This window comes from Crocuta crocuta, unplaced genomic scaffold (genome assembly GCF_008692635.1).
Source record: "Crocuta crocuta isolate KB4526 unplaced genomic scaffold, BGI_CrCroc_1.0 scaffold131, whole genome shotgun sequence".
NCBI lineage: Eukaryota > Metazoa > Chordata > Mammalia > Carnivora > Hyaenidae > Crocuta > Crocuta crocuta.
In genome coordinates this window covers 776,347-848,435 of record NW_027528977.1, presented here as the reverse complement: position 1 = coordinate 848,435, position 72,089 = coordinate 776,347, and the positions used below count along the sequence as shown (strand labels likewise).

The window sequence follows — 72,089 nt, the reverse complement described above, 5'->3', positions numbered from 1 at the left end:
TTCAGAAGGTTTCTTATCCCAAAAACTAAGGCTCTTAGTAAATAACTCTATTTACACAGAGATCAAGAGAAGTAGTGATCTGTTTAACAGTTTAATAGCTGATATTTAGTGTTAAACTGTTTACAAGTTTAACAGCTGATATTTAGTACAAGTTGTACTTGAGCGTTGATATTTAGATCTTCCACTTTTATAGACAATATTTCTTGATTCATATTATTGGATAATTAAATAAGTAAAATTGAGAGCCATATTACAAGTACCAGAGGAGAGTCTGTGCCATCAGCCATTCCTGTCTATGTAAAGCTTGGTTGCTTGATCCATAAAGTTAAAAGTAGATGTAGTTCCCAGGATAAGCACATATAGATAGGACGTATAAAGCTGAATCTGCAAAAATTAATGGAGACACTGTAACTTCTCTGGATGACATATTCATTTTAGTGATTTTACCCAAAGCTGTGAAATATCTTAGGGTTTCAGGCACTGTGGGTAACCAGGTGAAGAGGTTTGGGGACAGAGCGACTTCAAATCAAATCACATAGATATTTCAACTAAAGGCAAGGCCTAACCTTATTCTGTGATGAACGTTATTGCCCTTTTGAAATGCCAACACTGTGTTTCATAAAATATGGAAAATACTATAATTTGACTGTCTCTTCAACACAGAGTTAGAAAATCCTTATTTAAGCATCCAAGCTTAAAGTGAGCAAACATCACAGATCCTGCAAACATATCGTGTCTTAGGAAAGAAATGACAGCACGTGCACAACTCTGATACCACATTTGCAATTCTCAAGTACTTTTTCAAACACCTTGTTTCTGCAAAGAGAAAAATCATTCCAAGTCTAGGAATTAGTGGTAAGTGAAATTGGCAACATTGGAATTCTTCACATGTCTAATCTTAACACTTTATGTGAAACAAATTAAACTTAAAACAGAAGCCCTAAATATATCTTGGGCAGAATTTATCTACACTGGTGGCAAAAAGGAATTGCAGACCTACCAGTGCCGCTATCAATACATTCAAAGCTCCCAACAGGCATACCAGTAGTTAATGACATTGGCTTGCTATGCAAATACAGCCTTAAGGGAAGCCCCATATCTTCATCATAATCAAAGTCATCCCTGATAAGCAGGGGTTAAAAAACCATGGGCTTCCCACGCAAATGAAACTTCAAAAACCAACTCTAGCCCTTTCTTCCAATCAGATTATTATCCTAAGTCTGCTTTTATAGACAGTGGGCCCACTATCATTTCTCATTTTGTTTTCTAAATAACATAAGTGAACTGAAAAGTATGCTAATCCTACTTAGCCAATGATATATATAATGATATTGTATTCAGTACTTCATTTTCTATTATCACAAGAAATTCTTCAAGTTCTTTCAACCTTTTCAGAACGTTTTAATTAAAATACAGAAAGAATTCTATTGTCAAAACTAACAATTTAATAGCATCAGATTTGATGTAGGATTCAAAACAATTGTGTCAAGTGAACTTTCCCATCAGTTAAAAAAAAATATGCTCTGATCAATTCCAGGATGCATATTTTTAAAACTTCAGCACTGGTTTTCCTACTTCAGCAAGGACATATAAGAGAAAAAAAATAAGCTGAAGATTTTCAGCTGTGTTGGGTGCGCTACCAATGCAACACCCAGGGAGAATTTAAACTGTGTTTCTGTCTCCTCGTTTACAAATGAGGAGCCCAGGATTCAGAGCTGCTTCAAAGCTTGCTCAAGATCACGTTGACAAAGGCAAGAGAGGTTGCAAATCACTTGCTAATACTTGCCGCTGCTGGTACAGAAGAGAATTAATTGGATCTCTCTTTCTCCCCTCTCCCTCTCCCACACCTCCCTCTCTCTTGGGAATTCTAGGAGGAGGATGTCGGGAGGCTGTGACTAGTATGTACTACATCTTGTCAGAAGATGCTCCGGGAGTTTACTAGAAAATTTCCCTGGAAACCAGGAGCTAGAGACTATTCAAACCAATAAGGAGAAAGATCATTGCTCAAATGGGGAAGAGCAAGATCTAGGAGTGACACAAAGAATTTGTATAACCTTTGGCAGAAAATGAGCACTCAGCTGAGAACAGGAGCACAGGGTCTGTGTGTGGACAACAGTAGAGTGGGAGTTAGAAGCCATGTCTTGCCAGATGCTTGTTTAGTTCAAGCCTGTCAGTGAGCTTCAAACAATCAGGCAAGAAGAGAAGCGAAACCATCTTTTCTCTAAATTCTTCAGTAATCAACACTTAGCACAAAGCATAAGGCAGAGGTTAAAGTGAAGGCTGGGTTTGAAAAATAAAAATAAATTTAGTTACCCTGACGGTTGTTTCAAGGAACAGCTGCCCCAAGAATCTAATTTTCATTAACAATCAATGGCAGCAATTGCAGCCAGAGGTCACCTCTCTTGAAGGTCACGAAGAAAGTGATGGGTGCTGTGAGCAGGAGTCAGATGTCTCCTCCGGCTACATACTTTCATGGCCGCGTGGCAAAGTCAGCGCCAACAAAGGGCAAAGGAAAGGTACCAGGAAAGGGATGTTTCTGTCTTGTTTCTGCTTGCTTTGGGAGTCTCCCCACTTGAGAGAAATTAATTAAGTGATTTGAGGAGAAGATTAAATGAAACAAAGGTTTCTTCCTGGGGTCAGCGGGAATGCGGAGTGCATAGACTGCAAAATCCTCATTCCTCAAGGCTGAAATATTAACAAAAACGAACAAAACATGGCACACATCCACTGAAAAGAAGGGCACAGCGAGCGAGGTTTGCTGGAAACACGCTGCCTCTTAGAGGTCAATATTCCTCAGCCTCTTCAGCCTGCTAGCCTTTTCACCCAGGAGTTTAATTTTAGCTCTGTATTAATTATACATTACAATTACACATAGACATGGACACACACACACTCTGTAATGATTATGCCACTATCGTGGACTCACTCTGGAACTTAGGCAGGTCGCCTCAGCCCCGGTGGGATCCAAGGTTGTTTACCATCTAGTACCTCACACTCGGTTTTCTCCCGTGATGCCTGCCCGGAAACAAGCTTCTTCCTCCAAAATGGAAACTGCCAACGCTTTCCAGTGGGAAAAGATTACAGACCTCTATGTCAGATGCCATGCAGGGACCAAAAAAAAAAAAAAAAAAAAGTGTATATGGTGATGGTGATAAAATCAAAATGTTTTGACAGCCCTTCTTAGGCAAGTGTGGCTTGATGTGCTTGGGAGGCCATATATGTGGTCATGCCTCATAAAGGCAATCCAATTCAGAAATGTGGTTTTTAGGTTGCACAGGAAATGGATATTGAAGGCTTTTCCTGTTGTCGCTGCAGTTTTGGTGATTGCAGTTTGGGCTGGGGAACAAAGGCTCAGCAGAAATATCTCTGCACTTCCCCCAAGCCCAGCTGCTTGCCCTTGACATCTTGAAGCTGGCACTCCAGTGAGCTCGTCGCCTCTGAGAGCAATGCATGAAATGTAAGACCAGAAGCATCTATTTATTAAGCTTGGTCACTAAACTAATCTTTCCCTATGGCCAGCTATGGAGTGGAGTTAATGAGGATGAAGCAGAAGCTGAGCTGGGACATATTTAGCCACGGGCTGTACCTCAAGGCCTCCTTCCCTGGCGAAAGAATCAGGACAGCTCCCTCCTGACATCAAAAAGGCATGAAGCAGACCCACAGGCAGAGAACTCAGGCACCTTTTACTCCCTAAACCCTCCCTTTATCTATTATTGAAAGCCTGGCCATGTGGTGGCTCCCACACAATGCATGCCTCCCAGGACTACAACCTTCCCACAGGAGTTGGACTTCTTCATTCGTAAATCGGTCAGATATTCATTGCGCCCCTCCCATGTCTGAGCACTGTGCCATGTGCTGAAGACACAGCAGTGAACAAGGCAAAGTCCCTTCGCTTAGAGACCTCACAGTGCAGTGGGAGTAACTGTCAAGGACCCAAAGAAATTCGCACACACTTTCAGGTCATGCGAATACCTTCATGGCGGCTGTGGCATGGATGAATAGCAACCCCAGGAAGGGTGGTAAGGGAAAGCTTCTTTCACAAGTGTCACCTGCCCTGACCAGCCCCTCCCTCCAATGAACACGGAGGAGGAAAAGGGACCAGAGTTACATAATCTCTGCTTTGGTAAATGCTCTTGTATTTTATCTCCCTCATAACTTAAGGAGCAGTATCTATTATTGAGGGCCATGGCTGTGGACTAGATTCAACTCATTTGGCCACTCAAACCACAGGGAGGCCACAGGTTATACAAAGAGACAGACGCAGGTCCAAACTCCCATCACTCCAATGTCTGTGTAATGCTAAGCATGTTATTGAACTTCTATGAGCCCCCGTTTTCTCATGGGGAAGAGTGGGATGATATAGGGAGGAATTAAACTACAAAGCAGGCAAAACTTATCTGGCATAGTTCCTGGCTCACAGTAGGCACTCAAGGAGTGTTCACTGGAGTTGGAGTTCATTATCATAATTAGGTATGAAGTTAAGCCCTTTGTCAACTTTTTAAAAAAATATATTCTCACAATGAAACGAATATTATTGTTATCACCATTTTAAAGACGAGGAAACGGAAGCCAAGAGGGCTTAAGTAAATGGCTCTGTTTGTAAAGCTGGTCGGTGGCCAAGCGGGCGCTCACCCCTCATCTGGCTCCAGAACCAGCAACTGACTCACTTCCCTAGCACAGTGCAGGCATGAGGAAAGTTCTAACCCCAAGCCATGTCCTATTTCCTCCAGGTGGAATTAGAAGCCATCCACCTTAATATTCCCTGGTCATCTCAGCTTCTTTTGAGAGGATCCCAGAGGAAAAGGGGTTCTATCCCATTTTGACCTTTTCTTTCTGGTTTCTTCTCAAGTAACACGGCGCAAAGCTGAAAGATCTTTTGGTTAACTGTATTTATTAAGAAAATAGGCTGGAGTGAGCACAGCTGGGGTCAGTCTGTACAGTGAGCGGTTGATCACGCACAAACACACTGTGACAGATTGGGTCCGGTGAAAGAAACAGCCCGTGAGCAGCATACCACTTTGCCACTTATCTCCAAAATAAAGCTGTCTCTGCAAAGATGATGAAAACTTTGCCTGACAAATCAACAAAGTGCAAAGTAGCAAAAGTTCGATGAGACTATCCATGAAAAAAATCCTTCCATCATTCTATAGCCCATTGAGATGTGACAATGAATTAGACAGCTGGCTCCATGCAAACAAAAGAGGGAATATACTAAGAATTAGTTATTTTAATAATAGCAACAACTATGAATTGGTATTCCAGAAGAGTTGTAGGAATTCCAAGAAAGATATATGAAAAAGTATTTTAAAAATTATAAGATTTTTCATTTGATCCACAAAAATGTATTAAGTGCATTATCATACTCCCAGCACTATTATAAACACTGGTGAACAAAACAAAAATATACACTGTCAAAAGAGTAATAATAATAACCATAAATATCTGCCAGAGTGGAACCTACCTCATTTGTATAATAATTAAATATTATGGAAATAATAATTTTTGTTTCCTTACCTTTGAGGTTAACTCCTATTTAAACGCAAATGTCTGACAGTATGTACCTTTAATTGGCTACCTGTCAAGTAAACCTTCCCCATTCACCAATTTCCTGAGAGTTTGTTTTGTTAAGAGAAGGGGAAATAAAACGGACCCTGCAATGTGAAGGCATTGGGAGTCTGTGCCAGGTGAGTTTGTGGGGTGGCGGTAGGAAGGAGAATGGTGCCTGTCACAGTTTTGCCTACTGAAAACATTGGCAACACAAAAGTAATTTCACTATTATTCTAAGTAAACCACCTGCTACTGCTTTCAAAAATGAAAAAAAAAATCACACAACACATTTCAAAGTCAGAAACACTGTGTATCGTCTGGATTACTATTCCTTCCATTAGCATGGATAATCAAGAGTTTACTGTGTATGTTCAATCAAAGCTAGCCCCAAGCGAGTCCTAAAATATAGCAATTATATGGTTTCCTCCCACTCCTGCCCTGCATCATGGATCCTGAAGGAGAAAGGGTGTTCAAACAGGCTGAAGCATAATTCTTAGTGCGTGGGTAAATCTGAAAAAGTGCAGCATTTTAAAATAGGTAAGAGAAAGGAGCATGGGTGTGTCCTTCCCTGAAACACCAAAAGTATATTCCCTTTTTGAGGAAAGATGATGAGGCCAGAGTGACAAAATGGAATCTGATTGGTTGGTTACTCTTTACTTCCAAAAGAAGATTCCAGGGATTGAGATCATAGGCCAATCCAAAACAGCAATTAGCCAAAAGAAGAGAAGAGAAGGCGGCTGGGGGTTGGGGCAGCCAGTCTCTGGGGATTGTCAGATCTCTGTGATAAGGAATGGCACCATAATGCTTGCATTTTCAGAAGTGGCCCTCCTCTTATCCTAGTTTCAAAAGAAGCCCCTCTATTCACCTTCTCATTAAAACAGCCTCTCCAGAAAAAATGCTGAGACCACACAAAGCAGGACATTCATCACTAGGGCAACCCGTGTACTCAATGAAAGCTGGCAAGCACAAAGGGCTCACTTAAGGCTTTGCAGGAAATCTGGTTCTCTTTGCCTCAGACCATATTTCAGATTTAACACTGGACTCTGGAAGCAAATTCTATTTTTTTGTTGTTTTTTACTAAGGGTACTTATGAAGAATGAAATAATTCTCTAAATTTTATTTTATTATTTAAAACCGGCAACTTCTTAGGTAGTATTCAGCACCAAATTTTTATTTGCCAAGGCACTACCTACCACCAGCTACATTCCAACCATTTATACCATATAAGTACAATGTGGTCAATTGTCTCCCAGGATGCCCTGTATAGTAAATCTGTGAGGGCCATTCAGATACCCTTCTCAGCTTTGTCCCTACCTGCTCCCCCCTTCAGCCTCCCCCAACTGCCTTTCACCCAACTTCCCTGTCAAAGACCACACGCACACACACATACACACACACGTGAGCGCACATACACACACATAAATGCACATGTGCATGAGCACGCACACACACACACACACACACACACACACACACACCTCCTCAGGGCCAGCAAAAGACTACCCATCTATAGCTAAGTGTAATGTGTAAATTGATGCTAGAATCTGGCTATAGTACTATTCACATATATAATGGAATTTATTCAAGTCATTTTTGTCTTAGATATTCTTCTTAAGGACTTTGAGGTATTAAAGTTAAAAACAACAACAAAACCCCTCCATTCTGTGGAGGGAGGGGGTAGCCCGTCTTACAGCAAAACCATTACAAACTAACTTTCAGTTAGGGTACTTACCTGATCAATGTTGCTTTATTCCTGGGGATCTTTTTATCTCTTTCTTTACCTGGAGATGGAATAAAACCACTACATGTGGCCACAATAATAATATTGTATCTCAGCTTTATTTTAATTTGCTGTTGACAAAGCTTTTTCTCAGTCACTTTTCAGAAAAATAACGTCTCCTGAGAAATCATCTTTAGCATATTAGAATCTCAGGCAGAAGTTCCATTGTGGACACCTGGGGCACTTTTCTCAGATATAGGACAAAATTCAGCTGGAGTGTGAAATTGGATCTGTTTGGATTTTTTTTTTTTTTTGGTCTTTTTCATGTATTCCAAAGAGTGGGTGAATTGACTTACACTCCTGTTTCATAAACTATTCTTTCATTTTGTTTTAAATCTACACAAAGCACCTAAGAAAGAAACTTAGAAAGAAATTCAGCAAAAATACTAAGTCTTTCACATTTGCTAACAAAGAATTTGAGAGATCAGGAAAATAAGCAGATAGAGTTAATAATCACCAAAAAGTATCAAGTTCTGAGTCAGGTACCAGGGATTCCAAGATTAATAAGACACAAAATTCTACTCTATGTTCACTCCAGGTAAAAATAAAGAGGACAGAGTATTTATCCATCTGGAAAGAGAAGTTAACCATTTGAGAATAGGTAATATCTCGTGACTACCCACCTAAACAAGAGCTATTTGAGGTCCTCATGAATTTTTTCAAGAGTCTAAAAGAAGTCCTGAGATCAAACCGTTTGAAAGCTGCTATTCTAGCAGACTGGGTAGGAAGTGAGGAAACAGAGACAGAGTGCAAACAATGCTTTCAAGAAGCTTGGCTATGAAAAGAGATAGTATGTTATTTAATTTAGAAGGGAAATCTGGGATCTAAAGGGGTGTGTGTGTGTGCGCGCGCGCACGCTCGTGCGTGCTCATGCATGCACGCATAATTTAAGATAAATGGGATTTAAACTTGAGCATGTCTAAATACTAAGATTAAGGGTCCATTAAAGAGAGAGATTTATAGACGGGTGATGGGGTAGAATAAAATCCCTTAGAAGAAGCAGAGGAACTGGTCTTTGACTGGAGAAGGAACAGCTCAGTCCTTTGAACAAGAGGACATTAGGAAAGGATTGATTCTGATGTTGAGAAAATTTTAGATTTTGTGGCAGTAAGCTGAAAAGGAGCTCATCTTCTGGCTCTTATATGCTCTGTGAACCAGGAGGTAAGGTTATGTGCTGAGGAGGAGGAAAAGGTTTGGGAACCAGAAAAGCAGAACGTTGGAGAATATTTGAAAGTATTCCTATGGTAATGTTAGGGAAATGACTGTGAAAAACAGAAAGGATTGCCAGGAGGAACTGAAAATCTTGCTGACTAAAATTGATGACCATGAACTAAAAGAAGACCAAATCACTGAATTAATTTTTTTAATTCTACTGTGGAATAAAACATATATACAGAAAAGTACATAAAGTATGCATTTATAATTAAACAAATATTTCTAAAGTTTGTCAATACCTTTACCCTCTTAATGGATAAAAAAAGACATAGAATGGTTTCATTGAATTTATTCACTCAGCATATGTCATTATTAATGTGTATTTTAATTACTGTGCTTTAAGTTCAAAATACATTATTATTATTATATTAAGTGTTCATTTATATTTACCCAAATATTTACCACCTTCTTTACTCTCCTTTCCTTCTTTTATTTTAGACCTTTCATTTGAGCTCATCCTCTTTTAGAATTTCCTTTAGTGATGGTACACTGGTCTAAACACTCCCTGTTTTTCTGGTCTGAAAATGATCTTATTGTGCTTTTATTTTTTAAAGCTTTTTCTAACTTGGCAGGTGTTTTCTTTCAGCAATTAGGAGATATCATTCCACGGACTTTTGGCTTTCATAGATAGTTCTGAGAAGTCAGCAATCAGCCTATCTGCTACTCCTTTAAATGTATTCAGACATTTTTCTTTGACTGCTTTGAATATTTGTTTCCCTTGGTGTTCTGCAGTTTTAATGTAAAGTATATGTAGGCATGCAGTTCATATCTATTCTGCTTTAGATTTGATTTCCCTTTGACATTTTTTTAATTGGGGCAAGGTTGGTAAATAACATTACATAAGTTTCAGGTGCACAAAATTATAATTCAACATTTGTTGAACAGACACTACCACCAAATGTCTAGTTACCATCTATTACCATACAATTGATCCCCTCCCCATTTTGCCAACCACCCTTATTTGGTTTTTGAATCTTTGGATTGGTATATTTCATCAGTTCTATAAAATTCACAGTCATTATTTCTTTAAATATTGCCTCTTTCCTTATTCTCTCTCTCCTCGGATTAAATGTACATCATACCTTCTCCCATGACCTTGAATATCTCTTTTTCTATATTTTTCTCTTCATGATTCATTCTGTATATTTTATTCTCATATATATTTCCATTCAACTTTCCATTAATTCTGTGGATAATTTGCTGTTAAATCCAGACATTGCATTTAATTTAGGCTACCTTTTGTTTTTCATTTCTAGAAGTTTTACTTTGCTCTTTTTCACTCTATTATATCAAGTTTTAGAGTTTCTTGTGTTTACCATCATTTTGTTTAAGCGAAAAAGGATAAATATAATTCATGCCCACTGATTCCAATTTGTAGAGTTTTTGTAGACTGTTCTGTTGTGCTTAATGTTTCATTCTCATAATATTCTGTTGCCTTGCATATTTGATTTTATTTATGACTATATGCTTTTCACTTTGTCTGAAAAATATTTATAGGGATTCCCTGAAGCTTAATACCAAGCTACCTACCACCAAAGAGGATCTGAATTTACTTCTTCCTGGAAATCAAGGGCACTACAAGTGTAAAACCACCTTAAAACAAATCTTTGTCTTGAGGTTTTCCTAGACCCCTCAGAATACATGATGTTAGTCTGCAAATCTACACAAGGTTTGGCCTATGGCCATAACTTTTCAAAACTACTTTCCCTTTCCTTTTTTTTTTTTTATTATTTTTTAATGTTTATTTTTTTTTTGAGAGAGAGCATGAGTCGGGGGGGGGGCAAGAAGAGGGAGAGACAGAGGATACATAGTGGGCACTCACAGCAAAGAGCTGGATGTGGGGCTGGAACTTACAAACCATGAGATCATGACCTGAGCTGAAGTTGGATACTTAACTGACTGAGCCACCCAAGCGCTCATCCTTTTTCCCTCTTCTGTGTGTAGTTTCATGGCAACATTTCTGGCAATTTCTTTCTGATTCATCCTTTCTAGCCTTTTGTGATTATGGCTTAATATGAAGAGTCTCTTATTAGATTCCCCACTTGCATCAGCCTTGGGCCTTCAATAATAATCTCTTAGTTATGAGGCCACCAGAAACAAAGTGCAATTTTCCCAATAGCACGATGCTAAGATTTGAATTATAATATATGAGCTGGATGAGGAAAGAATTCAAAATAGAGGAAATGTTTGAAACACTAAAAGCAGATGACAAAGAGGATAAAAATCTCAGTGAGGTCAAAGAATTAAAACATTAGGAACAACTTAGTGAGTGACCCAAACAGGAGATTATAAAAAGTGGAATGTCTAGGTATATGATTTCCAGGATGGAGACGTTTGCTGTGACTATGGCAGGAGGATGTGACGTACAGCGATTGGGAAGGTTATTTTGAAGATGAAGAAGTAAAAACTCTGAGAAGTCAGCCAAGATGAGGTCAGAACTAGAAATGGAACAAAAGACCATGAGATCCAGAGTCTTCAGTGAGTGAACAGAAATGCTTATTACAAGGAAAGAAAGATTATTCAGGAAAAAGGGTTCAGAGACGATGGGATGCCAGATTCCATTTGTCTCATGACACCAGGAGAAATTTCATGAAGGGAAAGGAGTAATCACCTGAAATAGCTTTAAAAAGTAAGGTGATACAGACTTATATTCAATTTTGAGGAATGTCAGAAGTAAGAAGATTTGAGAAACAACCAAACAGAACTTTTAGCTAGGGAATGGTCCTCAGCTTTTAATCATATCAGTATGGCTCCCAGTGAGATTATAATATTCACTTTCCTCATGAGGCAAATACAATAGAAGGCACTGGGTGATGTGTGTCTGATCCTGGGTTTTTGTCTCCCTGAAATGCTGTCCCCCTGTAGTTATCCTATTTGTCTGGGTTTTGTAGAACTTTGCAAATAGCTGACCAGGTGATTGCTAGGTGGCTTGGTTTGTGTAAATATAATGTGTTAGTCTTCTCCATGTTTTGTGTGCAGGTTATTGTTCACAAGTTTCTTTTTGTATTGAGAAAAATAGCCAAGGCATCTTTGACAAAAGGTCCTCCAGCAGGAAAAGAATCTGGAACACAGCACAGTGACTCCTCTTGAAGTGTGAGGGTCTTGAACCATCCTTTCTTTTGTGTTTCCTTGTCCCTATTTCCTATCTTGGGCTAGACCTTCTGTCTTAAAAACTTGACTCCTATTCCCTCTTCTACCCTCCATTCCTAAAGAAGCCCGCCCGCACACACATACATATTTAAATCCTGAAGAAACTAAGAACTCTCCATCCCTTGTTCCCAATATCTTGTGTCAAGACCATTCCTTTAGGTGATTCACACTAATATGTTGTTTTTGGATGGATCAAAACTACCTTAATCTTTAATCTAATGGTAAGAAGAAGCAGAGCAATGGGGCGGGGGGTGGGGGGCCTTCCATGAAGAAAGTAGGGTCAGGAGACTTAAGAAAGGGAAGATGAAGTCTTCTGGGGAAGTCTTCTTAGAAGACTAAGAAAGGGAAGATCAAGACTCCCAAGGCACTCAGGAACTTTTATGCAGGTGCAAGAAACTTATGTCAAAGTGGCCACAAGATTGTTTAATAGGAGATAGGCAAATGTAACTCCATGTTTACTGCTAAAAACCAAAACTTTGTGTGCAATCTTGAATTTATGGGGAGGGGGCAGTGAGGAAAGCTTGTACCTATCTGTTCTTTCCCTGATCCCCTCCCCTCATTTCTGAAGTACAGGAGACTGAGCTCCTTTGGGCTTTGGTGACTTACTTCATCTCTGGAGAGTGTCCATTTGATAGTTGACTATGCTGCACCGGGTACTTCCTTTCCTATTTGCTATCGTTTTGTAACACACATGCTGACCCTTTTCCCTCCTCTCTTTACCCTAGGGAAATACAATGAATAAATAAAGACTTATTGGTAATGAAAAAAAAAAAAAAGGTTCACTTTCTTCTCTTCAAGAATTAAATCAAAAGCAAGAAGAGATTCTAGGAAATGGTAGGCAGCTTTACATAAAAAGAATTAGCTTTATTAATGGTTTAGGCAAGTTCTCAATAACCTCTAACACTTGGAGATCTCTAATATAGCTGGTGTGGATAACATGGTTTAGGACAACCCCCACCCCTGGCTGAATGGTATACTATGTACCCTGGACCACAAATAAAAATGCTCAAAGAATTTCCATAAAAAGAGGGGCGCNGTTTAAAGAAATAGAATAGGTTTAAAATATGAATAAAATATGCAGCCATATTTGAAAAAGAACCAAAGAGAACTTCCAAGTATGAAAAGGAAAACAATGAAATTAAAATTTCAGGGGCGCCTGGGTGGCTCAGTCAGTTGAGCGTCCGACTTCGGCTCGGGTCATGATCTCACAGTTCGTGGGTTCGAGCCCTGCATCAGACTCTGTGCTGACAGCTAGCTCGGAGCCTGGAGGCTGCTTTGGATTCTGTGTCTCCCTCTCTCTCTGACCCTCCCCTGCTCATGCTGTCTCTATCTCTCTCTCAGAAATAAATAAAATATTAAAAAAAAATTTCAATGATGGGGTTTAACATGTGATTCAACACAACTGAAGAAATAGTGATTCAGAGATCTGGAGGACTACCCAGGATACAGCATGGAGATCCTGAGAGATGGAAAATACTAGAGTTAAGATAAATGGAGAAAAGAATGAAAGATTATCACATAAATCTAACCACAGTTTCAAAAGCAGAGAAGAGATGAGGAAAAGACTTTATTTTTTTAATGTTTTTTAAAATTCATTTCTGAGAGAGAGAGAGAGACAGCGTGAGCAGGGGAGGGTCAGAGAGAGAGGGAGACACAAGATCCGAAGCAGGCTCCAGGCTCTGAGCTGGCTGTCAGCACAGAGCCTGACGCGGGGCTCGAACCCACGAACCGTTTGATCACGACCTGAGCCGAAGTTGAACGCTCAACCAACTGAGTCACCCAGGTGCCCCAGAAGAGACGTTATTTAAAGAGTTTATGGTGAAGAATTGGTGAAAGAACAACAAATCCTGAGCAGGAAGACTTTATGAAAAAATTTACACCTAAACCCAGTTTAGCAACACTTCGAAACACCAAAGAGCACATCACCTACAAAGAACTACAGCAGAATTAAATAAAGTGTTTTATTTTTTTTTATGTATAGGACAAAACAGTAACTGTTTTAGACTTTGCAGGTCCAGCAGCCTCTGCTGCAAATATTCAACTTTGTGCTTTTAGTATAAAAGCATCCAGAGACAACATAGAAATAGGCTGTGTTCCAATAAACCTTTATTTATAACAACATGCAACAGAACAGATTTTGTTTGTGAGTCACAGTGTGCCAACCCCTGAACTACAGAATGACCCAATTTCTCTACAGCAACAATGGCTTCCAAAGAAAAAGGCCTAGACTGAGGTCAAGCAGGCGACTCCTATTCTCTCCCCCAGGCCTTCATTCCCCATCCAACCTAAATAACATAGTTCAGCCTGAGAAATTGGAACTAAGAGTGGTCCTGCTTAGTGTCTCACTGAACCTGAGGCCTGTCCCTAAATGTGGCCCAATAAATAGTATCAGGTCATGCCCATCAGAAAACTGCTCCCTACTTCTTCAGCAATATCCCCAACTGAAAGTCACCCAATATTACCAATGTAAACAAAGCTTTAACCTTACACACCCCCATCCCTAGGACCAAGGAGGCAAGTCCCATGGCCACATAGGCACTGACCAGTCGTTTCCACGGTGGTTACCAATATTACACTCAAGAAGCTAAAAAGCAGACTAGTTCATGGAAGAGGAATTCTGACCACCACAAATTCTGTAAATACTTTGAAACAGTAATGCCAGACGGCTGAATATACCTCTAGAAATACAACTGTGGATGTCCTGTGAGAGGAGCCAGTGGGGAAAAGAGGGATTCTAAGAATGTCTTTTGAATCAGTGGTCAAAAAAGTGGGAGCCGAGCAAGAGAGAAGAATAAGAACCTCAACCAAAACTGCATCAGGCTTTTAGAGGGAAAACAAGGAACAATGTTGTAAACACCAACACACGGTGAACAACCCGCTGAGGCAGGGTTCCCAGAAGTTTAGGTTAGCATTAATCATTCCTCCTAATTGCTGCCAGTTAACTCTCCGCAGCCCCTCCAGGCTGAGACATCGTCCCATGAAATGTGCTGTCATTCCTTATAATGCATTTTCTGTCTTGCCAGTAACAGAATCTGTGGCTTTGGTGTTCTTTACAGAAACACTGATCGAATTACCCTAAGACCTTTTTGTGTGTTCTGAGTTACTGGGCAGAATTCCAGAAACAAATGCTTACATTATCCTCAAACAGAATACCTAACTTTCCAAGACTGCTTAGAAGTAAATGTTTCTCAGTCATTTCAGACTTGGCCACTGATTAAGGCACAGTGCACTTGACATCCTGCTCTCTGGCCAGTATGTTACTCAGGCCACATGCAATCTTATAACTTCTGAAATCGTTCTAGTAATGGTCCTTTATTGCCACAGCATCCTGTGCTCTCCACTGGAAATGCAAATAGGGCACATTTCTCTTGTCCCTCCACACTGCAGGCTGGTTTCCCAACCTGGTAAGTCTCAGTGTGATTTCCATTCCACTCAGTCTACTCACTTAAGAAACTGCTGCCTATTTTATTTTTTAAATGATCTGGGAAAACACACACACACGCACGCACACACACACACACGCACGCACACACACGTTTTTTCCCCCTAGTATGTGTCCAGTCTTTTGCAACATTTTGGAAATTACTTTTTTCTTTTTAAAAATGTTTATTTATTTTTGAGAGAGAGAGAAAGCGCAAGTGCATGACGGGGGAGGGGCAGAGAGAGAGGCAGAGAATCGTAAGCAGGCTCTGAGCTATCCACACAGAGCTGGATGAGGGGCTCAAACTCACAAACTGAGATCATGATCTGAGCTGAAATCAAGAGTGGGATGCTTAACTGACTGAGCCAATCAGGCACCCCAATAATTCTTTTCTCTTCTTTTTTTTAAATGTTTATTTTTGAGAGAGATGGAGAGACAGAGTATGAATGGGGGGGACGGGCGGGGCGGAGCAGAGTGAGGGAGAAACACAGAATCTGAAGCAGGCTCCAGGCTCTGAAATGTCAACATGGAGCCTGATGTGGGGCTTGAATTCATGAACCACGAGATCATGACCTGCTCCACAGTCAGATGCTCAACTGGCTGAGCCACCAGGCACCCCTGGAAATTCTTTCTACAAAGCCACCCAGGAGCCCTCCCTGGCAATTCTTTCTAATGGCATCCCGAAACCCTATCATTTGGGGAAACTGAGATCTACAGTTTGCATGACTTGCCGAGAACAACAGTGTCAGAATCAACTGTGATATTCATTCTAGCCATTTTCCTACCATATCCCTCATATCTTAAAATTTAAGCTGTTTTATTGCCCTATGATTCCAAGATTCCTAATTTTTCCTACAAACACTGCTGATTACATGCTTTGCCTGCATCTTTACAGAAAAAAAAATGCATCTTTTAAAAAAATGTACAAGCCTGACAAGAAGCTTCACAATTGAATATTTATGTCAATTTGACTTTCTTTTTTTTTTTGTTTTTTTTTGTTTTTTTTTAATAGTTTATTGTCAAATTAGTTTCCACATAACACTCAGTGCTCATCCCCACAAGTGTCCTCCTCCATGCCCATCCCCCCTCCCCCCACATCCATCAGTCCTCAGTTTTTGTCAGCATTCAAGAGTCTCTCATGGTTTGCCTCTGTCAATTTGACTTTCATTGACCTTGAAGTGTCACTGTTACGTAATGTGAAGTTCTCAAGATGATAGCCCAGCAGATGCTGCCAAATGAAAATTTTGCTGCAATGAGCTTTTTATGAAATATTGAGGCTAAGCAGAGAACCAGTTCCTCTGACAAAAATACTCTCGTCACTCCCTCACTAAATGAGTGTGGAGGCTGCAGGCACTCCAGGCTTTCCGCTGCCAGCAATGACAGCCTGAATGTGCTTAGCTGGGCAATAGCCAAGATCAAGGAATGACCTTTTTATTGCAGATTGTGAGATCATCTTTGTTCCCACAGGTTTACATTCAAAATCAAAGTTTGCCTTTTGTGGGGGTTTTTAATTACACGGTATTCAAGAACCTCATTTGTATAAAGATAAAATATGTCGCACTGAGCAGGAGATGAAATGGTCGACGTTCTATCTGCGGGGGGGACCGTCACATCTTGAAAGCACACTACGTTCTCTCTACTGCAGTCCTACTTGGGCCCCAGCCGCCCCTTAGGTGGAAAACCCAACATGATGCACCTGTATGGGGACACAGTTTATTGTTCTGTTGACACCTGTGACCTCCCACTCTGTGAGATGAACCTCAGTTTGGAGGAAGGAAAGGAAGTCATCACTAAGCAGTGCTGCAAGGGAGGTGCCCAGGGTGTGCTCTGCATCAGGAATGTGATGGTGAAGACCACCTGAGGTGCCTTCAGCTCTTGTGTCACCTGGCTGGCACTCTCTGGATCAGAATGACATTTTCTGAGCACCCAGGAGGGGCTGAAGGCACATCCACTGTTCAGCTGAGAGGCTTAAGGGTAAGCAGCTTTCCAGAAGGACTGGTTCAGGAGATAAGGAATGTACTGCATTCCTCTGGGGATAAGAAGCCAAAGGCTTCTCCATGCAGTGACCTGGAGCAGTGGCTGCGGTGGAGTGAGGCAATACAGTACAGCTACTGTTTGAGAACCCTCCCTGATGACACCGTGGTGACCTTTAGTTTCACTGACTGCAATGGCCCCACTATTCTATCCCCGGCATGATGCTCAGTGCTGGCCAGGATCCATTTCTCCCTATTCAGCCCAAGTTGTAGTCACATAGCAAAATGCACAGTGACAAGATTTCCTAAGGCTTTCAGGTGCATTCAGCCCGGCAGGCTGCAGGATGCTACATTGCTAACTCCAACAGTTAAATGAAGGCAACTACTGCTTCCAGACTCCAGTCAGAATCCAAACAGATGCTGTCTAGAATTAGTTATTCAGGAGGCACTTAAGGATCCTTTGAGTCATTTATGTAACGAAGTATTTTTAGAGTGTCAACTATGTCCCAGGCATTATGCTCCACCCCAGTTGATACAAATATAAATAAGGCAGAGCCAGGAAGAGCTCACAGATAAGTGAGAGAGAGAGAAGTACACACATAATAGAATTTGGTGAGTGAAAGATGAGTGGTAAGTGCAGGGTCCTTAGAGGAACAACATCTAACATAGTCAGAAATGGATGAGATGATTTCTTAAGAAAGTCTGGAAAAAAAAAAAAAAAAAAAAAAGGAGGGAAGGAGGATTAAAAAGTAGGTATTCCAAGCAAAAAGAAAAATATAAGCAAAGGGAAAGGTGCATGAAGTAGGAGGCCGTGTGCACGGCCATTGCCACTGCCAGAATGTTCAACGTGTGAGCATGAAAGGGATGGCCCCTGGCCAGGAGTCAGGAAGCCAGGGAGAGGGGAGGTCAAGGAGAAAATTATTTCCTCTGTAAGGAGCTTTATTCTACAGGCTCTGAGATTTGAGTAGGGGAAGAAGATAGGCAATTAGCACTCCTGAAAGATTATTCTGCCAACAATGTGGAGGAGAGGGCTCAGCGATGAGACTAAAGGGAGGGAGAACACTTAGGGGCTTATTTCGAAAGCTGAGATAAGTAATGAGGAGGGCCTGCCTCTTACCCCCTCAGAGAGCTGACCACCAGGTCTGGAAACCACAGGAATCTCTAACTGTGTACAGTGTACAATCACCTTTGAGCCCGCTGTGACAAATCGACTGTGTGAAGTGTGCCAGACTTAACCTGAGATGCCCTCCTAAAGCACGTGGAAGTCAGGGGAGAAAAGGCTGAGAAACGCCATGGACAGCCCTACTCCCTGCTCTTTTCTTCCTCAGGTGCCGAGGTGTGCTTGTGACCCTGTTTCATGAGTGCCCAGACAGCCCCGCACCTGGCTGTGCCCTGGCCTGCTTCTCTGGCCTGGGGTGGCTCTGCCACAGCCAAGTGCATTGCCCACTCTCCCTGCCCCTGCTAAATTGTGAGGACTTGCTCCTCATCTGCTTTATGGTCATTGGCATCTCTCCCCACTTTCTAAATAAAACTGTAGAGTGGGCCCCTCCTCTCCAGCTCCATGCTGTGGCAGCACAAATTTAACGCTGTATAACCCTTGCTGGGGTAAAGAGTAGATCGTAGGTCTGTTACAGAGAGAAGTATACTGTTTCCTTCCTTCTAGGAAGAGCATCAGGCATTTCAGCCCTGCGAGGAGAGTGTCTTCCTGGTGTGAGGCCAGTTCAGTGTCCTTCTAACGCTTCCAAGGCAGGGAACCATCCTCTCTTCACAACACAAAGGGTTGTGGCTTTCAAACTTCTAAAACAGCGAGCCCGACTCAGACTTCGTCACCCCCATCCTGCCAGGTGGAGCCTGTGCGAAGGCTCCTAGCTCCTCACCTGGACATTGCCAAGGAGAACACCTTTCTGGACTGCAGACTCTCCTTTGCTAGGTGACTGTCACACTGATAGCATCCCAGTGTGCCCTGGTGATGACACATACCTTTCTTCTCCTTTTCTGCCTTTATTTACGAATTGTAAAGAAAGCAACATACCTGGACACAATCTTACATACCTTCACTTGTCTTCTCACCTTTAAAGAGAGCCGAGAAGACAAGCATCTACACACCACCTCCCTCCCATCCCCGACAAAAGACCCTCGGCATTACCTTCTGGCTGCCAGCGTCAGGGAACAGAGGCTGGAACAGACAACCTGTGCTCTCCCTCTTCGGTCACAATGTCCTTTGACCTTATAACTGCAGCCTTATTTTTGTTACCTCCCCTAGACTGTAAACTTGAAGAAACCATGGCCATCTCTCCATAGTTCTCAGTCTTAGCAGAGAGTCTGGAGCTCTGTAGTTGTCCATTTTATATTGGCCGAATAAATACACAGTGGCTACCTCCAACTTCACGAGCAAATGACTGTTCCCTTGGGCCTATGACATGAGCCAAGGCATTCTGAGGGCTGTACCTCTGAGATACTCATGACCTATAGGCTGCACTTGCATGAAGAATGCTCTGGCTTTGAGGTCAATATTTATCTTTCTACAAGAGCTCCAGTCCTAGGCTGGCATCTCCAAATAGCAGTTTTTAAAAAAAATCTAACCAAAAGAGCAGAAAATTCTTCGTAACTTCCGGAAAATAAGAATAGGAAAAAATGTGCACCCTCTCCTAAGAAGTCAGTACACACACAGGAGAGGTGGCATCCATGGTGACATTAAGTGATACGGCTTGGGCCAATGCTGGACAAAACTGCAAAAGACAGTGGCTTTCATGCCCTCTCTTCTCCCTCCTGGAACCGTTTCCCATTACAGCTCCTGCCATGGGGCTCATGACACTGGAAAACATTCCCGGCAATATGGAACTTGAGGGGAGATCAGAACTATCAGGTCACGTCAGGCCTGGCATGAGGCCAAGCATCTGGCCTTAGAAATCAGGGGACTAACCCGGCTGTACCCAGACAGACTCCATAGGGTCCAGAGTGTGCAATTAACTGTAAGCATGATTTAGAAAACAACTGGCATCAGTTCAAATCTAGCATAGGGAGAATGACTTCTGGCACAGCAGAGTGAGGAGCTCTGCTGACCCACGCACCAGTGAAACTGGTGAAAATTATTTTTAAAAAAATCATTTAAAGCTTCTGGAAATAATCCTGAGAGCAAATTGAAAATTAAATGTCTATTTAAGAAAATCTGAAAATTTGGTAGAAAGGTGAGACTCTGTGGAATTGGACCAAGATCCCTCCCTTCCTCCCTCCCACTCTCAACTCACTGAGGCAAAGACTCAGCTCCACACAGCCACCACCTATACATAGCACAGGCTTCCCTCTTCCCCCAGCTCCCCATCAGAGGGCTTTCTTCCCTGGAAAAACAGGACGTCAGCATTTCTCATCCTGCTCCATCTACCTGATGCTGAGACTAAGTGTCAGGTAGGTACCATCAGGAGGTGGAGCGCTGTCAGGAGTAGGGGCTCTGGCATGGGTGCAGCAAACCAAGAGCAAGGCGATCCTGGCTGCTCCCTGCCCTGGGTCATGAGGCAGCGCTTCCACACCAGAAGAGGCAAGCCAAGAAGACCTCAGAACACTGTCTAATTTTCACTGAGACTGAGCTCCTAGAATGAGGTTGTTATGCAGAGAGAAGTTTCTTCTTTACCTGACCCTCAGTTCTAGAGCCCTGCTTCATAGATTTTTGTCTGGAAAGAGAAGCACTGTAAAACAGCTCATCTCTTTCAGAAGGAATTGACTTCATTTGCAATGGAGCACGGAGAAATTCAAATCTAGGACTCCCTCAGGAACAATGGATGCTGTAGTGAAGGCAATTGAGGCAATTTGTAGATTACATGAAGCTACGGCCTAGACTGTAGGCCAGCTAGTTTACAGGACAGAGCCAGGGAATAAGAGAGCAGGGAGGAGCCCTCTGGAGTCAGAACAAATACCAAGCAAGGACTTCAGGAACTATTCCATCAAAGGAGCCGCAATTTGATTGGATTACTTTGTAGAGCAATTAAGACCCCAGGGTATTGTTGAAAACAGTAGAGCAATCATCAGGCAGTTAGTGGAGTTAACAGCTAGGTGAGGTCAGGGAAAGAGTCTCCCTGTCTAGAAAGCCCTACCAATACCACGGTCATCTCAGGGTCACCGAGGGCATACCCAAAGCTGCACCTCCCAGACAAGCAACATCAGAGGCTTAACAACGTGGGGAGGAAAATCACTTTACTATGATGGTAGCCAGTCACTAAAAAATAAACAAGCAACTAAGAATAACAAGCCTTTGGGGGCGCCTGAGTGACATAGTCGGTTAAGCGTCTGACTTTCACTTAGGTCATGATCTCGCAGTTTGTGGGTTCGAGCCCCGCGTCGGGCTCTGTGCTGACTGCCAGCTCAGAGCCTGGAGCCTGTTTCAGAGTCTGTGACTCCCTCTCTCTCTGACCCTCCCCTGCTCACGCTGTCTCTCTCTCCTAGAAATAAATAAAACATTAAAAAAAAAAAAAAAAAACAAGCCTTGGGGAGGCAGCTGTGTCCAGTGCTCTACAACATATGATCTAAAATTTCTGACATCCTCCCAATTATGAGACAGCAAAGAAAGAGGAAAGTGTGATCCATACACAGGGGAAAGGCAGGCAACACGGATCGCCTATAAGAGCAACTAGAGGGGTGCCTGGGTGGCTTAGTCGGTTAAGCGTCCGACTTTCGCTTAGGTCATGATCTCGCGGTTCGTGGGTTCGAGCCCCGCGTCGGGCTCTGTGCTGACTGCCAGCTCAGAGCCTGGAGCCTCTTTCGGTCTGTGACTCCCTCTCTCTCTGACCCTCCCCTGCTCACGCTGTCTCTCTCTCTCCTAGAAATAAATAAAACATAAAAAAAAATTAAAAAAAAAAAACAAAAAAAGAGCAACTAGATGATGGATGTAATAGAAAAAGATGTCAAAATAGCCATGATCAATATATTCACAGAACTAAAGGGAAATATGGTTAAAGAATTAAAGGAAATTTGTATCAGTAGACAATATCAATAAAGTGAGTATTATTTAAAAAATGGAAAATCTGGAATTAGGAAGTGTAATAATTGAAATGAATAGGATGTGTGGGGGGCTCAGTCGGTTAAGTGTCCAGTTAAGTGTCCGACTTTGGCTCAGGTAATGATCTCACAGTTCCTGGGATCTCTGGTATCTCTGCTGTCAGATCCTCTCTCCCCCGCTCTTTCTCTGCCCCTCCCCCACTCACACGATTGAGTGCATGCTCTCTGTCTCTCAAAAATATATAAGTAATAACATTAGAAAACAATAACTGAACTAAAAAATTCATTATCAGGGGTCAAAAATGAATATGAATTGATAGAAAAAAGAATTGGTGAATCTCAAGATAGATTCATAAGGGTATGGAAGTCAAAGAACAGAAAGAAAAAGGAATGGCTAAAAATGAACAGAGCCTCAGAGAAATGCAGCACATTATCACAATCACAAATATATGCACAATGGGAATACTAGAAGAAGAGAAAGGAACAGAAATAGTAAAAAAAAAAAAAAAAAGCTTAAAATTTCCCAAATTTACTCCCATTGTGGAAGGTCAATGAACTTCAAGCACATTAAATGCAATGACATCCATAAACAGACACATGGTAGTAAAAATGCTGAAAAGTTAAAGACAAAGAAAAAAATTTGGAAATAGCAAAGAGGAAAACCACTGTCCTTTACAAGGGAAAACCAATAATGGTTAATAGCTGACTTCATAAGAAACAATGTAAGCCAGAAGGTAGTAGGACAATATATTTAAGGGTCTTAAATTAAAAAAAAAGCTGTCAGTCAAGAAACTGTATCCAGCAAAGCTATTTTTCAAAACTGAAGACAAAAACCTTGCCCAGATGAACAAAAACTGAAAGATTTTTATTGCTAGAGATCCACCTTATAAGAAATACCAAAAAAAATTCTTCAGGCTGAAAGTAAGTGACCTAGATCAGTAATTCAAATCCACACACATGGGGCACATGGTACTCAGTGGGTTAAGTGTCCAACTTCACCTCCGGTCATGATCTTACTGTTCATGACTTCAAACCCCATGTAGGCCTCTGTGCTAACAGCTCAGAGCCTGGAGCCTACTTTGGATTCTGTGTCTCCCTCTCTCTCTGACCCTCTCCCACTCCCACTCTTGTCTCTCTCTCTCTCTCTCACTCTCTCTCAAAAATGAACAAACATTAAAAAATTGTTTTACATAAATCCACACACACAAATAAAGACCACCAGTAAAGGTAATTCCATAATTATTAAATATATACATTAAGTATATATATATCTCTGTGTATTTTTTTCATTTCTAATAAGTGATTTTAAAAAGAAATTTCATAAAATAATATATATAAAGAAACTATACATATAAAAATGTAATATATATAATATATTTGCCAGTAACAGCAGAAATGAGGTGGATAGAAGCAAAGCTGTATTGGGCTTAGGAAAGGACAACAGATGATAAAGTATCACTGGTTCTGTAATCACAGATATAATATACCTAATAATAATAATACCACAAAAGAAGAGAAAACGGAATTGAGCAAATAGGAGAAATATTTCTCTATGTCACTAGAATTAAGCTAGTTCAGATCTAAAGTTGATTCTGATAAGTTAAGACATGTATGATAAATTCTAGAACAACCATTAAAAAGAAAGAAAAGAAAAGAAAACTCCAGGGGTACCTAGGTGGCTCAGTGAGTTAAGTGTCCAACTTTATCTCAGGTCATGATCTCTCATGGTTCATGGGTTTGAGCCCTGCTCAGGCTCTGTGCTAACAGCTCAGAGCCTGGAGCCTGCTTCAGATTTTGTGTCTCCTTCACTCTCTCTGCTCCTCATCTGCTTGTGCTCTGTCTCTCTCTGTCTCTCTGTCTCTCTCTCTCTCCCTCCCTCAAAAATAAACAAACAGTAAAAAAAAAAATTTTTAAAGAATACTTCAAAAAATACAATATAGTAAAAAAATCATTAGGGAAATTAAAATACTACAAAGCTAGTGTAGCATCATAGAGATAGAATTACTCTCACAACCTTATTGGGCTACTGGCCATCACCACTAAGGAATCCTGCTAGATTCACCACTAGATGCAATGGTCTGGGGAAGCAAATAGAAATGCAGACCTGGGGCAGTAAGGAAACAGGACATACACATGTATACACATGCACATACTCACTAGGCTTGCTTGTTAGAAGATGAACAGTTGCTGGTCATCCCTTACCTCTTATCATTTGACCAGAATAGTCCTTAAACAAAATATAACATAGTGGACCCAGAGATAGAGATCCAAGCTGAGGTTCTCACAGTTGAGCAAGAATCAGAAACCCCTGGAGGGCTTGCTCAACCACAGATTGCTGGCCCCACCCCCTAGAGTTTCTGATTCCAGAGATCTGGAGCGGGGCCCAAGAATTTGCATCTCTAGCAAATTCCCAGGTGATACTTATGGTGATAGTCCAGACACTACAATTTGTGAACTACTAGCTGCCCTAATGTGTGAAGCTCATGATGCATAAATAAAACTAAAGCAGGTGGAGAATATAGGTCATAACCTAAAATAGAAGAACCTACTTCCAGATAAATGGGGGTGGTGAGTACAGCAGGTATAGTGAACATCTAGCTGTTTTGCTACTCTGAATCACTTCACTCTCCTTCTGGTAACTGTACTTTAATTTTCCTCCCGGAAACACTTTTCTCCCTCACCTTTAGTCCATATGCTTTGGAAGGACTTGATGACCTACCTTTGCCTCAAGAAAAGGGATGTGACAAGGCTTCACTTTTTCTCCCAGCTCCAGTGATTATTTCCAGAAATGGATAATCAGAGCTAGTAAAATTTGAGGAGACTTTTTCTGAAACACCTTAGAGAGGAGGAGGAGGAGGAGGGAGGAGAAAGAAGAAGATGGAGAGTGAGAGAGGAAGGGGAGAGGGAGAAAGAGAAATTTAAATCTGGAGCTGCCACTTTGCCACCCTGTGGAGCCTAAAACTGAAGCCATTTTGAGGTGAGCTGAGTTGGAGAACAAGCAGATCCTGGTGTGGTCACGTGAGCCCTGGATCAAACACACCTGAAACTTGCATTGCTCTGTGAACCGGTTAAATTCCCTTTTCATTTGAGCGAGTTGTATTGGGCTTTGTATTTGGGATAAAAAAAAAATTAAAAATTTTAGGGCACCTGGGTGGCTCAGACTATTTACTATTTGACTCTCGATTTCAGGGCAGGGCATGATCTCACGGTTCATGGATGGAGCCCTGCATCAGACTCTGTGCTAACAGTGTGGAGCCTGCTGGGGTTTCTCTTTCTCCCTCTCTCTCTATCCCTCCCCTATGTGCACTCTCGCTCTCTCTCAAAATAAATAAACATTTTTTAAAAATTAAAAAAAATTTATGTTTATTATTTTTGGGAGAGAGACAGAGAACAAGCGGGGGAAAGGACAGAATGAGAGGGAAACTCAGAATCTGCAACAGGATCCGGGCTCTGAGCTATCAGCACAGAGTCCTAGGTGGGCTCACACTCACGAACTGAGAGATCATGACCTGAGCCAAAGTCAGATGTAACTGACTGAGCCACCCAGGCATGCCTAAAAATTAAAAATTTGTTTAAGGGGCGCCTGGGTGGCTTAGTCGGTTGGGCGTCCGACTTTCGCTCAGGTCATGATCTCGCGGTTCGTGGGTTCGAGCCCCGCGTCGGGCTCTGTGCTGACTGCCAGCTCAGAGCCTGGAGCCTCTTTCGGTCTGTGACTCCCTCTCTCTCTGACCCTTCCCTGCTCGCGCTGTCTCTCTCTCTCTCCTAGAAATAAATAAAATTTAAAAAAAAATTTGTTTAAAAGGAGGGAGAGCTCCTATGACAATTTAGTAACCAAATGAATATGCAAAGTGTAACAAGCTACATAAGTGACAGTGGGCATTTCTGGAATCTAAACCTATACAGAGTCACAAATGGAGACAGTCTGCATATTAACAGGGCAAGGGCTCCCAGAAGGCACCAGACCAAGACCGTCAGGACCTAGATAGATAGTGTGCCTACATGTGTACAAAGACAGAAGCCCAGGCATGAAGATTCAGCCAAATTGGGTGTTCAGATGAGCGTGGGAGGTAAATAAGAGGGCAGAGACTTGAAACCACCAAGGGGCAAGGGCTAGCCTCGACGGAGCCCGAGACAAGATCTGAGTGACCTCACAGATCAACTCACACACGTGTCCTCTCTGTCCTCCCCCACTGCCAACTCGCTCACCTCTCATGCTTCCTCTGTCTCTTGCTGACACCATTCCAGACACAGAAGCCTCATCACTTGTCTCCAAACATGTCAGGTATGATCCCGCGTGGAACACCTGCACTTGTTTCCTGTCCCCGGGAGGCTCTTGCATCGAGTACTTCGTGTCAGTTTCCCCCATTTCCTTCAGGCCTCTTCCCAAATGTCAACATCTTAGGTCTTTCTGAATTGGTGTGTGTGAAATAGCAAGACTCCACCACCAACCTGGCCCAATCTAAATCCTTCTGTTCTTTCTCCACAGTGGTTTTACTATCTGACATATAAGTACTTGTTTGTAAATTGTCTCTCCTTGATAGAATGTAAGCTCTATGAGGGCACAGACTCGGGGCTTTTGCTGCTATATTCTGATGCCTAGAATAGTTTAGACCATAGTATGTGCTCAATAAAATACTATTAATAAGTGAATGAATGAAGGAAGGAACAAACCAGGATTTAGCAGCCACAACTTGGCCACTGAGTCCCAAGTCTGTGTATATTTCATGACAACTTATTAACTCATCATCTGTGTTCTTTATTATATGCTTTATAATAAACCGGTAAGTGTAATTAAGAGTTTCTCTGAGTTATATGGGCTGTTATAGCACATGATTGAACCTGGGCTGGGGAGTGTGAGATCACTGAAGTATAGCCAGTTGGTGAGAAATACAGGTAACAAGTCCCACAATACAGGTGGAACCTATACCTAATGTCTGAAGTAGGCACAGCCATGTGAGAATGATCCCTAAACATATGTGGTCTGTGCTAACTCTGGGTAGTGTCAAGTTAAATTAAATTGTGGGTTATGGGACACGGACATGGTGTCCACAGAAAACTGGCGAACTGCTAGGTGTGGAAAAGCCACACAAACGGTGTCAGAAGTGTTGTGAGTAGTACAAACAGAATCTTCCTTTATTTAACCTGGCTTTACACAAAAACTTCTGAGAGAACGTAAAATAGACATTTATGAGTCCACACAGAACTTCATAAAAAATGTATATCCACATAACAAAGAGTGTAAATAATTTGAAGTGGCATATTTTCTCCCCTGAATAGGACAAAATTAAGTGGTAGATTAGTAAATTTGCATATTTTAACAATCCTTTCCATTTAGATTTGTAATGATTCTTTTCTGTATAAATTATAGTAACTACAAAAAATTAGTAGATAGTATATGATTTTCATACAATTCACATTTTTATGTTCCTGCAGTTGATGCATGTGCTACCCATGCAGAGGCATAATAATCACAGTGTAGGTCAATGCGCAAATCAAGAAGTGGGTACATGTGGGATACCTGGGTGGCTCAGTAGGTTAAGCGTCCAACTTTGGCTCAGGTCATGATCTCATGGTTTTTGGGTTTGAGCCCTGCATTGGGCTCTGTGCTGACAGCTAGCTCAGAGCCTGGAGCCTGCTTCAGATTCTGTGTCTCCCTCTCTGCCCCTCTCCTGCTCGTGCTCTGTCTTCCTCTCTCAAAAATAAATAAACGTTGAAAAAATATTAAAGGAAAAAAAAAGCGGGCACTTGAGCATCTCTGGCTGTTTTATATATCTAGAAAAATAACTATCATGAAACACAAAGTGAAACAGAGCTTGGTTACTTTTTTTCCATTTTTTTGTTTCTTAATTTTTTTAATGTTCATTTTTGACAGAAAGAGACACAGAGCCTGAGTGGGGAGGGAAGTAAGCTAGGGAGACACAGAATCTGAACCAGGCCCCAAGGTCTAAGCTGTCAGCACAGAGCCCGACATGGAGCTCGAACTCATGAACCACGAGATCATGACCTGAGCCAAAGTCAGATGCTCAACCGATTGAGCCACCCAATCACCCTGAACTTGGTTACTTTTAAAAGCAAAAGGGCATGAGGTTGTAACTTTGACAAGACTTTTCAAACACCTGTTTTTCTTAAAGCTCAAAATATGTCATTACATGTGTTTCGACTTATATAACTATTATATCAAAACTGTTTTATTTTTGTATCACAGGCAAGTATTTGTATTTTTAATTCATTTTTAAACAACATGAAACATTTTAATTTTATCTTCCAACATTTTAAAATAAAATTAAGAATTTTTTGGGGCTAGTTTATTGTATAGGCTTCTTTTTAACAATCTAGATGTGCATTCTGAGGTCTCCTTCCTGAGGGACCCACACCAGTTGAGCAACCTACAGACAAAGTTATTCTCTATACTCTGGGAGACTTTCTAAGAAACAAGACTATATAGCAATTAGCCCTTCCTTGTTACCTATGTCTGGGCTCAAAGACTCACTGGCCAGACATTCTGTCAGTTCAAACAACTACTTCATCATAATTATCAATTGACTTGTCAATTCAGTCCTACAGGTTAACGGGCTTCAGTGTGCATGCCCAGCATGAATTCTCTTAAAGGAAGTTTTCCAGCTGAATTTCCCAAAAATTAGAAGGCATTTTCCTAGAAAGCACCATGTGTCAGGAATTTATTTCCTCTGCCATTTTGACAAAGCCTGTGTCTGCTAGACTTCTGGGCACCACAATCACAATGTCTTTCCAGGCTTTTTGTGTCTCTCCATGTATTGCAGAGATGAACTTGGCTCTGCCATATCTCTTCATCTGTGTCTCTATGATGACAAGCAGCTGAAAAGGGAGAAATGAAGTCAATCAGCTGACTGCTTTCTTTGCACAACTCCAACAGTTTTGGCAGGTTTTCTTCCTCCTTGCCTTGGATGATTGTTCGGAGACTGTGTCAATAAAGACATTGCTAAATGTGAGATTGAGGATTATAGAAGCAAGTAGCTTTAATAAGATTGTAAAGTCTAACTAAAATTGATAAATACTAAAGTGTATAAACAAAAAATAACGCAAAATGATTACTACAGACATGGTAACAAGGAAGAGAAAGGTCAAAAGATTGAAGAAGAGACAATTTTGCATTCAGCCTTCCATGCAACATCCTTTTAAAGGAACTGTCTGCTTGTTCATGGTGGCTGTTGGACTGTTAAAATGGTGGTCTAGTAAGACAGCTACCAACTTGATCTGTTCTCTCTGGGCACCAAAATCTTGCCTTCATTCATAGGTGTCCAACTGTTTGAGTATCTATTGCTAATCTGGGGGGAATTTTTATTTAAATTATTATTTGTTTAATTTTAAGTAGGCCCCACATTCAATGTAGGACTTGAACTCATGACTCTGAGAGCAAGGGTCACATGCTTTATCAACTAAGCTAACTAGGTGTGCTCCTGAGAGGAATTTTTAATGTGAGTCTTTAAAAAGAAAAAAAAAATGATTGAGAAAAAATGAATCATACCAAGGAACAAGAAAACTTAATATAGACTATATCTAATAATAATAATAATAATAATGGCTGTGATGGTTAAGTTTATGTATCAACTTGACAGGGTCATAGGATGCCCAGCTATTTGGTCAAACATTAATCTCAGTTTGTGTGTGTGTGTGTGTGTGTGTGTGTGTTGACATTAAGATTTAAACCAATCATCTGGGTAAAGCAGATTGGCTTCCCCAATGTGGGTGGGCCACACCCAATCAGTTGAAGGCTTGAACAAAATAAATGACTGACCCGCCCCTTAGTAAGAGAGAATTCTCCTGCCTGATGGCATTCCAATTAGAACATCATCTCTTTCTGGTTCCATAGTAGCTTCTCACCTTGAACTCAAATTGCAGATTTGGACTTACTGGCCTCTATAATTACATGAACCAATTCCTTTTATCAAATCAGTCTCTCTCTCTCTGTCTCTCTCTCTATTGATATATAATCTATATTGATCCTCTTTTTTGGGAGAACCCAGACTAATACCATGACTATAATATATTGAGGACTTGCTTTGCACCCACCATTATACTGTGGTTATTACCTCTATCATCACACTTACCTCTATCATCCTCTCAACAACCCTATCAGGTGTGTTTTACTCATTGTGCCCACTGTATGCATGATGAAACTGATTTAAAGTAGGTGAATTACATTATCAGGATCATTGAACCAATTTGTAGTAGAGCCAGGGCCAGAATAAAACACATTGCTTCCCATGTTTTATTTTTACATATTTTTTTTATCCCATTCTTTGTTATGGGAGAAATTATTAGTGCTCACCATAAGTCCATTTACTCCTCTATATTTCCCAGCCTTCCTTTCAGTTAACTGGGGCTGTGTGAATAGTGCTGTCCAATGAAATATATATGGATGTAACATGTGACCTTTAGGACCAAGACGTTAAGAGCTGATGTGCCTCCTTCATTTTTCTTCCCCTGCTGACTGAACCCTGGAAGATACCTATTCCAACTGGCATAGTTACAAGATGAAAGTAGCCCAGGTCGCTGAGTCATCTTTTGGAGGAGAGCCACAGAGGAAAGTCATGTAAGCCACTTCAAACTTAAAGTGAGTAGGAAATAAACTTTTACTCGGTCAAGCCACTGATATTTTAGTGTTGTTATCATGGCATATGGTATACCTAGTACACTCCAATTTACACCAATATGATATAATGTCAAAAGTGATAAGCATTTGAAACATAATGATACACTGATGTGTATAATGTGGCATGGTCAGGCTTTGGAACCAGGCTACCTAATTCAAATCCCAATTCCACTAGGACTTGAGCTGAGTCAAGTAACTGACCTTGGTTGTTACTTAACCACTCTGTGCTTCTCATGTGTAAAAAGGAGGTTTTTACAGTAGAGAGGTTATAATGATCAAATGAATATACCTAAACATACCAATTTCTGTAGGCATATATTGAGTATACAAATGAGCTATGTATACAAACAATAATTTATCTTTGACAATGTAAAAAAGTTTTACTCTCATTCACTCAAACTTATTACATAAACAACAAACATGTTTAAATGAAACAATATGGGTCAATACGAAACTATGTTCTACAGATACAAAGATGAATTACACATGGCTCTATTCACAGAATTCACAACTTATTCAGAGAGACAGCCATAGTAATGTCCTTAATGTTAAAATTCAGTAAGTACCATAAAGAGCAATTTCCTTGTTTCACAACTAGTTCTTATTCCAAAAATGGTTCCTTTCTAGTGCCTTCTAGAATGCAACTTGGGAACTTTGGTGTAAGTCACCCCCCTTATATTGCTCATGAGGTAAAGACAGCATAGGTCTTCCAGTTCACTCCCAGTTTCTCCTCTCTCCAAACCATTCTTTAGGCTATTTCCTAGAACACAGATTTCATTAAGTCATTTTATTACTGAAAAATCTTTGATGTATCTCCATTGATTATAGAATAAAGTATTGTAGAGTAGCAAGACTCACCTGCAGCCCCAAACTATCTGCAGCTAACATCCTCTCTGGGAGAAGGAGAATGAGTGAGATGTAGTATAGAGACTGGACAAGAAATCCTGAATGCAGACCTAAGTTCTGCCTCTTAATGTCTTTGAACCTTGGGTGAGAAACTTTATTTCACTAGATCAAGTTTCCCCATCTAAAAATATGAGATGTTAACTGTTCTTTATATCTAACAAGATTGCTCTGAGAGTCAGATGACATCCTAAGTGTGAAAGTGACTTATAAGTGTAAAGCACTATATATAATACAGGTATAGATATCAATGATACAGTTGTAGATACAGGTATGGTGAGGCAATGCTTCTGAAACTTTAGTGTATGGGAAAAAAATCTACTTGATTCCATAAGTTCAGGATAGAGACAGGTAACTGATTTTTTGCCAAATATTCTAAGTGATTCTGATGCAGGTGGTCTGTGGACCATGCTTTGAAAAATGCCAGTGCTACCAATTCCACAGGGAAGAGTCCTCTAACAAACACAAAATTTTCTTAACCCAACAAAAATAGACTTTGGTCAGTATCTACTTTTCTATTTTCATCATCATTCTAAGTTTATTGTTGTCAGACTACTAGCAAGCTAAAAATAGGTTTATTTTTTTATTTTTAATGTTTTATTTATTTTTGAGAGAGAGATAGAGACAGCGTGAGCATGGGGGAGGGGCACCAGAGAGAGAGGGAGTCACAGAATCCGAAGACAGCCTCCAGGCTCTGAGATAGCAGTCAGCACAGAGCCCGACACAGGCTCCAACCCACAAACCATGGGATCATGACCTGAGCCGAAATCAGATGCTTAACCGACTGAGCCACCCAGGTGCCCCAAAATAGATCTATTTATTGAGAGACCCAGCAACATTTATTGCGAGACCCAGAAAGTTTCATAGGTTTTCATCTCATTTTAGTCCTTGGGAAAAAAATAAAATTATATAGCTCTGTTCCTAATTTAGTGATAAGGACACTGAAGGTTAGATTCCTAGAAACAAATTTCAAATCTCTCATGCCATATGGAATGTAATTTGAGAACTTTTAGATCCTGAGTATAAACCCATAGACTTTTCATTTCTCATGGCTGTCTTTTCAATAGAGCCAGAATTGGCCAGAAGCCAGACTTTGTGGAATCTCTTGAGGTGTAAACGTGGCTATTATCAGTCCTGATGAGTTTCAACTCACAAATCAATATTTTCCCATTACCAGCTCTGCCTCCAGACATTTTTGTATCTGAAACATCGAAAACATTACCTCTATTACAGTCCTTCCCCATCGCTATACTGACCACGTGACCCAAGGCAGCTCATGGGTGGTGGAATGACAGCAGCAGCTGTCACTAAGAGAGCTTCACGGATCAGAGATTAAGAAAAGGCTGATGGTGATAATACTCAAAGTCACTTCCTTCGGTAGAAATTCCAAATAAAGCTCCATTCTCTCTCAATAGGGACAAAAGTAAATAAGGAGCTGAATTTATATATACATGCAATTTTTTAAAAGCCTTTACTAAAAGCCATTTGGCAAAGACAAAATTAAGCAATCAAAATGTCTTATACTTTTGTAATCCAATTAGCTTATTCTTTGTTTTTGCTTTTTTAACAATGTTTTATTTATTTATTTAGAGGGAAAGGTAGGAGAAGAGACAGAGGGGGAAGGAGGGTCCCAAGCAGGCTTTACTTGGGATTCAACATGGGGCTCAACCCCACAAACCTCAAGATGATAACCTGAGCTGAAATTACCACTCAGCGCTTAATCAATTGAGCCACTCAGGTGTTCCTATTTTGTTTTTTGCTCTTAAGCTACTGATAAAATAAGTAAGGAAAGGATCATATAATTTTCTGACCAAAGCAAACAGAAGTGTTAGGAAAAAGAGAACTTACTTCTCAAATATAGTTCATCTTAATATAGCAATTAATAGCTATATTAAAGCACTCTAAACTTCAGAAGTGCATGATGATACAGAAAAAAATAATTTTATATATAAAAATAACGAGGTTAAGATAGTTTTAAGTCCAAATAAATCTGTATTTTACTTGAGGAAAGCATTCATATTTTTATTTACTCCTTGGTGTCTGCTTGAAGCTAAGCGGTTATAATGCATTAAGAGAAAAACTTTCAGGAAATGAGGCAAAGTCATAAAAAAGCAAATACAGAAAAATATTTCAAATATAGGAAAAAATCCTGTACACCATCCTATACCCCACTATCCACAGATTTAAAAAGAAAAAAGACCTATAACAGATGTGCAGCAGAAACTGAGAGAAATTTTTACTTGCACTAATCTGAGCTAACAGCTGTCATTAGGGCTGACTCTGTAATACTTCTGTCATCACTTCTAAAAACTAGCTTTTCAAATGTGGAAAAGGAAATTTGCAAATATGAGAGGGAAATTTTAAGGATATAAATTGGTCTGTTATCAGTCTTGAAGTTCTTCACCTTTTAAACTTACAATCAATATTTTTCCATTATCAGCTCTGCCTTCAGACATTTTTATATGGAAGCATTGAAAACATCCCTTCTATTGTAGTTTTTCCTCTTCACTATATTGGCTACATTTTTGAAGAAACTCATATGGAATTTTGAGATTTTTGTGCTTCAGATAAACTTTGAATAAATGTATATCAACATGCAAACGTCTGAGCAACTCAACCAAAGGGCACTATAACATAGTGATAACGAAATAGCACAGGCTTTATAGTCAAATGGTCCAGACTTAAATATCAACTTTACCACTGTGTGACCCTGTACAAATTATTTAAACTCTATTTCTTTCTCTGAAAAATTTATGATAATAATAGCATCTACCAATTCAAGGATCTGTTTTGAAGATTAAATATTATATATATAAGTATGTATATATATGGACACATGTATTATATGAGTGGTGTGTGTGTGTGTGTGTGTGTGTGTGTATGCAGTGTAGCATCATGCCTAGTGTATCATACACATTATTTTAAGTTCTAGATGCTGTTGTTACTATTATATTATCAGTGTCATTGCAAAACTACCATACAACTTAGCTGACATATCAGACAGGAGCACTGATTACTTTAAAATCTGTGTCTCTATAGCTGGGGCGAGCACTGGGTATTATATGTAAGTGATGAATCATGGGAATCTACCCTCAAACCAAGAGCTCACTGTATACACTATATGTTAGTCAACTCGACAATAAATTATAAAAATTAAAAATTAAAAAAAATAAAATCTGTGTCTCTGTAAAACCTAAGTCATGAGAAAAGTCCCACAAAACATGTTTCTTCTTTTTTTTCCCCACTAAGCATTGTTTTGAGAAGTTGTATTTATTGAATAGACTGACTGGTGTTATAAATACACATGGAAAATATGACCATGACTAATATCAAAGCTGTTTTATCAAATTCAGTTTTTGGTCATGAATCAGAGGACATCAAAGATTTCTACAATTTCACTTTCAGTTTGTAGCAACCAGGGGGATTTGGTTGGGTTAGTTACTTTAATGACAAGTTTCAACTTGTGCTTTTCCAATATTTATGCATAAGACGGGGTTCTTTGATACATTCTTTGGTGAGGGGTCTGCTGGAGCTGAGACCAAGGTTAAGGCTTTGAGTTGACTTGATGGTCAGCATGGAGTAGTGAGGTGTCATTTTCCAAGAAAGATAAAGAGATTGGTTTAAAACACATTTTTTCTAGAAAACAAAGAGCCATATTCTTTTTACTGTTAGCAATGTAATTTCATTTTTCTCTTTGTTAAAAATATATAGACTATACATCAGATGTTAATATAATTACAGGATCGTTATTCCTCTTTTGGCTATTAAAAAATGCCTACTCTTCCTTTTCTGACTCTCTCCTCCAAATGGCTCTTGTAACTCTGTCCTTTTTCATCATTTTTTTTCAGCTTTTAATGGAATGAAAATTAAGACGACCACACTGAATTAAAAAAAAAAAAAAACCTTCACCTTTCAGCTCCTTATTTTNTTTTTCATCATTTTTTTTCAGCTTTTAATGGAATGAAAATTAAGACGACCACACTGAATTAAAAAAAAAAAAACCTTCACCTTTCAGCTCCTTATTTGGATAAAGTATGTTTTCAGACACCAACATATCCAAGTATGTCAGTTCTAGCTTGGGAAGAAATATAGTTTTTCATTACGTCCTTCTAAGTCCATAGCGGGAAGGACTAAATGTAAGCTTTTCCAGAGATTACTAAATATGTGAAATCTTGTATGGTTTTTTTGCACTTCTCAGAAACTCAGTGGTAAATATTTCCAACTAAATATTTTGAAGTGGGAAAGCAATATCTTTAAATTGAACATGGTCTTGAGACTAAAATCTTAACCATGGTTCTTTATTTGTATTGTCATTTTAGATATCCCAACAATGCATTAGTTTTAGTTGATGAACAAAAAAAACAAAACAAAACAAAAAAAACACTGAAATGCCCAGGATAATAGAATAATAAGGCACTGATAGCATTCTTCCTGCCAAATAAACATTCTCCACAGAAGGCTTAACTGTCACATACCTACAGTTTCAGCTGTTTGAGAGAGTTTTGATAATAGCCCAAAATGTCAAAATTCAGCTGCCAACACTAAGCTGTCAGCTCTCAAAATGCTCTGTGGAGTGCTGGTCCCTTAGGGCATTAATTCCAAGGAGCAACTGAACTGCCCTATAACTTGACAGGTTATCCTAGTTTTGGAAGAGCCTTGCATCTGTGCAAATCTAGGAAATGTAACTGCAGCTCTAAGACGAGGAACTGTGATTGGGGCACCATCTCTCAGAAAATAGCACAGAGGCCATTTGGGTGCTAGATATTCAAAGGGCTTTTGAGGTCTCTGGAAATGAAGCCAACTTCGGCTACACTAGCTGGCTCGCAGCTGGGCAGAAAGCACTTAGGCACTACTTTGGCCAAGATTCTCAAGGTGGAAAATGATATCCTGGGACTGCTCCTTCCTCTGCTGGTGACCCTGCTAAGTAGAAGCAATTTCCCCGATTACGACTGCAATTTCTCATCAAGCATTACATAACCCATATCATTTCACCTTCCTAAAATAAATTATTCATGTCGTTTGAGAATTCATCTGGGAGCTGCAGGTCAAATGCCCCATTTGCTGCTAAATTACTGTTAACATTTTTTCCTTTTTTTCCTGATTTATTAGCTGTTTACACAGAATATTGCTTGAATATGATACATTTCCCTTAGTGCAGTATTTCTGTGAAGAAGAAAATCTGTATTTCCTTTTGAACCCCCAGTGTCAAGTTAAGGATTATCAATTGCCCTGAAAAAAGTAGAGTACCATGCCCTCAAAATTCACATTACATACAAAAAAATTCTCAACTGATACTATCCCATCAAAGTCTTGAACACATAAAACGTCTATTGTATGAAGACAGTGTAGTGTGATGGGAAGTAGTCGGTAGAAAATATTTCTACAAGTATTAACTTTCCATGTGGGGTTGACCAAGGTCACTTAGTGGCATTCAGTTGGCAGATGAAAGATCCCAGATGGGTTTCCTTACATATCCAATGCCTGACAAGGATGGCTAAAGAGGACTGTTGACCAGATCACCTACACAACACCTCTCCAGTATGGCAGTCTCAGGGTAGCAGACTTCTTATATGACAGCTCAGGCCTCCGTTAGGCTCCTCTAATACACCAAGAGACAAGAATGGAAGCTGCTGGCATCTTTAGGCTAAAGCCCAGAACAGCATCACTTCTATTGGTCAAAGGAGACAGAGAGCCCCCCCAGATTCAAAAGAAGGGACACTGACATGAGACACCCACACACACACTCTCAGTGAGAAGGGAGTGTCAAAGAATTTGTGACTGTCCTTAACCTCTCATGCAATCATTCCATGATTTACCTAACAACTATACAGCATCCACTTGTGAATCAGTGAAATGTGCTTCTTTCACCATACTTAGTTATGTACTTTATTAATAATCAAAAACATGCCTGTGATTAACTATACATATTTTGAAACAAAATTTTTAAAACATATGTGTGTAAGAAAACCTCCTTTTCTGTCAATAAACAGAAGTAAAATAATTAAAATTCTTAAACAGACTGAGTTTTTGATTGTTATGGGCTGAACTGTGCCTCCCCAAAATTCAGAGGTTGAAGTCATAATTCTCAATGCCTCAAAATATGACTGTATTTGGAGTCCAGGTCTTTTAAGAGGTAATTAAGTTAAAGTGAGGTCATTAGGGTTGACCCCAATTTGGTATGAATGATGTATAAGAAAAAGAGATTAGGACACAGATATGTACAGAAGGAAGACCATGTGAAGATATAAGAAGAAAATGGCCGACTACAAGTCAAGGAAAGAGGCTCAGAAGGAATCAACTCTGCTAAATCTTGACCTCAGCCTTCTGACCTCCGGAGTTGTGAGAAAATAAATCTCTATTGTTTAAGTCATCCAGTCTGTGCCACTTTGTAATGGCAGCCCTAGCAAACTAATACAGCTGATGTTTGGCTTTAGTAAATGCGTCAGTAAATTTTACAACTGTTCTTTTTTCCAGTTCCTGGGGCAGATATGCTAGATAGCACTGAAGTTAAAACTCGTTGTCCCCTAGGGGACTTTAAATAGTCTTCACTCATTTTCATTTCAGATGCAGCAAGAGAAAGTGACAAAAACAAGATTAATAAGCAATTTACTTCAAAAACATTTGAACTCATATCCCAATATTTACCCCCCAAAAACTATCTGAATAAATTTGCAGATCGTTTACTTTTTTGCTTCATTCTTAATCATTAAATAAAACTGTAATTGTTTCACTCTTTTTTTCAGAGGTTACTTATGAATTTCTTTGGCACTTGCTATGCTTTTCTTCACAATGGATTTTTCATCTATTTTAATTAATTGGGTTGAAATAAAAAAATCTAAATAAATCTGCACCATGAGATCTTAGATCTAGCAGGAATAAGTCTAGCTTATGTCTATTGGAACTTTCCCTTTCTTTCAATTATTTCTTCCCTTTGCTCCCACATTTCACCCTTTTGGTTTTCTTCTTACTTTTCTAGTTGCTTGTCTTCACAAAAGTGTTTTACTTACTCCTCTTCAAATGGTCATCCTTTAGAAGTCAGTGTGCCTCATAAATGTGTAATTGGACTCTTCTCTTTTCCTTTCACAAACAAATCAATTTACAAGTGATCTCATTCATCCTCCAGGTTTTAGCTGTTTCTGTGGGCTGAACACCTCCAAAATATGTGTTTCCAGCCCAGCTAAATCCATGTTGTCCAGACCCACATACCTAAATGCTAGCTGGATGGGGCGCCTGGGTGGCTCAGTCGGTTAAGCGTCCGACTTTCGCTTAGGTCATGATATCGCGGTTCGTGGGTTCGAGCCCCGCGTCGGGCTCTGTGCTGACTGCCAGCTCAGAGCCTGGAGCCTGTTTCAGTCTGTGACTCCCTCTCTCTCTGACCCTCCCCTGCTCACGCTGTCTCTCTCTCTCCTAGAAATAAATAAAAAATGTTTAAAAATAAATAAAATAAAATAAAATAAAATAAAATAAAATAAAATGCTAGCTGGAATCTCCGAGTGTTCCACTGTCTCCTCCAAGTCAACAAATCCAAAGATTCGTTCGTCATCAGTTTCCTTAGGCCTGCTTCCTCCATCTTGCTCATTAATATTATGAATGATCTGGTCAAATAACCAATTACCCAAGCAGAAAACAGAAATCATCTTTGACTCCTTTTTTTTTTTAACCCCACATATACAATCAGTCCTCAAAAACATAAATCCTCTTCCTTCCTCATATTTTTTGAATGTATCTATACATCTATATATTCCTACTTCTGGTGCCTGAGTTATGACTCCTATAATTTATTATCTAGGTTGTTTTAACTGCCTGCTAATACATATCCCTTCCCCTGGCTTTGTTCTGCTCTTATTTCATCCTCCACACTGTCACCAAAGTGCTCATTCCTAAGGGAAATCAGATCAAGCTCCTTTCTTACTTAGAACCCTTTCATAATGCCACATAAAAAAACCACACCCAGCTCGGAGTGGTGCAAATTTCCCAACATGGCATTCAAGAAGCATTAACGTTTGGCCCCTGTTTCTTCTCTTTAATAATCCCAGCTCCTTACTTCAAAACACACCTTGGATATCACTTCATGCTGAACGCGTCCTGATCCTCTTCCTAGTTTGACTTTCCAACTCCCAATTTTTGTCCTTTGTTTCCCTATGCCTACCTCCATCCCAGTATTTTCACATCCTCCTACAATCATGCACATATTCATCTCCTACCCAAGAGGCTCCTACCCCAGAAAGCAGCCCTTGGATCTTATTTTTTATCCTGAACATATGGTATCAATCACCACAGATTACCTAAACAAACAAATAAATAAATACAGTCATCACATTGATAAAATTTCCATTGGAATTCTCAACTAAGGCTTAAGATGGAACAACAGTGTATCTCCATGCTCTGAAATAAACCCTGGAACCACAGGAAGCACTTCCCAGTGCAAAATCTGTCCATACAAAGTAGATCCACTCATTTGGAGAGCAGTCCTTGAAGGTCCTGCTTGTTTGCTGACTCTTGAAGAAAGCCTGTCTGGAAGATGACTGAATGGTGGTAATTTAAAGAGCCATTACCTGTGCACAGTACTGGAAAAATTTCTGGCTGGTGGGAAGGAGAAACATAAGGATGCTCTTAAAACAAAGACACTGAGCTGGCAGTGAATGACTGAACACATGTGAGGGCAATTAACTCCCACGATCACAACTCTAATATTCAGTGCAATAGTCAAGTGCAGACTCACAGAATGTATTTTATAAACTTTACAGTATAAACAGAGGGAAACAACAACAACCCGGTATCTTGAAAACACAAGCTAACTGTACTTATTGGAATATATTTTTTCCGTCTTTAAAATAAGTATATTCTTTGAGGGGCATCTAGGTGGCTCAGTCAGTTAAGCGTCCAACTTTAGTTCAGGTCATGATCTCACAGTTTGTGGGTTTGAAACCTGTGTCAGGCTCTGTGGTGACAGCTCAAAGCCTGGAGCCTGCTTCAGATTCTGTGTCTCCCTCTCTCTCTGTCCCTGCTTGTGCTCTGTGTGTCTCAAAAATAAATAAACATTAAAAAAATTTTAAGTATATTCTTTGACAATATAATGGCCATGAATATTAGTCCACAATTCTAGATGTATATTAAAAAAAACTCTCTATTTTCTGTTAATAATTGCTGACTCCAAGCACTATTTCACGGAGATTGTGGAAAACTTAATATTAGTACTCTTTGGGTTCTCTTCTCCTTTTAATAGGGTTCTGTCAAAGTTCTAAGATTTCCTACCAAGCCAAGGCACTGGGAAGAAGGCGGACACTAGAATACCCTGTCCTCACACACCTTTCACACAGGTTGCCTATGAGGTATATGATGTCCCTTTCCGCAGGTCTGTAGGTGTGTCTCCTTCTGTGGGGGAGCTATCTATGGTTCTCTCAGCCCAGACTTGTCAAACAGCTTTTTGTCCCAGGGAACACCAAAACAAAACACAGGTCCTCTTTCATTCCCAGTAACCAGTGACTCTCTTCTCTTTCTCTCCTCAGCCTCAGAGCATCCCTTCATCAGCTGCGAAGCACTCCTTAAAGGTATTTTGGCTAAACCTATGGATCCTCTGCCTGAACTAGGGCTTTTTACTGGTAGAAATGACTTAAAAAGCACATTTCGTGTATAGGTCACTTTTGCTAATCATTTCCACTTCTGGAAAACCAAGGCATTTTTTTGTGGCTTAAATAGTCAATTAAGTCCAGATACCAGGACACTTGCCCCTTCAAAATGAGTCTAAAAAGCCTGGCACATGCTACAGCAAGAAGAGTAATAAGGTGAAGAGTATGCTCGACTGGCTGAGGACTATGGGATCTCTCTATGGTGGGTGTCACCCCTCACTCTTAAGCTATGGCTAGATCATCTGATCTTCAAGAGGTGTTGAAAATAGGGATTTTTGTGTGAAAGATCTTGGATTTTTAAAATGAAGCACAATTGTTACGACATACCATGTTCCTACATAGTGCAGGCTATGCAAAATACACTAGAAGGTACATAAATTTGGCCCATGTGCATTACCGATTCGCATAATCTAAGTACAAGTGTATCATATGGTCCAAGAACCAGTGCTGCTGTACCTAATACTATGCAGAAAGGACCTCTTTTAATCAGTGATCTTGGGAAAATCCATTAGCTCTCTTTTTCCGTTTTTTAACCAAACTCAAATTTCTGCTGCTACAAATTGTCAAGGCAAGATGTGAGATTTCCTCCCTATCGTCAGAAAATGTGGTATCTCTGGCTCTTTAGAAATCACAGAGCCAAGCAAAGCCAGGAAGATAAGGAATCTATTTTCTTGGGTCTCTCCTCCCCTTTCCTAACATTGCCAGTTTCTCAACCTCTTCAGAACACTACCAGCACAGCTCACTCCCTGCTCAGCCAACAGAGTTCCATTCCTTTTGGCTCTTTTAGTAAATGCTAGTTAACGCTATGACCCACAAAATCATTTAGAATCAGACCGGAGTACAAAATTGCACCATCTATACAAGCAAATCCTGACAGTCGCTAAACTGATGATATTCTTTTTTCAGAAGTCAAGAATTCATACATATACATTGTTCTTTGTAGTTAGACTATTTAAGATACTATCTACCCTTTTGTTTAACTGAAGTATAATTTTCATAAGCTTACTTTTTGGCACAGAACAGTGACTCATTTGTGATTTCTTCATTGGTTAAATACAGAAAAGGAATTCTCCAAAACTCACCAGGAGACCTTCTTAGTATTTGAAACTTACTGACATCTCATCTAATTTAGCCATCTATTTAGTTGAGGCATAAACAGTGTTTCCAAAGACTTAGGATTTTGGCCACGTTCTATTAGTTACTTGTCTCACCATATAACCATCCAAAACTCAGTGTCTTAAAACAACAGTTACTTAGTGTTTCTCATGATTCTGGGGCTTGGCTGGGCAGTCTGATCTGGTTTTGCCTGGACTCACTCATGTGATTTCACTCATGGGGTAGCCAGGCTGGAGGATCCACAATGGCCCTACTCATATGTCTAGGAGTGGGTGCTGGCCATCAGTAGGATGTGTTTCTTGTCTTCCATGTGGACTCTCATCCTCCAGCAGGCTAGACTGACTCTCCCCCACTGGTGGTCTCAGTGAAGAGGGTAAAGGCAGAAGTTACAAGACCTCTTGATAGTTAGGTCCCAGAATTTGCCCAATTTCACTTCCGCTTAATTGTTTTGGTCAATGGGAATCACAGGCTAGCCCCAATGGTTTAAGCTCTCCTGATTTAGAGACCTAGAGACTAAAAGCAAAAAGTTATCTGTAAGTCCAGGTTCAAAAGAGCAGAGAAATAGACTCCAACTGTGAATGGAGGGAATATACTTTCTAGGATGAAAAGAATGCATAAAAATGCAGCCACATTTTCCAATCCACCCCACATGATGATGATTCACTCATAAAATTCTTACAAATGTTATTCTTTGTGGATAGAGATACATAGACTCTAAACTTCTCTGTAAAAAACTTTTCAGAAGAAGCCCCTAATCTAGGCTATCGGTTACCTCCTGTATGACATGGTAAGTCCTCCAACTTTTACTTCTCTGTTCCAGCTGCAGATCAACCAGCTTGTTTCACAGTGGCTGGGCTCCCCTAAGGTATATGTAATCCTGGGCAAATATTTTTAACAGACCCTGTGACCATATAAACAATGTGAGCCACTCAAAATCAGCATGTGAGCACCATTTTGGAGGCCCAGTTTCACACGATCCCACAAAAGAAATACTACTCTGACCATCTGCTCCAAGACTTCCTGTTCTCTGAGGCATCAGGTAATCCATGGCACAGTTCTTCCACCCACCTCTGTGGTGGGCAGTTGTATACAAGCACAGGTTCATGCTGACTTCTCAAATCCTTGCTTTTCAAACTAGAAAGCTTCTCCAAAATCCCAGAAGTCTTTTCAGCCTAACTGGAAGCATTGCTTAGAAAAGGAAGAAAGTTACTAGCCCCCAGGGCAGCTCTCAGTAGATAGGGGATGGGACACAGTGGACAAATGCTGTAGCCTCCCATCCTATGGATGGACAGTTCTTAGAAATGTACATACTGCCTCTGAGACTTCTTGGTGGAACAGAGACTCTACTCCTTACAGCAGAGACCTCAATAAAGCCTCTTCATATTGTCTTTTTCTCCTTCCCTCTTTCTCCCAATTCCTTCACTCTTGCTTTCTGGGCTCACCTTCCCAATAAGTTACCTGAACCCCAAACATTTATTCAGGCTCTTCTTTCAAGGGAACACAAATTAAGACACCATGGAACAGATATTGTGCCAAGACATAGACAATCTAAAAGTGCAGGTAAAAGAGTTAAGCCATGGAGTAAAATTGTAATGAATGGAAGGCTTAATAAGCAGATAAAGTCTTATTATCACCCCACACCATAGATTTTTCTGAAAAGTAATCATTTATATAGCCTTTTCAAAGACGTCTTGGAGCTTAATGGTCAATCGGGCTCAATACCAGGCAGTGGCCAGTTTGATAACAAATCTTCATATTGGTTGTCCTTTTTTTCCTTATTTCACTCCTCCCCCTACCCTTTACTCCCTGGGCTTGAACTCTCTAATAAAATAAGAGCACATGAGACTTTAGCTCAGACTCTGTTTCTCAGATAACCCAGACTAAGACAAAATTCAAGTCAACCAGTAATTAGTGGGAAGAGATGGGGCATAATGTATATTAAGAATTCAAGCAGGCTTCTGGTGTCTGATCCAGGATACAAGAAGCTTAGAAGTCACTAGTTCATCCTAACAGGAAAAAAATCTAGCAAACTGAAAAACCAACGGTTCTTCCAAGATCCATCAGCACCATGAGGTCACAGGACAAATTGTTGCCCCCAAATTGAAGACACAACCAGGTCTCTGATAAATAAAAATATAGCAAATTACAACTTACCAGAGCAGAAACCTCTGAGAGAACCAGTGCAAGGGTAGGAAACTTCAACTTTACTTAACAAATTAATGGAAACTCAGCGTAGACAACTGAAAGTTTAAAAACTTCAGGGTTTTTAGAGGGGTGGCCACCCGCCTTTGTGGGTTTTACCTCCAGAAGCCTTACTAGATTCTCCAAACACAAAAAAATATCAGAGAATTCCATCATAGGGAGAAGAAAAGGAACCATCTTGAAATACATGAGAACAGTCTGTTATTATTTTAAAAAAATTTGTCTTCAGGAGAAATTATTTCACCACAGCCTAGTGCTGGGATTTTAGCAGAAACTAAGCTAACTGGGGTAAGAGAAATACCAATCCCAGCCTTCTCTAGCCATCCTGTCACACCTAAGCAGTGAAGGACTAAAAGGTACTGGTAAAGTTCAAAGCTCACAGGTACAAGCTCACCAAAAGACTGAGATCTAATCAGAGGACGATAATGTACATTCCCTCCCTACAAACCTGACCACTACATTGTTAAACTTCTATTTACTGCAAAACCTTTCACCCAGTACATCATGTCCACCTTTCAACAAAAAATTACAAGGCATAATAAAAGGCAAAAAGTTGGAAGAGACTGAACAAACATCAGAACCAGAGTCAGATAAGGCAGGAGTTAACAGATCAGGGATTTCTTTTAAACTATGACTAATATAAAAAGGGATTTAATGGAAAAAGTAGACAACATGCAAGAGCAGATGGATAATTTAGGCCGAGAGATGACTAGTCCAAGAATCCAAAAAAATGTTAGATATCAAAACATTGTAACAAATTAAAAATGCTTATGATGGGATCATTAGTAGTCTAAATGCAGCTGAGAAAAGAATATCTAAGCTTAGTAATATGACAATAGAACCTAATACAGAAAACCTCCCTCCCCGCCCCCCAAAAAAAGACCACAAAGAAAACCCAGAACACAATATTTAAGAACTGTGGGACAACTACACAACATATATAATGGGAATACCAGAAAGAAAAGAAATAGAGAAAGGAACAGAAGCAATATTTGAAGCAAATGACTAAGAATTTTCCCCAGATTATTGTCAGACACCAAACTACAGACCCAAGAAGTTTAGAAAACATGAAGCAGGATGAATATCAAAAAAATAAGTACAAAAATCAACAAAAAACATCTCGACATATCATATTCAAATTTCAGAAAATCAAAGATATTTTAAAATCTTGAAAGAAGCCAGAGGAAAAAAAAACTTACCTAATAAGGAGGAAAAAATTATATCCATCTTCTTCTCAAAACCACATAAGCAGGAGAGTAGAGTGAAATATTTAAAGTGTTGAGAGGGAAAAAAAGCCATCAGCCTACTGGAATTCTGTACCCTGTGAAGTTAACCTTCAAAAGTAAAAGATAAAAACTTTTTTCAGGTATGCAACAATGGAGGGAAATGGTTGTCAGTAGATCTGTTAAAATTAAAAAAAATTTTTTTAATGTTTTCTTTATTTCTGAGAGAGAAAGAGAGAGAGAGAGAGGAAGCATGAGCAGGGGAGCGTCAGAGAGAAAAGGAGATACAGAATCTGAAGCAGGCTCCAGGCTCTGAGCTGGTTGTCAGCACAGAGCCCAACACAGGGCTCAAACCCATCAACTGTGAGATCATGACCTGAGCTGAAGTTGGACGCTTAACCAACTGAGCCACGCAGGTGCCTTGACTGTTAAAAAACATTTTTTTAAGTTCTTTAGAAAGAATAACAACAATATAGATCATTGGAAACTGAATCTACATAAAGAAAGGAAGAGTAATGGAGAAGAAATAAGGATAAAATAAAAACTTTCACTTTCCTTATTCTTAATTGATCTGACAAATAACAATTTGTTCAAAACAATGATAATAACAATGTATTCTATTATATATAATCATGTGATTTGTGTATATGTAATACATACTTAATTGAAGGATTAGGGAAATTTTGTCATTAGGGTGTTATAAAGTATTCATACTACCCATGAAGTAGTAGAGTGCTATTTGAAGGTGGACTTGAAATATCTGTAAATGTATGTTATAAATTCTAGGGCAATCACTAAAAATATTAAAAAGAAAGTATAATTGATATGCTAAGAAAGAAGAGAAAACTGAATCACATATCATGTTCAGTTAAAACACCAAAAGCAGAAAAAGTATGGAAGACAAAAACAAGAACAAAGAACAAAAGTAAAAAATAGAGAATAAGAAATAGAGTGGATATTAATCAAACTACATCCATAATCACTTTAAATGTCAATTGTCTAAATGCACCACCTAAAAGACAGAGATTATCAGACCCTAACTATATGTTGTCTAAAAAAACCCACAATTTAAATATAAAGTAAATAAATAAATTAAAATTAAATTTTAATAAATTAAATCTACACATGTAGATTGAAAGTAAAGGAATGGAGAAAGATTTAACATCATAACACTAGTTCAAAGAAAATAGAAGTAGCAGCTACAATTTCAGACAGAGACTTCAGATAAAATAAAGTGATCAGAAATAAAAAGGAGGATTACATAATTGCAAGGGGCCAGTACTCCACGAAAGCATAACAATACTTAACATGCGTGTGCCTAACAACAGAGCAACAAAATACATGAGGCAAAAACTGATAAAATCACAAGGAGAAATGGATGAATCCACTATTATAGTTGGAGACATTAATACCATTCTATCCACAAATAGACAGATCCAGAAGCTAGAAAATCAATAAGAACATAGTTAAACTCAACAACACCAACAATCAATTGGATATAACTGACATCCACAAAGTACTTTCTCCAACAGCAGAATACACATTCTTCTGAGGTCCACGTGAACATTCACCAAGATAGACTATATTCTGAGCCATAAAATACACCTTATTAATTTAAAAGTTAGAATATAGGGATGCAATATATGCTCTCAGAGTGCAATGGAATTAAACTAGAAATCAATAATAGGAAGATAGCTGTAAAATCCCCCAAATACTTGGAGATTAAACAGCACACTTCTAAATAATACACGGGTCAAGGGATAAATCTCAAGAAAAATTAAAAACTATTTTGAACTAAATGAAAATATCTTGTTAAAATGTGTGGGATATAACAGAAGCATTGCTTAGAGGGAAGTTTATAGCACTGAATACATATATTAGAAAAAAAGAAATATCTAAAACCAATAATCTTAGTTTCCACTTTGATAAAGTGGAAAAAAAAACAGTAAATCAAATCTAAAGTAGAAGAAGCAATAAAAATTAAAGCAAGCAGAAATCAATTATAATGAAAATAAAAAATCAGTAAAGAAAATTAACAAAATGCAAAGCTGATTCTTTCAAAAGATAAATATAATCAGCAAGACTCTAGTCAGGCTAACTTAGAAAAAAAGAGAGAAAACACACCAATTACTAATATAAGAAATGAAATAGGGGACATCATTATGCCATGGACTTTTAAAAGGGTAATAAAGAAATATTATGAATAACTCTGTGCTCACAAATCTGATAACCTAGATGAAACAGATAAATTCCTTGAAAGATACAATCTACCAAAACTCAAACAAAAAACAGTCTGAATAGTCCCATATCTACTTAAAATAATAATAATAATAATAAAGAAAGCATCAGGCCCAGATGGTTTCACTGATGAAATTTATCAAATATTTAAGAAAAAAATTACAGCAATTCTCTACAATATCTTCTGGAAGGTAGAAGAGAGAATACTTCCTAACTGTAAGTATTATTCTAACATCAAACTCAAACAAAGATATTACCAAAAAAGTACAGACCAAAACTTCTCATGAATATAGATGCAAAAATCAACAAAATATTAGCAAATTGAACTTAACAATGTATAAAAGGAATTACACACCACAACCAAGTGGAATTTATTCCAGGTAATACAAAGCCAATTCAACATTCAAAAATCAGTTAATATAGCCCAGCACATCAAGAGGTTAAAGAGGAAAAATCACATGATCATAATAGTTGCAAAAAAAGATTTGACAAAATTCAATACACATTCATGACAAAAACTCTAAGGAAATTAAAAATAGAGTTACATTTCCTCAGCTTAATAAAGAACATCTACAAACAAGAAACAAAAAAAAAACAAAAAAACCACAAAACCTAGAGCCAGCATCATACTTAAAATAATGAGAAACTTGAGGGGCACCTGAATAGCTCAGTTGGTTGAACATCTGACATCAGGTCAGGTCATGATCTCATGGTCCATGGGTTCAAGCTTCATGTTGGGCTCTGTGCTGACAGCTCACAACCTGGGAGCCTGCTTTGGATTCTGTGTCTCCCTCTCTCAATCTTTCTCTCTGTCTCTCTCTGCCCCTCCCCTCTCATGCTCGGTCTCTCTCTCTCAAAAATAAATAAACATTTTTTAAAAAAAATTAATTAACAAAATGATAATGAGTAACTTGAATCTTTCCAGCTAAGATTGGAAACAGGCAAGAAATTCCCCTCTCACCACTTCTTTTCAGATCATACCAGAAGTTCTAACTAATGCAATAAGAAAATAAAAGGAAATAAAAAGTATACAAATTGGGAAGGAAGAAATTAAACAATTTTTGTTCACAAATGACATGATCATCTATCTATAAAATTTCAAAAACTCAACAACAAAAGCATCTGACACTAATAAGGGAGTACAGCAAGGTTGCAGAATACAATAAAAGTTAATCACTTTCCTATACATCAATAATTAACAAGTAGAATTTGACAACGAAAACATGTTACCATTTATATTAGCACCCCAAAAGAGAAAATATTTAGGTATCAATCTAACAAAATACATGTAAGATCTATATGAGAAAAACAAACTCTGATGAAAGTTATCAAAGAAGAATTTATAAATAAGTGGAAACAAGCTTCAGGTTTATAGATAGGAAGACTCAATATGGTCAAGACATCAGTCATCCCAACTTGGCCTATAGATTCAACACAGTTTCAATTAAAATTCCAACAAATTAACTGTGGTTATCAACAATTGTTCTGAAGGGTACACGGAGAGCCAAAAATCTCCGGATAGCCAACTCAATGTTGAAGAAGAACAAAATTGTAAGATCGACACTACCCAACTTTAAGACTTACTGGAAAGCCACAGTAATCATGACAGTGTGGTATTATTAAACAGTAGACAAATAGATCAATGAATAAAGAATAAAGAGCTCACAAATAAACCTACATAAATACAGTAAATTGATCTTTTGTTGTTGTTGCTTCAAGTTTTTATTTAAATTCTAGTTGGTTAACATATAGTGTAATAGTGGTTTCAGAAGTAGAATTTAGTGTTTCATCCCTTAGATATAACACCCAGTGCTCATCATGACAAGTGCCCTCCTTAATGCCCGTCACCCATTTAGCTCATCCTTCATCCACTTCTCCTCCAGCAACCCTCAGTTTGCTCTCTGTACTTATAAGTTTCCTGGGGCACCTAGGTGGCCCAGTCAGTTGAGTGTAGAACTTAGGCTCAGGTCATGATCCCATGGTTCCTGAGTTCAAGCCCTGCATCAGGCTTGCTGCTGTCAGTGCAGAGCCTGCCTCTGATACTCTGTCCCCCTGACCCCCATCTCTGCCCCTCTCTACTCACACTCTCTCTTAAAAAATATTTTTTTAAAAAAGAGACTCTTATGGTTTGCCTCTCTCTCTTCGTCCCCTGCTTTCCGTATGTTTATCCATTTTGTTTCTTCAATTCCACGTATGAATGAAATTATAGGATATTTGTCTTTCTCTGACTAACTTGTTTGGCTTACCCTCTAGCTCCATCCATGTTGTTGCAAATGGCAATATTTCATTCTTTCTGATGGCTGAGATATATTCCATTATATGTGGATGGATGGATGAATAGATGGGTAGATAGATACATAGATAGATACTTCATCTTCTTTATCCAATCATCAGTCAGTGGGCATTTGAGCTCTTTCTATAATTTGGCTATTGTTGATAATGTTGTTATAAAAATCAGGATGCACGTGTCCCTTCAAATAAGTATTTTTTTTTTATCCTTTGGGTAAGTACCTCATAGTACAATCATTGAGTTATAGAATAGTTCTATTTTTAACTTTTTGAGGAACCTCCATACTGTTTTCCAGAGTGGCTGAACCAATTTGCATTCCCACCAAAACTGTAAAAGGGTTCCCCCTTCTCTGCATCCTTGCCAACATCTATCTTTTCCTGAGTCGTTAATTTTAGCCATTCTGACAGATGTGAAGTGACATCTCATTGTAGCTTTGATTTGTATTTCCCTAATGATGAGTGATGTTGAGTATCTTTATGTGTCTGTTAGCGACCTGTTTGTCTTCTTTAGAAAGATGTCTATTCATGTCTTCTGTCCATTTCTTTACTGGATTATTTGTTTTCTGGGTGTTGAGTTTGATAAATTCTTTACAGATTTTGGATGCTAAATCTTTATCAGATAGGTCACTTGCAAATATATTCTCCCATTCTGTAGGCTGTGTTTTAGCTTCGTTGATTGGTTTCTTTGCTATGCAAAGGTTTTTTATCTTGATGAAGTCCCAGTAGTTCATTTTTGCTTTTGTTTCCCTTGCCTCCAGAGACATGTCCAGCAAGAAGTTGCTCCAGTCAAGGTCAAAGAGGTGCTGCCTGTTTTCTCCTCTAGGACTTTGATGGTTTCCTGTCTCACATGTAGGTCTTTCATCCATTTTGAATTTGTTTTTATGTACGGTATAAGAAAATGGCCCAGTGTCTGCATTTCAGTAAACTTATCTTTGGCAAAGGGGCAAAGGGAATACAATGCAGCAAAGAGAGTCTTTTCAACAAATGGTGCTGGAGTAACTGAATATTCACATGGAAACAATGAATCTAGACACAGACTTTGCACTCTTTACAAAAGTTAACTCAGATTGAATCCTAGATTTAAGTGTAAAGCACAAAACAATGAAAGTATAAAATTCCCAAAAGATAACACAGGAAAAAACTTAGATGACCTTGGGTAAAGTGATGACTTCTTAGATGAAATTCATTAGGGAAATAATTGAAAAACTGAGCTTCATTAAAAGTAAAAACTTCTGCTCTTCAAAAGGCAATGTCAAGATAATGACAAGCCAAGCCATAGACTGGGAGAAAATATTTGGAAAAAGATAAATTTCATAAATCATTGATATCTGAAATATACCAAAAAACCTTAAGCCTCAAATAATATGAGGGGTGGTTAAGCCTGGGTGGCTTAGTGGGTTAAGCATCTGACTTCAGCTCAGATCATGATCTCAACAGTTCAAGTCCTGTGTTGGGCTCTGTGCTGACACCTGCTTCAAATTCTTTGTCTCCCTTTCTCTCTCTGCCATTCCCACTGTTTCACTCTCTCCCTCTGCGTCTATCTCAAAACTAAACATTTTTCTTAAAACCTCCATAGTATGAAAGCAAACAACCAGATTAAAAAATGGGTCAAAGATCCAGACATCTCACCAAAAAGGACATACAGATGGTTAATAAGCATATGAAAATATGTTCAATATTATATCAGAAAATTTCAAATTAAAACAATGAGATTTCACAATACACGTACTAGAATGGTCCAAACCCAGAACACTGATAACACCAAGTGTTGATGAGGATGTGGAGCAATAGAAACGCTCATTCGTTGTGTATGGAAATGCAAAATGATACAGTCACTGTGGAAGATAATTTGTGGCTTCTTACAGAAGTAAACAAACGCTTACTATACAATCCAGGAATTGTGCTCCTTGGTAGCAACCAAAGAATTTTACAACTTATATCCACAAAAAAACCTGCACACAAATGTTTCTAGCAGCTTTATTCCTAATTGTCAAAACTTGGGAGTAACCAAGATGTCTGTCACCAGTCACATGGATAAGTAAACTGTGGATATATAGACAATGCAATACTATTCTGGGCTAAAAGAGCTATCAAGCCATGAAAAGATATGGATTAACCTTAAATGCATATTATTTTTTTTTAATGTTTTATTTATTTCTAGGAGAGAGAGAGAGACAGCGTGAGCAGGGGAGGGTGTCACAGACTGAAACAGGCTCCAGGCTCTGAGCTGGCAGTCAGCACAGAGACCGACGCGGGGCTCAAACCCACGAACCGCGAGATTATGACCTAAGCGAAAGTCGGACGCTTAACCGACTAAGCCACCCAGGCGCCCCTTAAATGCATATTATTAAGTGAAAGAAGTCAATGTGAAAAGGCTACATACTGTATTATTCCAACTTTAGGACATTCTGGAAGAGTTCAGGAACAAAGATCAATTCTGGCTCTATCATTTACCTAGCTACCTGCCTCTAGTCAAGTGACTTAATCTCTCATTGCCTTAAGTTACTCATCCATGAAATGGGACCAGTGAGTGCCTCCCTCACGGGCTTGTTGTCAGAATTAAAGAAAATAATTAATCTAAATTAATTAGCACATTGCTAGGCAGAAAATAACACTCTCATGCATGAGAATCATTCTGTAGCATACACCAAAAAATATTTAAAAAAACAAAGCATAATGGATGCTCTCCAAGAGTTCATAATCTAGAAGAATCTTCTGAAATATAGTGGCATTAGTTCATAATAAATTCTGCCATAATGAGAAATGCGATTTAATCAGGAGTTAAGGGCTTTAAAAGGAAATTCCTCTTCAATCTATTGTTAAAATAGAAACCTTCAGGCACCATGATAAGTTTAAAGACTGTCTCAGATATTTTGTGAGCATAGAGTCCTCTGCAGAGCTCAAATCCTAGTATTAGTCAGCTTTATAGCTTTGATGAACATCACAAACAGGAAGCCACTAAATGCTTCATCAGTGCTATATTTGGTGCTGGTTTAGCCCTTACTTAGAGAACCCTATTCCGTATTGATCCTCTTACCTCAGAAATGATATAACTATCCTTGGGGAAGTAAAAATATACAGAGCTGTGCGAGCTAAGCTTAGCTCCAGGATTTATGTCTGCAAGATATGAAATGCTAAATAGGCAAGGAGCTCAAGAACATATTTTCATCACAAAGGCATAGAGACTTGTGTCCCTGCTATACAAATAACTCCATAGCAACCATACTGGAAATATGACCACACACATAAAAAAGGCGATGTATTAGAATTGTTGATATAATTAAAAATATAGCCACACTTGACCCCAAGCCCACTGAAACCTCCTACAAGCTACACTGGACGGGAGAGAATTTAGTACAGGGAGATTATTAAGGTTAAGACCGGCCCAAACCAACTATCATAATTACACTTTAACAATAACAGTTTTTTTGGTGTGACTCTAAGGATGATTTATAGTGAGGTTCTGATTTAGTTACTTGGAATAATTTTAAGCTTCACATGGCAGAAACATATTAAAGGTAGAATTTTACTGAATTTTTAATGGTAAAGCAGTTGTCAGAGAGTCACCACCAAGACTTCTAAAGCGATACAATTTCATGCAGTGTCTAATCATACCTTTTGAACCAAACCAGAAATTCTGATTTTATAAATATTAACAGTTTAAAAAATATTTAAATGATATTCACAACACTCTTTCTTGCATTTTATTTATGCTAAGTCATTTTTAAAAGCAAATCAGAGAGAATAATGGCATATTTACTTCCCATAATTCAAAAATGTCATTTTTAATCCAGAATCACCTAAGGAGAAAATTTTCAATTTCTGCTTTTGCAGAAAATCCATTTGAACACAGTACCTGGGTCCCCAAAACATTCTTTAAAAATAAAATATTAAACATTGTTTCGTGAGTTTTTAACATTTAGAGTCAAGACTGCAAAACTGGAAGACACATTTGTGGTTACAGAATGGACTGTAAATGTTAACCTTGACAATGTAAGAGCAGAAGTGTAGCTGATTGGTGGGGAATGCCAAACAGGAAATGAAAAGTCAGAAAAGATGGGAGACCTACTACTTCTCTGTACTCATTTCATAAAACAAGGAACCAAACAATCCTGCCCCAAAAATGAGTTTTCTGATATTATTTTAAAATTATAAAGACTTTGAAGAGCCAAAACTAATATGAATATCAAACTTTTTAGCATGACAGATGGAGATGGGGGGTAATGGGAGTTATTACCTCAACTTTTTAAATAGGAAGTCTATGGATGTGGTTTATTGATTTAAGGAAGAGAACAGGAATAAGCATATTCTCTAAAGGTATCAAAGTAAAATCAAAAGAAATTTAAAAGGTAAAGGCTAAAAGGTTTTGCCTCCATAGTTAGGAATGGAAAAATATGGATGAGAAGCTGTTACTTTTCGTCAGAAACCCATCTACATTATTTACTTACTTACCATATACATGTGTTATTTTGTTTTTAAGTTCATTTATTTCTTTTGAGAGAGAGAGCACAAGGGGCTGAGGGGAGAGACAGAATCCCAAGCAGGGTCCATGTCATGAGCAAACAGCCCAATGTAGGGCTTAAACTCATGAACCATGAGATCATGACCTGAGCCAAGATCAACAGTCAGATTCTCAACTGACTGTGCCACTGAGGTGCCCCTGCATGTTTTATTTTGAAAAAAAAAAAAAAAGCCTAATTTTTAATAAAATATTGTTATACATGAATATTGGCATTACTTATTAACAGAGAAAAATACTTAAATGCAATAATAGGCAACTTTAAAACACTCATAAGATATTTTCATCATAAATCACAATACAATAAAAAAATACCCTATTCTGAAAAGGCATTTCATGCTATTGTCTAACAGTGTATTTTCCCAACAAAATAGTTCCACGATAGAAAACCTTATTCCTATTTAACAGCTGGCATCCCACTATTAGTATAACAGAAGAGGAACAAAGAAGAGACGACATGTCTAGGCGCTGGCAGGAGTATCAGTGTGACACTGGGAAAGGTATATCGCTTCATCTACTAGGGCCTTAGTTTCCTCTTCCACTCAATGGGAGAACTAGGCAAAAAACAGGCTTTTAAGTTTGCTTCTAGCTCAATGTCATATGATATTCAACAAAGCAGTGAATTTTTTTTTTACTTAAGTTTATTTATTTATTTTGAGAGAGACAGTGAACAGGGGAGGGACAGAGAAAGAAGGAGAGAGAATCCCAAGAAGGCTCCATGCTGCCAACACAGAGCCAGACGTGGGGCTTGAACTCATGAAACTATGATATCATGACCTCAACTGAAACCAGGAGTCGGATGCTTAACTGACTGAGCCATCTAGGCACCTGCAAAGCAGTCCACTTTGTATAATTAGAATCAAAGATTTAAAAGATTAAAAAATATCTTCAGAGTCAGTCAGTCTTACTTCTTCGTGCTGTAGAGAGGAAAGTGAGGTCTCCTGAAACTTCTAGAACTGCAAGAGCTAAGGGTGGTATACTCACAATGAGAACCCAGATCCAGACTCCCGTGCTGCCAAGTGTATCTTCTGTATTAGGCTGCTTGGGTTTCTGTAATAATATTCCATTGACTGTGTAGCTTAAACAATAGAAGTGTATACTCTCACAGTTCTGGAACCTAGAACTATGAGATCAGGGTATCAGCATGGTCAAGTTCTAGTGAAGCACTGATTCCTGGCCTATGGCAGCCTTCTCCCCGGGTGCTCATAGAGCCTTTCCTAGATGGGTATGCATGGAGAGAATCTCTTTCTCTTCCTCTTCATATACAACCACCAATCCTATCAAAATGGATTCCACCTTTGTGACCTCATTTAACCTTAATTATCTCCTAAAAGCCCTTTTTCCAAATCCAGTCACATAAGGGTGAGTCAGGGCTTCAACATAAGCATTTTAGGGGAACACAATTCAGTCCATAATCTTCTTTCATTAAATGGATGACACATCATTTTTACATCTTTCCTTCCTTTGCCAGTGTAACACAAATTTTGTCTCTATATTTTAACCTTTCAATAGGAGAGAAATAGTAGTTGGATATAAAAAAAGGTTTGACATTGTTTCTCATTCCTCAGTGATGACTTGAGAGACTAACTGCGTAAAGATTTGCATGTGATACATCTCACACTTTACCCACAAAGCGTAAATTCAAAGACACAAATGTAAAGGTGCTAAGTTATCCTGTGGTAACTTTCCATAGTACTTATCACCTGTTACTGTGACCAGATCTGCTTGTGTGATCCTCTCTCAGCAAAATTCCCAAGGGTAAAAAGTACAGACATCGACCCATTAAAGCTAATGGATTTTTAGAAAGAAAATGCTTTGGTTTTGGTTGGACATTTTTTTCTTTGCAGTCCAGTATCACAAATTGATAGAAACAAACAATGCATTCGTAATCTGGGTGAGGTAAGGATTGTATCTTCAGTACAGAGTTAAGGAAAAGAGCTTGTTTGTTAAAGACAAAAAGCATATGCAATACTGAAATTGAGAAATAAGGAGGTGAGGATGGCAAACAGCTTTGGAGGAAACTGCTACTTAAATTACATGTCTAGAAATGGAAAGAGACACACTAAACCCATGAAGCTACAGAGTGTGATGTGTTTAGTAAAAACATAAAAACATATATAAGAGAAAAGGGTGCACACTATACATCAAGTAGGAAATACTTTAGGAGTTTTTTAAATATTAATATAAATTTTTATTNTTTCCCTCCCCTATGGTCCTCTGTTAAATTTCTCCTGTTCCACATATGAGTGAAAACATATGGTATCTGCCTTTCTTTGCCTGACTTACTTCACTTAGCATAATACTAGGAGGGTTTTTTAATGTTTATTTATTTTAGACAGAGACAGAGTGTGAGTGGGGGAAGAGCAGAGAGAGAGAGAATCTGAAGCAGGCTTTAGGAGGGGTTTTATAGACCAAGGGCAAGGTCGAGAGGGTGTGTAGGACTTCATCTTTACAGATCATTTGAGATGTTAATATAGTCATAACAACTTCCTTTCCTCAGCCTCCCCACCCTATAACCACTTCTATCAGCTGAGTCAGTCAGCCACTCCTTGGATCCATAAGCACTCAGGGCAGATACCTTTACTATAACCCTTCTCGTCTTGCAGTGCTTTTCCAAGTGTGCCTCCCACACCATCTGCATCAGATCCATCTCCACCATTCCCCAGTCTACCCACTTCTACATGCTTATTAAAAATGCAGATTCTCTGGCAGCTCTATGGAATAAATCTAAGGATGGGCTAGTAATCTGCATTTCCTCTAATCTTCTAGTTAATTATTTTGCACACTATCTTTTTTTTTTTTTTAAAGAAAGAGAGAGTGTGCACATGAAGGGCAGAGAGAGAGAGAGGGAGAGAGAATCCCAAGTAGGCTCCTCACCCACAGCATGGGGCCTGACACAGGGCTCAAACTCACAAACCATGAGATCATGACCTGAGTCGAAACCAAGAGTCGGACACTCAAATAACTGAGCCATCCAGGCACCTGTGTACACTATCTTTTAAGAATTGTCACTGTATGTTAACTATTAGCTTGTCTCTCACCAAACTGTAAGTGCCTTTGGTGACTGGTACTATGATTTATCTGTCTCTTTATTGCCTTTACATGTTGACTGGGACTGTGAGGAGCATCTCTTAGTAAGCAAAAGGCAGGGAAGTTGAACACACCAAATGGCTGACCAAATATAAAGAATGGCATTAAATCTTCAAAACTGAGATGAAATAAAGCAAGAAATTATGTTGCATTCTGATTCAGAATTGACTCGATACATCACAAACTGTTTCTGAAACGTTTACTAAACTTGTTCTGCAAGAAACCAAGTGACAGTTGAGACTCAAACAAGTTTTGTTGCTTGAGTGCAGTGATTCAGGTAAGACTCAGTGGTGGTCCATTCTGGATGTCAGTAAGGAATAGTTAGGGAGATGATCTGTGGAGAAGCCAAGGGGATCCTCCCTTCCTGGGAGTGCTTGCAGAGAAACTGAAAAGGGCTTGCAGCTGAAACTGAGATTAAGATGAAAACCACATGAGAAGCAAGGTGTCAAAATGAAGCATCTAGGATTCACACAGGAAGCCACATGCTAGAGGTTGACCCTGCCTTTGACTGGATTCCTACTTTGCAACCATATCGAAGAAAGGAGAGATGAGGATTGGAGGGCATTTGTCCAGGAGCAACACTGAGGATGATGATTGGTCAGTGGGAAAGTAAAAAGTGAATAATGAGATCTTGATTTAAAGCTGTGAAACCTTGACTCCCACTTGAATATGTAGGGTTAGACTTGGAAACTTGTCTTGCCATAAAACAACATTTGGGCCTGTAGAATCAAAAAATGCTACTTGTCCAAGGAGACAAGATGTAAAATATAATATAAACATGAGGTCACACCTAGCTTTTGTACTCACGTCCATCTGCAGGTCTATCTAATTATGATACCAATATCAAAAAGGAATATATTTCAGGGTTCCTGGGTGGCTCAGCTGGTTAAGTGTCCAACTCTTGACTTTGGCTCAGGTCATGATCCCAAGCTTGTGAGATCAAGACGCTCCTCAGGCTCTGTGCTGAACATTAAGCCTGCTTAGGATTCTCTCTCTATCTCCTTCTGCCCCTCTCCCCCATGCACATACTCTCTTGCTCTAAAATAAACAAATTTAGGGATGCCTGGGTGGCTCAGTCAATTAAGTATCTGACTCCTGATTTTGACTCAGTTTCATGAGTTTGACACCTGCATCAGGCTCCACACTGAATGTGGAACCTAGTTGGGATTCTCTCTCTCTCTCTCTCTCTCTCTCTCTCTCTCTCTCTCTCCCCCTTCCCCTGACTCTCTTGCCCTCTCTCAGTCTCTCAAAATAAATAAACTTTAAAAAAATAAAATAATTTTTAAAAAGGAGTATGTTTAGCCCTTTGTAAAAGGAAAGGGATCAGCCTCAGCTACACTCTATATAATGATGAGGCTTAAACTCAAAGCAGAAGGCATCCTAGAGCTGATGAGCAGTTCAGAGTGGAAATGGCTAGAGAGAACTCTCTCACATCTAAGTAGCTAAGCACTCCTGAAGGAAACTACCCAACCTTGCCTTCTGATGACCTGGAATTCCTTCCTTGTCTCTATTCTGATCCTGCTCACAATTCCTTAACACTTCTTTCAAATCAACTTCACAAGCCCTACCCCCATCACTCTCCCTGTCACTTTTATCTGGTGACCTCATACGGTACTTCACACGAAAAATAAGATGCCAATAATTAGAACTTCACCTTCCCATTTGCCCTCTACTCCCACCCAGGGAAGGAAATTATCCATACCCATTCTCACCTTTTCTTCCTCATTTCAGCAGGAGGACAGGGAAGACTCCCTACCCCCATCCAGACCTACACTCTTCACCTGGCTTCTGGGTTCCTTATCCTCACAGCTATTCAGGCACTTGACCTCAATTATTACCAACTTCTCTTCTGTTTCATCTGTTTCCAAGGATATTCCTCCTCAGACATATTTGAGACCGGATCTTAGAAAATATGTTATCTCAATCCATCATAGTCCTACTCTTTAAAGAATAATTAATCTATACTTGCTGTGTCCAAATTCTAACCTCCTTTTGCTCCTTAACTCCTTCTTGCACTATATCCCAGCCTCTGAATCCACCTCTTCACTGAAACTGCTTTCACCAAGGTTTCTGATCATTTGGAACCACCAAACCTAGTAGCTACTCCTTAGCCTTGACCTCACTTGGCACAGCTAGCCACTCCTTCCTTCTGACCCACTATTCCCTCTAGGTCTGTGATGTCTCCCTCTGTCTCTCCCTCACGTGCATGCATTTTCCTCTTGCCTATCTGGATGTGCTTTCCCAGTCTCCTCAGAAGGCTTGGCTTCTGTATCTCTTCAAATGTTTCCCAGAGCCCCAATCTTGGTCATTTTTTCTTATACTCTACCTCCCTCCGAGGGTCTCATCCATCTTACCATATTGTGATATTCTAATGACTCTGCCTCCATCACAGAACCTTCCTCTGAGTTCCAAAACCACATGTCTATGACGCCTCAGACTCGATACGTCCAAACCTAAAATAATCCTCTCTGCTTATGCCCCTTTATCCCAAATCTATTCTATTGCTCTGATTATCTACCTTGCTTGAATGCACAATAATTGCCCTTGTTCACATAACAAATCACGAAGGTCTTTGTCCATTTGTTTTCAAAAATACTTAAAATTTCCATCTCATACACAATACCCAAAGTCTATTACACTAGTTTCTAAGTGGAATAACGTATTTTGCAGTAAGCAACATTTTATATATGTCTCTTATCAGTGTCTAGAGCAATCCATGTTTTTTTTGTTGTTTTTTTTTTCTGGTCATTTGCCAACTAGCTATTTTAGGGGAAAAATACATGGCTCAAAAAAAGCAAACAGATTGAAGTAAAATACCAATTATTATGGCAATAGTGTGAAAATGATATTTATTATGGAAACAGTACATGTGATGGGGTTTTCAAGTTATTGAGTATGATCTTGGTAAGTTGAATTAGTTTTTTAATTTTTTAACATAAAAAATTGTATTATAACTTCTCCACACTGCATAAAAACTTCTCCACATTAGGATCAACTTTCCCCACCCCATATTTTATTCTGAAAATTATCAATCTTATAGAAAAATTGAAATAATTGAATTGTGAATACCCATATACCTAGATTCTACTCTATCACTTGTGCTATATTTGCTTTATCATACATCAGTCCATCTAGACTTCTATCAATCCATCTTATTTCAAATTAGTTTGTAGACTTCACCCCTACGATGCTGGAGCATGCCTATTATTAGCTACAGTTATTTTTAGAAGAGGATTTCCATATATTGCATGCACAAATCTTCAGTAGTACTCCAAGAGGACTCCAAGAGCTACTCATTCTTGACTCTTCCTTGTTCCTCTTCACTCCTCTCATATCCAATCACCTTCCATATTTCTCAACTCCCTATTCTCTCCTCCAGCCATACAGCTTTAGTTCACACATTTTTCATTTCTCATCTGAATTACTGAAAAGTCATCCAGTATCTTTCATTTTAATTCATTCCTGCAGCACTGTCAAGGTGATTTTTCCAAACCGAACATCTGGTGTCATTTTCTGTTTAAATTTCATCAACTGTTCTACCCCCAAATATTAGGGGAAGCTTTAGGATAAAATCTAACCTCCTGAGCACAGTATGCCAAGGTCTGACCTTGTCTATTTCTCTGGTTTCATTTCTTGTCCAGCTCCTTCTCACACAGATACTCGTTTCCAAAGATAGAAAATATTTTCCAGGGGTGCTTGGGTGGCTCAGTCAGTTAAGTGTCTGACTTTGGCTCAGGTCATGATCTCACGGTTTGTGGGTTCGAGCCCCGCATCATGCTCTGAACTGACAGCTAGCTCAGAGCCTGGAGCCTGTTTCAGATTCTGTATCTCCCCCTCTCTCTGACCCTCCCCTGCTCGCTTGCTCACTCTCTCTCTTTCTCTCTCTCTCTCTCCTCCTCAGAAATAAATAAAAAGAAAATATTTTCCAATATTTCATGCACCCTCATGCTTCGCACCTTCTTCGATGGTTTTCCTTCTGTCTGCAATGCCCTGCTCTCCTTTCTTTACCCACCTACTCCCTACTCAGTCTTCCTGACACAGTCCAGGCTTCACCTCCTTCACTGAGCCCCGCACGTCCCTCACCGCAGACTTGGCTGATGCCCTTCTAGGATTTCCTCAACATCATGTGGACATATCTGAGAATTTTTACCCCGCTGTTTGCATCTTAGTCATTGCAACCAGTCTTCACCTGCTTAAGAGCAGGAAGCAAATCCTGCTTCTGGAACCCTCTGGTTCCAGAATTCAATGAATCTGTCCAGATTCAATGAATCTTCACAGAAGCAAAGCAGGCAGAAGGAAGGAAGGGGTATTTGTGAGATGGCAAATGGAGGGATAGTGTTGGTTCAAGAAAACATTTAATATAAATTTAAAACCAAATGAAACACCAGCCTATATAAGCACTTGCCTGTGACATCAGGCAAAAAATAGGTAAGAATAAGAACACAAGCCACTTGTTAATTTTTAAAAATTTTAATTGTAGTAAATACATATAACATTAAATTTGTCATCTTAATCACTTTTTGCAGTTCAGTGGTGTTAAGGGTGTTCACATGGTTGTGCACAGGTTTTGCATTTAATTATATAAATGCAAAATTAGGGGTACCTAGGTGGCTCAGTTGGTTAAGCATCTGACTTCAGCTCAGGTCATGATCTCATGGTTCATGGGTTTGAACCCTGCACCGGGCTCTGTGCAGACAGCTCAGAGCCTGGAGCGTGCTTCAGATTCTGTGTCTCCCTCTCTCTCTACCTCTCCCTTGCCCTGTTGCTTTCTGTCTCTCTAGAATAAATAAACATTAAAAATTGAAAAGAATAAATGCAAAATTATATTGTCCTTTGTAAAAATAAAAGCATTGAGCTCTGACTCAGAGGCTAGATTCTTGCCTAAAGAACATATAGCAGCTATGTGGGAGCTACCCCTAAGGATGTACCACTAATCGCTTGGCAGCCCCTTCTAGAGCTGAAGGCAAAACTGGCAAATCACAGTAACTGGAGGGTGTTTTCTTCCAAAGGACAAGTACATCAGACTACATTTCTAGTGCAAAGATTTCCATGGACTTCATACCTGACAGTGATAGTCAGTTTACTTGAAGCCTGACCCTGATTATCCAACTGACTATACCATAGGTGATTTTAGAGATGCAGTAGATGCCATTAGTTAAAGAGCATATTATCCCACATTTTACCCAAGAAAATTAATCTTCACCTGGCCCTAAATTTATCTGGACTGGACTAGGTGCCAATCGTCAATAGCAAAAGAGTAAGAAAAGAGACAAGAAATTTGAAATACATTGACAGTATCTGAATTCAGACAGTTGATAGATTTGTTGCACCAATTCTAACAGTCATTTCACAGCACAGGGCAAGTCAATATCCACCTAAAAGGCAGAGTGTGTTACCCAACAATACAAAGCTTTGTGCCACATGAGGGACTTAGTAAAGAAGGCAACTTGAATCAGTCCACAACTATTTACTGAGGCCCTAATATGGGCCAGAAGTTTGTTAAATGCTTTAGCATTAAAATTAGCATATGTGTATCCCATATTTCAGAAATAAAACTTTCAAACTATAGAGCCTCTGATTATAAGTAATATAAACCAGCAAATAAAAATTAGCATATTTGTTTCTGCAAAATTTGGACAGAATATAAACTAAGGGTACAATTGGCTACCAAGGTAATCTCCTAGAAAGGAAGAAACTGAAATATTTGGGATGGTTATTTAGAATTGGATGAGGATGTCACTGATTACATTTTTTGGTCTGGGATATATTTTGATTGGAAGAAACAGAAAATTTCAACCTCCCTTAAGCAAATAGTGGTATTTACTAAGAAGATACATGGATCTTTCACTGAACCCAAATGGCAGAAAATCTACCTAGATCACCCAAGGAAGGAAAGAAACAAGATCAGGGAAGTTCCCTAGAAGATAAGATGCCCCCATTGCCACAGATCTTGCCCTGTCTCCTTTATTCTTCTCCTTTTCTGCAGATAGGCCTTCTCTACCTTGGGATGCACATGGCCCAAATAGACACACACATCCAATGCCCTGTTTTTCTATCTCCTCATATTTAACAGGGATGAACTAACTCTTAAGTGGAGAAACTGATGAGATTACCTTGGGCCAAGGGTTCACTTCCTGATGTTTGTTACCTACGACTTTTTCAGAAGGCTCTACTTTCTGGGACTCCAGATGTGATGCCATATCATGAGGTCTACTCATAGGATTGAAGCAATACTTCAGCACTTACAACAGCGTTTTGATTCATCCAGTAACCAAGTGAAGTTATAGAAACATGAAGTGAGAATATTTGGTTCCAAATTCTTAAATTATCAGATCAATATTTTTGGTTTTCGTCTCACTCAACAAAAAGCACAGGCACTTTTTTTTTAAGTGAAGCGTTTCAAGCACATCCTCATGATATTCAATTTTTACTATGCATTTTTCCCCCACAAAAGATAAACTCATCTTTACTTACTGGAAAATGTAGTCTGCGTAGTTGTTCCCATCATCGGTGTGGGAGCCACTATCTGGAAGGCTAAGCATTTATTGACTTCGAAGACTGTGGCAACACGCAGACAGAGCATATAAACCACCATTTCTCACCACAGATGCTTTGTGTGAGAGGATAGGAGATGTGCTTGTAGCAAATGCCAGAAGGCACCAAAGTACCAATTACTAACTATTTAAGGACGATGCCATCTCCAGAATGGAAAAAGGTTCACAATTATGAAAAAGTGGATTCCGTTGCAATAGTTAAGAATTTTCACACTCTCTCTAGCAAGCCTTTATAATCTGCATTAATCACAAGCTTCTTTGGGGATTCTTGTCTAGGGATAAGCTTAAACCATTAATTAAGTCACTGCATGTGTGATGCTGGAACGGTTTTCTCCTTGTTTATAATACATACTTGTCTACCGGTCTGAATGAGGAGAATGGAACGCAGATGCCCAAGCTGCCTGCCTCTGAAACATGCAGACTGTGGGGTGCTGCCTTACTAAGGGCTGAGTTGTGTCTCCTCAACTCCAAATTCATATATTTGAGGTCCTAACCCTAAGTACCTCAGACTGTGGCTATATTTGGAGACACAGTCTTCAAATAGGTAATTAAGTTAAAATGAGACCACCAGAGTGGGACCTAATCCAATCATAATGATGTCTTTAGAAGGAGAGGCAATGTGGACACACAAAGACAAGTCTGAGCTCCAGGGATGCTAGAGCAGAGAGGAAAGACCATGTGAGGACACAGTAAGGCAGCCGTCTACATGCCAAGAAGAGAGGCCTCCAAGAAACCAAACCTGCCGGCACCTGGGTATTGGGTGTACAGCCTCCAACGCTGTGAGAAAATTAATTTCCAGGCTTCACCTGGTCTGTGGGATTTTGTTATGGCGGCCTCCCTAAGAGATTTTAGTATCAGAGGATTCTCTAACCCTTTTTTTCAGGATAACCCATTCACAAGCTTAACTATATATGACCCTAACTTAGTCTGTTTCTTATACTAGAACTATGGAAAGAAACCTTAAGAGAGGTTCCCACAACACAGGGTTCTGGTTCCCTCATGGCATCAACTGACTGGGACAAATAGCAGCTACCTCCTTTAGGTGAGAAAGACATTTTCCAATTTCACATAGCCCCCGTATTGCCTACTGTAGTACATCTAATTGTTCCACGCATTTATACTATCTGACCTCTGTAAGTATCTGAGCCCCTGGTGTTAGCCAATTTGACAATAAATTTAAAAAAAAAAAAAAGTCTGAGCCCCTGGGATGGTTTGCTCAGAAACAGGCTGCAGAAGTCACAGTGGCTCTATCAATGTGCAGAGACATTGATCAGGCATTCCAGGGAGACTAGGGTAACAACTGGCCCATTAAAAACATTTTCTCTAAAGCCAGCTGACATTGATTTCTTTTGGATACACCTCTGAGGACATGACAGAGTCACAGAATCAAAAAAGCAATAGTTCTCTGGCCGTTGCAATTACTGATGCAGAATCACCTTGGATACATACCAGCTAACAAAAAGTGAAGCTATCCTTCCCTTTTCCATTTGTTTATTTAAAAAGTTATTGTCTAAGGAAAAGAGGTTATTCTGTGTCCAAAGGGAGATATTGTGGTTTAGTATGAACCATGGATTTGAGTTGCTGCAGGACTTTTCAGTTAAAAAGATTAATTTTGTCCCAGATACGTTTGGTCAAAAGGTTGTTCTTTACCAGTTTGTGACGTCATCTGGCAACACTTCAGCTGCTCCTCAGCTCATTTACCAATGGTGCAAATAATCACAAGTGCCTCCAGAGATACACTGTTAGCCGTGGAACCCAGACTCCTCTCGTGATCAAGGAGGATCCCCATAGGAAAAAGCCAAAACTCTGCTAGGGAAGTCAGAGCTATTCAGAGCACCAGCAGAAATCTCCCTCATTCTCTCTCCCTAGCCCTCTCCGCCTTCTCTCTTTCTCTCCTCCTTACTCTGCTTGCATTCATTCCTTTTCTCCTCCTAAAGCAGATTGCAAAGATATTCGTGGTGGGAGATCCCCAACAATCAGAATTTGAGTTCTGAGCTCTCCATCGGGCTCTATATTGACAGTGCAGAACCTGCTCGGGATACTCCTTCCCTCCCTCCCCTTAAAATAAATGGAATGGAATGGAAAGGAAAGAAGGAAAGGAGAGGAAAGGAAAGGAGAGGAGAGGAGAGGAAAGGAAAAAGGAAAGGAGAGGAAAGGAGAGGAAAGGAAAGGAAAGGAAAGGAAAAAGGAAAGGAAAGGAAAGGAAAGGGAAAAAAGGGGAAAAAGGGAAAAAAGGGAAAAAAAGGGAAAAGGGAAAAGAAAGGAAGAAACTCCAACTCTGATTTACACTACCCCAGATTTTAATACTGACTTTTGAAGGGAACGGTCTAGTATATTCGATAGTAACTATTTCTTCCATTCCCCCTGTTTTGTGGCCTAATATTTCCTGAATCTATACCTGTTTAGGCAGGAATATCTGTTGTAGTAGTCTTTGTTCAGTGTGTACTCAAGAAACAAAGGCACAGCTGTACTTTGTAACTAAGTAGCAGACCACATCCCCTCATCATGTCTGCCCCCAAAGCAACGAAAGCTTCTTTACTAATGGAACAATTCAGTGGAAGGTAATCAAGCCACTTTGGAAGGGCATGTATTATGTGCATTATGGGGAGTGAGGGAGTTGTTTATACTGTTTTCAGAAATAAAAATTAGACACACTGCCCTCATCTAATTTGGAAAGAGATTATCCAAAAGCAGTCAATTTATGATTATGCTAAATATAACATGTTAGCAGATTATCTTAAGCCCCCTTTCCCCCTTTGACTGCCTACTCGTTCTCTGTTTCACAGCTTATTACCTTCTTCATCAATGTGTAGAGAGAAAGGTCATGATGATATAGAAGTAAATCCCTTTTGTTTTGTCTTTGTAGCTCTGCAAAAACATTTCGAAGAGGAATAAGCTGAAACACTTACGAGACGGAAGGATCGCTTAAGGATTTTTAGTAACTCTGTGATCTTTACTCCCTAATTTGTACAATTTAGTTGGTTGTATAAACCTTTGCATAAGATAAATGTGTCATTATTTCTCTATCCTTGGCTCAGTAGAAGAAATGTTCCAACAAGCAATTTGGCAAATGAAAGTAATCAATAAAAACCACTACAAAATTCTTATTCACTGAAACTATGATCTGTTTCATATTCTTCTGTCATGTTCTAAGTCATTCACACCAATGTTCTCAAAGCACATTGTCTCTGGTAGGATTTGATATAAAAGAGAACTGCTTTTGAATGGATGTATGACTCACTGTAATGCCACGATTGCACAGAAAACTGTTGTACCTGTGGCCACTCATAAACAATCTGACATAAAGCCACCTAAATTTTATGAACTTCAGTAAATGCATCTATAATAGATTCACTGCCCAACTTCATGATAGCATGATTTTGAGCTGTATATATAGGCTTTTCAAACTGTTCAAGGAGAACTTTAACATTCTATAGTTTGGGAGTAACTAATGATCAATTAATGACTAATACAAGCAGTACTATTAACTAATGATTCATACAATCAGTACTATATTGCACATTGTATAAAGTATAAATAAACAGCCTGAAAGGGTATTAATGTTAATTGAGGATACTTTGCACTTATATATATAGAAATTTCACTGTTAGCTGCATAATCAATTGGGGTATAGTGTATAGAATATATTGATTGCCAATAACTGTCAATGATACTTATTCCACTGTTCAAATATAAAGCATTCCAGGGGCACCTGGGTGGCTTAGTCGGTTAAGCGTCCGACTTTCGCTTAGGTCATGATCTCGCGGTTCGTGGGTTCGAGCCCCGCGTCGGGCTCTGTGCTGACTGCCAGCTCAGAGCCTGGAGCCTGTTTCAGAGTCTGTGACTCCCTCTCTCTCTGACCCTCCCCTGTTCACGCTCTCGCTCTCTCTCTCTCTCTCTCTCCTAGAAATAAAACATTAAAAAAAATAAAAAAAAAACAAATATAAAGCATTCCAACCAATCCCTGTAGAATTTCCTGAGGCTCCGTTCTCTGTTCCAATCAATATTTGCATTCTCTTTATTGTAATACTTTGGAAACTGTCTGAAGACTGATCAAGAATATTGACTGTAATTCACCTACCACCTAAAAAATCCTCAAGATGTTATTTCCTTAATTTTCTAAGGCCACTATGTTATCACTCATTTAGGTGTAATCATTGTCATTTGTGGTATAATGACTTCATTCTAAGTGACATGGAATAAATAGCTGCTTTTTTTTTCTGTCTTTAGAGATCATCAGAAGTCAAAATGTACAATGGCTGGGGAGTTCAGGTCTTAGCAATATGTGGAAGGGAGCTTCCTATCCCATGCTTTTTCTAAGAATATGTTCTGATTCTGATCATTCTAGCTAAACATTAGATCAGGAAAGCTTGAAAACATTAATGAATAGACTTACTTCATGCACTAGGTGAATGTCCAAAATCAGATTTTCATCCACTCACAATAATGATTTCCTGTGTATTAATATCCACTGGTTAGCTTTATCAAAAATTAATGCTAATGAACCAGCAAGGAGTTTTATGCAAATGAAAAAGCTAATATTCATATTGTGTACTATAGAATGCCACTGGTAATATTTCACTCAAGACAAAGAATAACAAAAGCAACTAACATTAATTGAATTCTAAGTCCCAGACATTATTCTAAGTGGATTATCTCATGGAATCGAATCCTCAAACAACTCCATACTATAAAAGTGAGATGTACCGAGGTTCAGTAGCTTGTTCAAGGTCACAGTTGTTAAGGGGGAGATACTGGATCTGAACGAAAACATTCTTACTCCAGATCCCTTATTTTAAACTAGTATATTATATAGCCTGTAAACTGAATCATAAATCACATCTCCACATAGCTATGCCTGAAATGGTTTTATATTAGCTCCATAAGGACAAATTCTTATGCTGCTATTAGACAGTTTTCTTTTCTTCCTCTCTTCCACATTCACAAAGCATGGGTGATATGCAATCACCTTCTGAATTTCCTAACTCCTTCACTCCTGGAGCACAACTCTTTATTTTATAACATGAATTAGAAAACAGCAACATACATGAGAGTACATAGGACCATGGCACAAAATGAATCACCTCACAGAGGCCAAATCAATATTGGGAATTAAGGTTAATTAATTCTGATTCAGTCAGAAATACAAAAAGGAAAATGGAGTCAGAGAGTTTATAGTCTTACTTTATTTCTCTTTGAATGACTCATGTCACCTCCACCTCATCTGAGACATAACCTGTGCACACCCAGTCTATTCATCAACCTATGACCACCACTAACCCTTTTTCAATCAAAGTCCAGGGACCTATGACATGCTTCTCCATCAAAACCACCAAACCATTCTTTGCCATGAATTTCAAATCTCCTAAAGTGTTGTTTTCACCATAAATCCATTCAAAATTGATCACTGAAAAACTTATGGCCCAGCTATTCTTCATCCTGGATGTTGGAGTTAAATGGCTACTTTTCCCAAATTCTAACCAATTTGTTTAGAATTATAAAATTATTATATCCACCTACATATATACCCCTCCAATACACATATCCTCAAGTTTTTGTTTGTTACATATACTCTCTTCATTAGATTTACTTATGGCCCAATATCTTTCAAAAGCATCTTCTCATTCAATAGCTTTAAACCATATTACTACAATATGAGGGTGGGGATCTTTAAAAACTGTTAGTATAAAGAGTTCCTCATAATAAAAATACTTGACACCATTGATTGAGAAGCATCTATACTAATTTATGAGTTAAATTTGTTGAATATTTTAAAATACAGTAGTTCCCCCATACACACACCCTTTATCCATGAGGGATACATTTCAAAACACCTAGTGAATGCCTGAAGCTGAAGATTGTACCTTACTCTCTATACTACATTTTTTTTTGTATACATACATAATACATATGATAAAGTTTAAAGGCATAGTGAGAGATTAGTAACAATAACTAATAATAAAATAGAACAAGTATGGCAATATACTCTAATAAAAGTTATGTGAATGTGGTCTCTCTCTCTCTCCATCTCTCTCTCAAAATACCTACTGTAGCCCTACAAATACACAGAACAAACTGACGGTTGCCAAAGGAAAGGCAGGGAAGTCAGGGAAAGGGCAAAATGGGCAAAGGGGAGTGAGAGGTATAGGCTTCCAGTTATGGAATGAATAAGTCATGGGAAAAAAAGGCACAGCATAAGGAATATAGTCAACAATACTCTAATAATGTTGTATAGTGACAGATGGTAGCTACACTTGTGGTGTGCACAGCATAATGCATAGAGAAAGTTGAGTCACTGTATTGTACACCTGAAACTGTTATATTGTGTGCCAACTATACTCAAAAATACATTTTTAAAAATATTATACTATGTTCAACCTTCTTTTTGTGATGATGTTAAATGATAAAGTCAGGTGGACACCACAGACCTGGGATATATTCTTCGGCTGCTATTGACCTTTTGATGACTCATCATAAAACAATCATCTGCCTCTAGATTGCAGATGCTGAAGGTAACTTGAAACTACAGAAAGTGAAACCACAAATGGGGTTAGAAGGGACTACAGTCCTTCATATGTAATGTTACTTATTCAAGAATTCCATTCCTTGACAAAAACTACACTTCAATCTTGCTTATGATCGATCTTCAACCTCTTCAGAAACACGAGTCCGCGGATCCTTCTCATGTCAGTCCATCAACAGCATATTAGAATCCTTCTCTTTTCTTCACATATCCAGCTGAGCTTTCACAGCCCCTCATTGCAGAAAAATCCATCAACGTTCTTCACTCTTTTGCTCTTCGTATCTGTCTTCATACCTCACTGGTGTGGTAATACCCCACCTCTGGATGGACCTAACTATTTTCTTTTTCTATTCCTGCCTTGAGTGGCTGAGCACTGCTACAGAAAGTCTGTCACCAGGGCAGACTAATATCGCTGTGAACTAATAGTACCAACCTCAAAAGATGGTCGCCTCTATCTGACATCCCTAGGATATTTCTCAGAGCACCTCACTCTTAAGCTCTAAAATGACTACCTAGTGACACCTGGCTGGCTGAGTCAGTTGAACATGTGACTCTTGATCTCAGGGTTATAAATTCGAGCCCCAGGTTGACTGTACAAATTACTTAAAAATAAAACTTAAGAAAAAAATAAAAATTAAAACAATAAAATGACTACTCAAAGCACCTTCATTTTTCTCAAACCTCCAACTTTTCCACTCTCAATTCTCCTTCCTCTTTCCTTCAGGAAATGATGTGGAAGGATTTCTATTTCACAGAAGCAACAGAGGCAGTCTCGCTCAAGATGTCAACTTGCTTCTGTACCCTTTCCATTCACCTGTTAGCAAAGAGAACCCTTCCCCTTTCAGAATCAACTCTCTCCCTTGGATTTTATTTATTTTCCTAAGAAAAAATATTCCTTCAGGACTATGACAGCATTGAATTTCATCTCCTCTGACCTTCACAGGAAATTTATATGATAGATTATTTCAGATCTTTCTTGTATTTTCAAATCACACACACACACATGCATATACAATCTGAATCCATCTTTCCCAGTTGACTTTAACCAAAGTCAAATTCATGGTAATCAATCAATCAATCAATAGCCTACCTTGGC

The 72,089-nt window shown here is 39.2% G+C and overlaps 1 long non-coding RNA gene across 1 annotated transcript; it reads right to left on the bottom strand.

Annotated features, from left to right (window-relative positions):
* Positions 1 to 28,722: 28,722 nt before the first annotated feature.
* LOC144225856 (uncharacterized) lies at positions 28,723 to 55,993 on the bottom strand. Its single transcript, XR_013333432.1, has 2 exons — positions 55,811 to 55,993; positions 28,723 to 29,013 (listed from the first exon to the last, which is right to left on the bottom strand). It is a non-coding gene; the product is annotated as an uncharacterized LOC144225856 (long non-coding RNA).
* Positions 55,994 to 72,089: the final 16,096 nt, after the last annotated feature.